General features: G+C 40.1%; 1 long non-coding RNA gene across 3 annotated transcripts; it reads right to left on the reverse strand.

Moving 5' to 3' along the window:
- Positions 1-3,720: 3,720 nt before the first annotated feature.
- Positions 3,721-34,270, reverse strand: LOC101422041 (uncharacterized). Of its 3 annotated transcripts, XR_011647887.1 has the most exons (8): positions 27,360-34,270; positions 21,870-23,783; positions 20,322-20,413; positions 14,245-14,382; positions 13,754-13,962; positions 13,206-13,524; positions 12,235-12,402; positions 3,721-11,108 (listed from the first exon to the last, which is right to left on the reverse strand). It is a non-coding gene; the product is annotated as an uncharacterized lncRNA (long non-coding RNA). The 3 variants fall into 3 exon arrangements; XR_002795246.2 differs by having other exon boundaries at positions 21,870-34,270; XR_002795247.2 differs by having other exon boundaries at positions 3,721-11,131; positions 21,870-34,270.
- Positions 34,271-72,089: the final 37,819 nt, after the last annotated feature.

Consider the following 72,089-nt stretch of genomic DNA (forward strand, 5'->3'; position numbering starts at 1 on the left):
TTGCCATGCTGATGAGGAACAGCAGCTTTGGAGTTCCTAATGAATAGGATGCGGGAACTAGGGTCAAGGCTCTCAGTTCCAGAAGTTGCGAGTCCCCTGGTCCCATCCTTGATTCCTCTCTTGTGTTTCTCTTTGTCCATTATTTCTATAAGTTCTGTATTGCCTTCCCTTTGAGCAAACCTATTGCTGAGCTAGTTCTCAGCAGAAAATATCCCCACCATATTGAAGGACACAGATATCTGTGTCCAAAAAGCACAATATACTCCCATCTGAGTAAATTCAAATGGACCAACTCTGAGATACATATAAACCAAAATGTCAAATGCCAAAGACAAAGGGAGAATTCTGAGAGCAGCAAGAGGAAAGTGATTCACAACACCTAAGGGATACCCAATAAGATTAAGTGCCAATTCCTCCTCAGAAACCATGGAGGCAAGACGGCAGGGGTATGATATATTTAAGATGTTGAAAGAGAAAAAAACTCTGCCAACCAAGAATTTTATATCTGGCAAGCTTGTCTTTCAAAAATGAGGGTGAGTTTAGAATATTCACAGAAAAACAGAAACTAAAGGAATGATCAGCTTTGCAGGAAATACTAAAGGGAGTGTTACAAACTGAAAAGATAAGACAGGAGAGAGAGGCTTGGAAGAGAGTCTAGAAATGAAGATTATAACAGTAACTAATAATGTCAAAAAAGTGGTGAAAATGAAATATGACAGATAAAACACAAATGGGTGAAATGAGAACTGTCTTTACAGTAATAACATTGAATGTTAATGGATTAAGCTCCCCAATCAAAAGACACTGACTGGCAGAATAGATAAGAAAATATGAACCATCTATATGCTGGCTGTAAGAGACTCACTTTATCCCCAAGGATACCAATAGATTGAAAGTGAAAGGTTGGAAAAAGATATTCCACACATGCAGTAACCAAAAAAAAAGCTGAAATAGTTATACCTATATGAAACAGAATGAAACAGAATGGAACAACAAAATTGCTATGAGAGACAAGGAAAAACATTATATATTAATAAAATGTATTAATTTTCCAATTCACCAGGAAAAAAATAACAATCATAAATACATACTCAAGTAACCACGATGCCCCAAGATACATGAGGCAATCAATGGCAAAATTGAAGGGAGAAATAGGTACCTCTAAATAATAGTTGGACACTTCAATACACCACGTTTAGCATTGGATAGAACATCTGAGCAGAGAGGATCAATAAAGAAACAGAGAGCTTGAATAATATGATAAATGAATGAGACCTAATAGACATATTCAGAACATTGCACACCAAAAGAGCAATGTATTACTCAGCCAAAAAGGGGTCCTGACGCAAAGTACCAGAAATCTGTTGGCTTTTCTAAAGGGTATTTATATGGGGTAGAAGCTTACAGTCTGTTCAACAAATGGTGCTGGGAGAACTATATATGCATAGTCCAAAGAAAGAGGACCCCTACCTCACACCTTATAAAAAATTATCACAAAATAAATACCTAAATATAAAAGCCAGAACCATAAAACTCCTAGAGGAAAATGTAGGAAAACATCTTTAAGACCTGGTGGTAGATGGTACATTCTTAAACCTTACCCCAAAAGCACAAGCAATGAAAGAAAATATGGATAAATGGGACCACCTCAAACTTAAAACACTTTTATGATTCAAAGGACTTCATTAAGAGGTGAAAAGGCAGCCCATTCAGTGGGAGAAAATATTTGGAAACCACATATCCCAATAAGGGTTCCATTTCCATTCTATATAAAGAAATCCTACAACTCAATAATAAAAGAGCAAGCAATCCAATTTGAAAATGGGCACAAGACTTAAACAGACATTTCTCCAAAAAAGAAATACAAATGGCTAAAAAGCACAAGAAAAAATGTTCCATATCACTAATTTATAGGTAATTGCAAATAAAAAAAAATAAGATATCATCTCACAATTCATAGAATGGCCATTATTTTTTTAAAAAAAAGGAAGAAAAAAATAAGTCCTGGAGAGAATGTAGAGAAATAGTATCACTTCTTCACTGGTTGGTGGGGCTGTAAAATGGTACAGCCTCTGTGGAAGAGTTTGGTGGTTCATCATGAAGCTAAATATAGAGCTGCTATTATGATCCAGGAATTCCTCTACTAGGAATATATCCAGAACTAAAAACTGTGACACAGACAGACATCTGCACACCGATGTTCATAGCAACATTATTCTCAATTGCAAAAGATGGAAACAACCCAAGTGTCCATCAAGCAATGAATGGATAAATAAAATGTGTTATATACATATGATGGGAAGAAATGAAATTGATATAACATGGATGAATCTTGAAGACATTTTGTTAAGTGAAGCCAGGCACAAAAGGACAAATATTTCATGGTCTCATTAATATGAACTAAATATGAAGAACAAATGCATGGATTTAAAACCTAGTGTATAGGTTATTAGGAGATAACTGAGAATGACTACTGATACTTAATGTATGTATAAGTTTTAATTAACTTGACTGTAAAACTGTGAAAATGGATAGAGTTGATCGTTATCACCATACAGTGTGTAGCAGCTCATTCATAAATTGGATTGTGACTGAAAAGGGTAGTCTGAGAATATAAGTGTCAAATGAAAGAAAGGTAGAGAATAATCCAGGGACTGAATACCACAGTGAACCGAGGTGGATGAGAATTATGGTTGATGGTACAGATGCAAGATTGTCCTTCTGTGAGCCAGAGCAGATGCACATCACTATTGCAGGGTGGTGGGAATGTGGGGAAGAATGGGAAAAATACAATTAATGCTACTTACGGACTATAGTTAATAGAAATACTGAAATAGTCTTGCATCAATGACAAAGATGAACTGTGCTAATAGGGGTGGTATGGAAAAGTATACCAAATGTACACTATGGACCATAGTGTTAATAGTCAGTTGTTATTTCATAATCTGTAACAAATGTTCTGTAAAAGTGGAGTGTTGAAGGGGTGTTGTATGAGAATCCTACATGTCATAATTGTTTTTTTATTACTTAAAAATATATTAAGAATAGGATAGGTTGGTATATATACACCAAATATAAGATATTGGCTAATAATTTGATGATGCTTTTAGTTTGTAAAATGCAAGGTGGTGGAGGGGTGATGTATGTGACCCCTGTATGATTATTTTTTATGTTTACAACTTTTACTATATGCTTTTTTATGTATGTTCTGTATGAATGATATACTTCAATGAAAAATACATATTAAATAATAGGGTAGGTTGGGGGAAAAAATACACCAAATACAAGATATGGACTAGTTAATAAGATTTTGACAATATTCTTTCATAATTTTTAACGTCTCACAACAACGCAAGGCGTTGGCAGTGGGTTGATGTATGGGACCCCTGTATGATGATATGCATGGTTGGTTTGTTAAGTTCACAACTTTTACTATACAATTGTTTATGTATGTTCATGTATGAATATAAAAATAATAGTAGGGTGAATTGGGGGAAATACACTAATTCTAAGATGCTTTGGTTAGTAGTAATATTTTGAGGATGCTCTTACATAATTTGTTACCAATGCTTCAAAACAATGCAAGGTATCTGTGGTGGGGTGATGTGTGGGATCTCAAATCATTTACTCAAGCTGAGTGATAAAGGTAGTAAAAGAAAATTAAAATAGTGTGGTTGGCAAGGGATAGTGAATTAGAAATTATCACATCAAAAGAGAAAATTTTCAAAACAGTACATTTTATTTTATATTACAGAACAAAGTCCCCAATTTGTCTCAGCTGTAACATGTAGATGATTTTAGATTAAGATCAAATTATTTGCTTGCTTGGCATTGGGATAAGTTGAACAAAAGGAGCAAGCTAGCTTACTTGAACTAAGTTTAAGTTCTCAGGTTGAGTTTTGAAAACACACAAAAAATTGCCCTTAAGGTAACAAGAAAAATGAAGCTATTAAAAAGCTACTTCTATTAACTTGAAAGTACATTTTAGTTGTCACCCACACTGAGCAACATTCTTCAATCTTCAACTCATTCAAAGATTCAACAAAGATTCTGCATTTTGCATCAGGTAAGTGAAAGTGTTTCTTTCATTTATCATAGCATTTTGACATAATTTATCTTTAAGGCAGAATGGTAGAAACAAAGCAATTGCCTTTAAAAAAGGATTTGTTCATAAGGTCATTTATGTGACAAATGCAGATGATAGCATGTCCTCTTACTTGTTTTATCAGTAGTGGTGGTCTTATGATGCCAGAAACTAAAAGGAAGGATTTTAGTTATTCTCTCCTTTTCCACTGTCCAATAATGTCCCCCCAACGACACCTGAAGAAAAGGGCATTACTAAGTCCAGCTAATACCACACACTAAAAACCAAATATTATTTCAGATGTATTTAATGCCTAACTAAAAGTGTACAAAGCAAAAACCAGAAACATCATCCCCAAATCCTCTTTAACCTTGCTTCTTCCACCAGTTGTCCTTTGCTATTACTATCTTTCCTATTCCTGTTATGGATGTCATTCTTAGCTTGGTAACTACAGTTTATATGCTTTAAGTGGAAGAATTACAATAAGCAATAAAGTCCTCTTTTTAGGCAGTGAATTTTAATTTCAGTTTTAAGACTACCTTATGATGGAACAGTCACATAGATTCAATCAATACATTCCATTCCTATCTAACCCAAAGCTTAGTTGATAACCAGTCAGACAAAATTTCTTTTTACTCAGAAACTTGAGTCAGTAAGAGCAAAAGTAATTTTCCTCTCATTTTAGCAATGACCGGAATTTTTGGAACTGCATTAAACTAAAAAGAAGCAATCCCACATTAGACCTGGAGCTAGCAACTCTTAAATCTAACCCAGGACAAAGGCTGGCTGCCCTTAGAAACAGGTTTGACCTTTTCTTTCACTCTCCCTCCTATCCCACCCTCTGTGAGTGATTTAAAAGCAGAAAAGGTCAAAGCCCAGTTGGATCTAGATTTAAAGATTTGTGTTTCGTTGTTGTTTTGCCAATTACTTTCAATTTTAATTTTAATCGTAAAACTTAAGCCAGCAGGATAACATTTTTAAAAGCTGTTTTCATCCACTAAAACAAGTCCTCTCTTGAGCAGGTTTTGACAGTAAGGACAAAGACATTTCTAATGTTTAAGTTGAGAAGCTATTGCAAAAGACAAATCACGTCTCCATTTCCAGTTTTGTCATGGTGCTATCTGAGGATTATTCCTGATATAGATCTATTTAAGCAGCATATATTTATAAGTAGGAAAAGAGAAAATTGAAAATAGACCAAACTGGTGAATGCATTTCAAAAATCAGATGTGGCTTAAGAATGGGGTGTTTTCCCCCAAAACTCCACCCAGTGAAACTAGGGTTTGGGAATTGTTTGGTCATCATCCCCCTTCTGTTCAACAGTGGTTGCATGAGGGATGAGCTAGAAAAAATGAAATGTCTATAATGAGAAGGGTTTCTGCAACTTCAAGAGCAAGCTCCATAGAAAACCCAGCTACCTGCTTATTGTAGTGGCCAGAGATGGTAGAAGCGATATGAAGCAGGAATTAAAACATGCAATGTTAATTAAGGCTTAAATCATGCCCCTAACCAGAAAACAGGCCAAAAGGAAAGGTTTAGAAGTTATCTGGGAAAGCATGGATTTTTTCATGTTTCCGGGGCCAAGTGAGAACCTAACATAATGCCTTATACCAAATAGGCATGCAAGAATACTTTTACAATGAATGAATAAATGATGAATTAACCTCCTCCTTATATTCTAGTCTCTAAGCAAACTGTCTTTCAGTCAAGATCTCTTTTGTTTGTTTTCTAAGACAACACAATGCCTTGACAAGACACATTTATGTGGTGAGAAAAAAAAATGTCACTCCATTTCTTAATTTTTCAGTTTCATCTCAGAGTCAAACTAAGTGCTTTTTGGACTGGATTTATTTCATTTAACATCATCGTCATTAATGCTTGTATGAATGAAAACAAAGCCCTTATTGTCTTACATATTACAACTGCTCAACAATTTCTTTTTCAACTAAAGAAAACAACCACAGTCTCTTATTAAATTTGTCTTTTTGTCTCTACCATATACTAAGTGCAATAAAATGCATTTTGGTCTAGGTATTTTTAAATCTTTTCATTCTTTTCAGCACTTATGAAAAGCATCTTATATAAATTTAATCAATACATTTTTACTAAATATGGTAAATATAGAAAAGAATCTAGTGCCCAAGTGTCTTCCTGACTCTAAGCCAGGTCTACAACCAGACGTTTCCATCTTAAACCATTTAACTGAAATAAAAGGAGAATGTTAAATTAAGGGACAAAATCCCTGTGCCCTTTGAGACCTTTTATTGGTCTTTTGGCTTCAAACTAGGCCAGTAAGAGCAAACGACTTTCCGGCTTCCTGAAACAAGAAAAATATTTTCATTTTGTATTGAACAAACTTTGCCTTTTTGCTACTTTTTAATCTCCAAGGCAAGCCAATGATCAAACATCGCTTAACTAATTCCTCTAGCACAGTGCCTTGCAGAAAACCGATAACTCAAATATTTATTTAATAAACAAATCAAAGATGTTTTCCTATCTTCAGCTGAGATCAGTGATTTAAAACATTTTAGACTAGGCCTATTTCACCTCTATTCTTAGGACCTAGAACAATGTATTCCACATAAAAGACTACTTTGTCAAATGAATCAAAAAGCCAATCTGAGGGCTTTATTTTTACTCCCTTATGTCTTGGATCTACTTCAACTCATCTTCAGCATTAGCATTAGAACACTGGAGAAGGACAAATCCTGACTTTATAAAAAAATTTCCCCATTTCTTAAGTAAGGCCATGGAGCAAGTCGCCTTCAGGACTGAATTTTAGTAGTTAGCTCAGCAATTAACACACTACCATGCACATCATCAACTATTTAATGAAATGCAAATTCATTTTTTCCCATGTTGTCACCATTGAGTAAGTTTAGTAGTGGTCAAGTGGCTTTTAGTCTGGATCTCAACAACCTAATTAGCTCATGTCTTCCTGTGAGTACCATATAACAATAAAATCATTTTTATATCCTAGGCATGCAGTTCTGAGCCTCATAGAAACTAATAACTATTCATTCATTAAGCTGACAGTTAATTATTTTTATCTGTGTAAAACACTAGGCTCAGTGCACAGATCTGTTGCAGGTTCAATAATAATGCAGTTTTGTACCCCAGTTGCTATCTGAGGATAAGATATAAAAATAATCAACATTCATTCAGTGGATATCACTTATATATACCTAGCAATTTATAACTTATAAACTAATCTTACATGTATCCTGCTACTCAGTACACAATAATGATGATTTATCTTTTTATCCCCAATGCCTAGCGAGGAAGCTAGTACACAATCACCCTCTGTTCTTTCAATTCATCATGCATTTAATCTTTTCTGTATTATTTTCAGTGTATAATTATTTAGGAAGCCTTCCTCAAAATTTTTTTCCTACCTATTTTGTATAGCATAATGGTACAATCTTATGAACCTATTACATGGCACCAAATAAGAAAATCAATAGTTACATTTACATGGTGCTTTGTAGTTCACAAAATGCTAACATATATATTATCATATTCACAACTGTGGGCAAAATGAAATGATGAGTCAACTGTGTACCTCTTCAGTGTCTGTAACAGTGAGTTCATATATCAGGCAATAAATACTGATTCATTTAACAAGTACTTAAACCCTCAATTTATATAACTGTTTACAATACTTTTCTCATTATGGGTCAAGCACAAAATGAGAAGTCATTTCATCTCCAGCGGCAAACATTTATTCTTATTTATCTTTGGGTAGTGGTTTACATGTTACAGAAAACTTTCATGAATACTTTTCCTCCTCTTCTGTGAGCTCAGTACAATTCTTAGAAACAAGCTTAGCTCACAGAGAACTTTATTCATATGCAACACATGTAACATATATATATATAGCACTGTAAGGTTTAGAAAGTGCATTCACTCATTACCTTTTCCTCTGCTACCTGGGACAACATAATGATAATAATTCAATTTGATATACCCAGGAAGTTTTGTTTGATTAATTAAGCAAATATCTAATTCTTTACATTTAAATAGTATAGGCCAAAAATCTTCCTCTTATTATTTGGGATATTTATCTTGGATACTATAGTATTGAAAACAATGGCTGATCTTAAGAGATGATTAATATTTTGTTCATTCATAAATATGTAGTCCATTGGTATTTTTATAGTGCTTTAGTTTACAAAGCACTTCAATATACATTTCCTTTCTGAGATGTTTAATTCTTTAACAACAACAATAGCACTTAGCATGCTATCTGTTTGCAGTATATTTTATAGTTTAAGAGTTTCCATGTGTTTCTTTTTTCTTCTGGCTACCTGGATTAGTACAGTTCTTATTTTATTCAATATTACCATAGCAGCAGAAACATGGCTGGTCACCAATACAGAAATTATTAATTTATCCAACACTCAATTCTTTATATCTGCATAAATACCCCATACTTGTGACAATGCACTTTATTATTGCTTCTTCTTTTAATCTTTGTAGCCATGTGCCTAGCACACTCCAATGCATAAAATAGGTAATCAAAACTCACTCAAACAATGAAACTCATTAGCTTTTAAGTGCTTTATAGTTTACAAAGCACATTCACATATGTTTTTCCTTTGCTGGGATGTGATCATAAAATAATCATTGCATCCATAGTGCATAGCAGAGGAACAGGCACAGAAAAGGAAATTAGTATTATTCAGCACATAGTCCCTGGTATATCAGGAGTGGTAACCTGGCTGGAAAGCCAAATCCACTTGCCCTACAAGCTAAGAATGGTTTTTACAATTTTAGGGGTTGTGAAAAAAAATATGCAGAGATTATATGGGACACAAAGTCTAAAATATTTACTATCTGATTCTTCACAGAAAGTATACTGACTCCTAACTTACCTAACGCTTCACGCTTGGCTTACAGTGCACTTTCAATTATCAGCTGTGCCTGGCTGCCAATACATTATTATAATGAAAACACCTTGCTTTTCTGTTTTGTTTTACAGTCCAAAAAGTGTTTTCATTTACATAAGCAATCATTTAAATCATCTTCCCACATAGAAGGAGGGGAAATCAAGAAAAGAAATATGCTGAAGTAAACCCAACTTCTCTCTCCTTTAAGCCTAGTCATAGTATTAAAACCCAGGAATCCACAGGTTGGCACAGTCCAAATTCTTTGGCCACTACTATGAGCAGGGAGTTCAGGCTGTCCCTTTGGGGCCTCACTCCATCCCAGGCCCAATCACCCTTTCTGTAAACCATCACTAGAAATCGCAAACCCCAGGAATCCTGCTCACCCAGGATCAAAAAAGTAAGGTGATTGCTGGATGGTGCTTCTCAGCAGATTGATACACCTGTATATTTCTTGTCTAAGTCTTTTCAGTGGCCTAGAACATCTGTTCACATTTTCTCTAGAGATCCTGGAACTTTTTTTCCCCAAATGCCTAGGGCTTCTGAGGAAGAGGGAGACTGAAATACAATGTCATCTATATGGATGCTTGCTCCTGAAAAGAATAACAAAAACCAAACTCAATACTGACTAAATATCTGTATCTCTCAAATAAAATGGTGAAGAAAATTTTTTTAAAACACTTAAAAATCTAAGAAATGGCTCAAAACTGGGATCAAAACTGGCTCAAGACAGGCCCAGGCATAATATTGCCAGTCTTTGATATTGCCCTCAGGTTCCTTTAAGGTGATGGCAACATCAAAAAGGATGTTCAAAAAAAGTACACTTAAATAAGAGTTAGAAGAACTGCAAATGTATAAGAGTAAGGGGTGTAACAATAGAAAAGAACCAGTGTTTAGGATTCTCATCTTGGGTGTCGTCTGCTCTGGGACTTCTATCCTTCCTGGGTTCTGGGTCATAGGCCTTCAGCTTCCCACCTTTAGTCTTGAGTTATCTGTCTCTCTTGGGCTGTCTGTCCATCTAGGGCCTTGAGTCCTGGATCTTAAATGTGTCTGGGACCTTGTGTATAGGTTTTCAAATTAAGACCTTGGAGCTTTTCACCTCAGGTCTTGGGCTTTGTTTCTTAGATATCAGTTCTCAGGTCATCCACATGTCTGGGTTCTTGAGCCTTATATGCAACACAGAACTAGAGCCTTCCATCCCAGCTTGGTCAGGACTTCCATTCAACTCAGGCAGCCTTGCATACATCTTGGTTCTCAGGGTTTCTGGATTAAGACATCCCTCTACCTTGGGACATGAGCCTTCCATCTGTTTTATGCATTCTTCCTTTTGTCGATCTAGATTTTATACCTGTCCTAGATCATCTCAAAGGCAGTCTGGCATTAAGGAACAGTTCTGTAATGCTTATTTTGATAGCTGACACTCTGACCTATTAGAAAGGGATTAGAAAGCTCCTCTGTCACACACACATACAGAAAGACACATACAAAGAAATATCCAAGGAGAGAGGATTACATGAAATTAAAGAGGGAGAAACAGAGACTCATGAAAGAGGCTGAAAGACACTCAAGGAAGAAATAGACAAGTGAAGAAATACACACCCATGAGCAAAGAGGGAAAAAGCAGAAAAGATACACAAGAGAACAGAGATTAATGCTGAAATGAAAACAGAGCAGAAAGGACAAAAAGCAAAAAGATAGAGGCACACAGAGAAGGAAAAAGAGAGAAAAATGCTCAGCAGAAGCAGAGTGAAAATGTAGAATAGAGGTGAGAAGTAGAAATAACAAAAGCTAGACCAGAATCAGAAAAAGGTAAAAAGTCAAACCAATGAGAAGGGGAGATAGTGACAATCAGTATTCACAGAGACAAAAAGAGGTAGGCAGAACAAGAAAAGAGCAAAAAGTACAAAGAGAAGACACAAAAGGAAGAGTGAATGACAAGCCAGATGTAGTAGAGCAGAGAAACAGCAACAAATTGAAAAAAACAAGAGATGGATATTTCAGACAAAGCACAGACTACTCATAGGAACAAAAAGAAAATGACACAAAGGCACACATAGAACAAACTAGCAAGAGAATCATGGAAATAGATAAAAGCAACTTTAGCTACAGAAGAAAATGCAAAGACACTCAAGAAAGAACTAGACAAGCAAAGAAATACACACTCATAAGTGAAAGGGATAGTTAAAGGCAGACATACAGAGGGAGAGGGTATGAAGCAGAAGATAAAGATACAGTGAGGAGCACAGGAGACATGAAAAGCATCACAAAGAGAAGACAATAAAAGAAAACCAAACAGTACCATTAATAATCACAATAAGCTATTACTACTACCAATACTACTTATTACCAATAATAAACAACAAACAAACAACAACAAACAACACAGATGTGCGTGTCCTTATAAACTTTAACCTCAGAAATTTTTATATAACTAAAACATACCACCTCTGCCTGCCACCAGATGGTGGTAGTAGTAACTTCTGTCAAATGAATTTATTACACTTCTTAGATAAATTTTTCTTACCGTATGCCATTCACTGTATTAAAGCACTGTACATACATTATTTAATTTAACTCTCACAAATATTAGAGACAAGTCTAAATAAAGACTCTAATTTGCCAAAGGTCACACAGCTAACGAGTGGCAGACAGAGAGAATACAAACACAGAATGCCTGGCATTCTGCTACAAATGTTTTCACTAGGATTTCCTTAAAAGCCAAACAAGATGTCACGAATGAGTGATTATAACAAAGTGCCCTTAGATAGCATCTACTCAATCCCTTCATTATATAGTTTCACCTTCTCCCTCATTTATATCTTTAGTTCTCTCCATAAATTTAAGAAAACAACTTCTCACACCATTATTATAATGGCTGTTTCAGGATCTGTGGTACTTTTAACATTAAATCTAAAACCAGATAGATTTTCTCATAAATGAAGGTGAGAAAGGGCCACACTTTCAGTGGAAAGCATACACTGTTTTGGGCTTACACTGTTTAGGCCTCTAAGAGTGGCAAAGGATCTATGCAGTAAAGATACATAACAGACAAGTACAGGCTAAAGTACTCTGTGATACAACTGGCAACCAGACTGTATTAGTAGTGAATCCAGTTGGTACTATAGGAAACTGGTCATCCTCCCATCTCACATTTGGCCCTCCTTCACATTAGACTACCAGTAGCCATCTTACACCACCCCCATTAAGTCAAACAGATATTATTTCTAAAGTGATCCTCACAGGATTGCAACACCGACAACTTACTTCATTCTGCTATTATAAAATGCTGGAGTGCCGGGCATCTGATCTTCAGGTAGGAAAGCTGACTTCTTTTGGTGTCTTCATAGTTCTTGCTTCTCTAAAAACCCCAGCTCTATATGCACTGCTTTTGATACGAATGATTTATCAGCTCTGGAGGGAAATCATCAAGAGCTATATAAAATAGGAGAGGAAACCATGTAAATTCCATAAAGAAGTAATAATTGAGTCCTGTGCTACAGTTCTGTAAGATTCAATTTAATGAGATATGGAAACTGACTCCTAAAGTCAAAGTTTTTATGTCCTTGGAAATAAAATATAACTTCCTTATTCAACAGAAGAGGAAGCTAGGGAATAAACAGGAAAAACAACTTTTCCAGCATCACTTGATGAGTCTTGATGAATAGTAACTTAGACCACATGCAAATAAACCACCTATATAGAAGGAAAAAGAATAGGGTTTAACAACAAGACTACCTCAAATTAGCTTTATATTTCAGTCTCCTGACTCTGGGATGGGACACTGATATTTGTCTAAAAGCAGGACTACCAAAACACAGTCATAGAGCAACATTTCCAAAACTCATGATGCTCTAAAATAAAAATTAGTCACTCTGGGAAACAGATATTCTCACACAAAAATAATTCACATGAGCTACTAGTCCTAGGAGAACTTACCTAGAAACTCTTAAGTATTATGAGGCAGATATTCCTAGGTAACTCTCACCTCAGGTTTCTAGCTCATAGTCTTTACAACAAGTTTTATTAGTAATAACTTTCTCTCTTTCCAAATTTACAAGCCTTTCTAGTCAATTAGCCCCAATTATATTACAATTCAAGGGTTCCTGAAAAATATTTTATGAAATATCTAGCATATCAACTTTGGACAATGCCGGTACAATCAGGACTTATTGCATTGAATGGTCACTTCCATCTCCCAACCCTCCTCTCCCTTATTAGCCTGTCCCATCACTAACCTAGTGTGACCTAGTCGTGGTTTTTAAGGTACTGCCTGATGATAGGTAACTTTGCGCCATATCTGGTCAGCTTCCCATTGGTAGTTGTGAGGCTTCCATCAATCAACAAGCACAGCATAAAAACATAAAATTATCTTCTCAAACAGCTTGATATGTAAGTGTTTTATCGCATGGACATCCCAAGTCATCTTGAAGCAAGTGAATTGACTACAAAATTCTCCTGCAGGGCCTCAAGGCAAACTTTGGGGACCAGATGGAACAAAACGATGATTTGCCCGTGATCACTGTGGCTGATGTGACAGATGCTGCCCACGTTCTCCTAAAAGAAAGAACTATTTAACTATAGGCTCTACCATATACAATAATCCCACCCTAAATTACCCCTCTCACATTGAGTTCTTTCCAGGATACTGGGAAGCTGTTTTTACCAAAACAGACAGAAGGATATTGAGAAATATAACATCAATGAAAAGCTAATTGCAATTTACCCTGGAAAACAGAATCAAAATTAAGATTACTTATTATGACTTTGTGGAGACTTTACCTACCTCTAATATGTGGTGGTTGTCTTGTAACTTCATCTTCTTGTTTGGGTCCAAGAAAATATCTTGGTAGAACCTCCTGATCTAGGGTTGTTGCCCAGTGGTAATGAGCTTTTCCCCTGGAGGATCCTCATGCCCCATCTCCACCTAGGGATCATCAAAGGGAATGGGTCACTAACACTGTAAGGCAACAAGCCTATTGTTTGGAGGAAAACCTGGAAAAGAGACAAAACAAAAACAGATTACCAAAATGGAGTACAGTAGAAAAGTCTACCTTAATGAGCAACTAGTGGTTGAATTAACCATGTCTACCCTTTTCTTTTTATGTAATGAGGGTTAGGGACTTAAAGCTGTAAGAGCTCTACATTCTGGCTATCAGCATCATGAGAATTCTTCTATTCATCACAGCTCCGTTCTGCTTTAAAAAGGAGAACTACAGAAAGTTAAGTCCTTAAATAGAAAGACAGAGTTCTACAAAGATAAGCTCTTCAAACTACCTTTTTCTCCAGGTGGCCAGTAAACCATCCTCTTAGATTAACTGGAGTGTGTCCAGATTCTCAAAAGGAATGACCTCCTGAATTTGGAGCCTCTTACAACTCCATGTCATCTTTCAGGTCTCACATGCTCAGATCATCCTTAAGGAAAAAGGGAAAACAGGTCTCAGGACACCAAAGCATCAGTAGGAAAACAAAACTGTTGAGAAAACCTCAATGAAAAAAACTAGGAAACATCAACCTGAAGCATTAGGCATCTCTCCTGTCTCAACTTTCTAGCCTGTTTCATTTCTCCAAAGTCCTATAATGGTAAGCACTGGCAGTATCTCAGAAAGATTAGGCAAGTGAAGAAAAAGAACTATATGAAACTATGAGTCAAGCCACTACCCATGTGAAGGGTGAATTAAAGTTGTGGTCTAAAGGTCATCCTGTTTGTGAAAATACTTCAAGCTACAAGGTAGCAGAGCAATTGCCACTATTGGCTGGAAGTGCAAAGGCCTTGACCATTTTGCCTTTACTATACGGATAGGAGTTCACTGACACTGATGTAAACCAGATTTGCAATCTGAAAGCATGAGCTGTACGGCACAATTAAACCTGCAGACCTTAGTTGAACACGGCCTTCTAGACTCCTGATCAGGGATTACCAAATTGTAAGGACTGTTATCTCAGAATCAAACATGAGCAGTAGGTGAAAGATCTTTCAACTCTACTCTCTAGATAAGACCGCTAACAAAACCATTTCTATGAAAGCCACAGATGGTCTATGATGTTCTCAATATTATCTCTTGGTAACATCCTTCCTTGTCCTTATTCTAACCTGAGATTAGATATGTCACCCAAAATACAGGTTTCCTGGTTGAACAAGGAGTTCATACATATGTATTTATTCTGCTTCTTCCTGAAACCTCTTCAATGAGGATTATCAGACACTCCACGTGCAACCAAAGTTACTGAAGAAATTTTTAAATAAATGGGTGCAGGCTCAAATTCATTTATACACTGCCTAGTTAAGATACCTAAAAGGAAACAATCATTCAAATCTGAACCACTCTGAACCATATTTACTGAGTGTGGCAGATCACTACTGTCAAACTTGTTACTCAGATTCCAGAAATAGTCCCAAACTAATATCTATCATAATATTTTTGAATGTTTAACATAATTACATGTTATTTTAAATTACAAATCTAAATGCAATGAATGTGGCTAGAATGTTAATCGAAACAATTTTTAAAAATCAGCTCACCAATTAGATTGAATAAAAAAAAAAAAAAGTTAGTTTCCCCAGCCTATTACAAGTTTCAAAACCTACAGTAACATTTAGGATGGAAGGATTATTTTTTGTTTCAGTAAGTTTTACTCACAGTACAACTAAATTCTCCCTAAACTTAACCACAGCACTGTCAAATACTCAACTACCCTAACATTAACATAAAAATCTACAAACAAAGCCAGGTTTCTCACTGTTGGAGTGGGAGGTAATAAATAAACAAAGGGAGGAGGTTAGAATGATCCATGGGGTAATGTATTAGCATTGGAAACATCAGTATGAACCCATTTAGCTTAATAGAGATACAGATGGTTATATATACATTTACATGTATGTCTAGATAGATCAATTAGTACACAAATACCTCTTTGCTGTCACCTGAGAGGGCCTCAAAACAATAATATCTCAGTAACAATAAGCCCTCCCAGAACCCAGATAATTTTTAAAACTTCAAAATAACCTTTATTTTTAGAGAAGTTTTAGATTACAGAAAAGTTACATCAATAGTATAGTAGACACCCTTAAACAGCCCCCCCCACACACACACATTTTCCCTTACTGTTAATATCTTACATTAGTGTGGCACATTTGTTACAATCAATGAACCAATATTGAAGCATTGTTACTAATCAAGGCCTATAGTTTATGGTTTACACTTTGTGCTGTACAGTTTTATATGCTTTGACAAATGTATGTGTCATGCATCTTTCACTGCAGTATCATACAGAACAATTTCAATGCCCTAAAAATGCCTTCTAGTACCCAGATACTGATTTCTAATACCATTCTCCAATAAAAGGAACCAAGGCTCCTTGGAGAAACAGTTGATTCTAGGACTGGGACAGGAAATATACAAATGAGCCTGGAACACCTTCTAGTGCCAAAAGTAAAAAAGGGCTCAAGCAAGTAAATAAAACAATCCTGCAATAACAGGAATATGTCAAAGGATACAGGAGCCAACAGAAAGAATCTCCCAATGGGCAAAGCTGGAACAATCTGAGCAATGAAATAAGGTAATATTGGATTATAACCCAAAGTATAAAATATCCATAAGTCCATACTGTTGAGCAAATAAATACATAAATTGGGGACAACAGACATCTCTCCCTTGCACAAGAATTCCAAATTTATATACATATGCTACCCTCAAGGAGGTGGAACCTAACTCCCCAGTCCCTAAGTATTGGCTATGCATAGGGGCTTCCTTCCAAAGAGTACAACATAGAAAGGAAGAATAATATTTTTTTGAGGTACTGGGGCCAGGGACTGAACCCAGGATCTCATATGTGCGAAGCTGGCACTGAGCTACATCAGCTCCCCTGAGTTGGTTTTTTCATTTGTTTGCTTGTTAGTTTTATTGTTTTTATGAGGCACTGGGACCAACCCCAGGACCTCCCATGTGGGAAGAAAGTGCTCAAATGCTTGAGCCACATCCGCTCCCAGGAAAAGTAATTTTATAGTGGAGAAACTAAGAAGCACGACCTTAGCGAGGTTATCAAGGTTTACATCAACAGTGAGAAGTCATGTTGACAGTATGTACCTTCGATATGATGTGATAACAGTGGCACTTTACCTCTGGTCTTCCTCCTAAAAACCCATAATCCCAGCCTAATAAAGGAATATAAGAAAAATCCCTCTAAAGGGATATTCTACAAAATACCTGACCATTATTCTTCAAAACTGTTAGTCATCAAAAACAAAGAAAGTCTGAAAAACAGCCACAGCCAAGAGAAGCATAAGGAAACATACAAATAAATGTAATGTAGTATCCTGGATGGGATCCTGGAACACACACAAAATGACATTATAGAAAAACTGAGGAAATATGAATAAAGTATGTACTTAGTAAATATTGATTCATTGTAGCAAATGCACCATACTTACATTAAAATGTTAATAATAAGGGAAGCTGGGTGTGGGGAATTCTCTGTACTGCCATCAGAATCATTCTATATATCAAACTGTTCAATTTTTTTTTTAACAACTTAAGTTTTTAACCATCCCAGGGTCCACAGGATGGAAGAATAAAATATGGTTTAGAGTGGACTTACTGATACTTTACTATGGAACTATTCTGACTAGTAATGGAAGAAACTGTTGCATTGATGTGGAGAAAGTGTCCACAGTAGTTGCTGAGGGCAGGGAGAGGGAAGAAGAGATATGATGTCGGGGCATTTTTGGGACTTGGAGCTGTCCTAAATGATATTGCAGGGACAGATGCTGAACATTATATATCCTGCTATAACCCACTGAATGTACTGGGGGAGAGGGTAGACTACAACTATTATCCATATGGTGCAGCAGTGCTCCAAAATGTATTCACCAAATGCAATGAATGTGCCATAATGATGAAAGAGGTTGTTCATGTGGGAGGAGTGGGATGAGGAGAGGTGGAAGGTATGTGGGAACCTCTTATATATTTTGAATGTAACATTTAAAAAAAAATAAAGAGATCATAGGAACAAAAAAAAAAAGCAAAGAAAAACCCTAGAACTGGTAATTCTATGTTCCTAAGAACTGGTAATTCTATGTTCCAGAATTTTGCTACACTAGATACCATTACTATTTGCTGATTTGGCCTAAAGACTTGCTTCCTTTCTATTCTATTTATAGGACTTTAACTGTAGTCAGTTTTTACACTGAAATGTAGCCTTGTAGAAGAGGCCCAAGTAGTCTATTAGTCACAATATCAAAAAAACATGTATTTTTAAAAAGATATTAGACTCTGGTTCTTGTTCAGCAACTTATTTCCTGGAAAGACCTAGTCAACCTGTTATAAAAAGAAAACAGTGAATTAACAGCTAGTCAAGGGAGGTCTATAAGGCTGGAAAATTTTAATGCTATATAGTTCTTACAGTAATTACACTGAAATGCTATACAGTGGCAATCATACTAGCAAACATAACATAAAACACAATGTTAACAGTTTTCAAAGCAATGGCTAAAATTAACCTAGAACATTTTAAAATGGGACCCAGTAAAGTACACTGCTCTTCCAACCCTTTCTATTTTTATATTGTCAAAAGCATTTTACCACATAGACTGTGCAATAAGAGGGTATTAGATCTACTGCACACCCTCTAATATTTCCAGGGAAACTAGAAAAATAGCATTCTAGTTAATTAAACAAAATAATATTTTAGTTTAAGTCTGCCAGTCATCTGAGAAATATAACACTGGTAAATTTAAATTATGTTTCAATTTCTCATCCTAACATGAACAAAGCAAAGGCTCTCCCATTTATAATATAGGCATTAAAACAGTAAAGGAAGGAGTTCTTTATCAAGCTCATTTGTACAGGAGGCACAAGGAGCCTAAGATTCCATGTCTCAGCGCTCTAACTTGGAGAGGATAAGAAAAAGAAATAGAATAGTCTAAATCTTCAACAAAAAACATCCAACTCAAGGGCAGCAATACAATGATATATAATTATGCATGACCATTCTAGATTAACTTGTTAAATTCAGCAAATGAGCTAAATATCAAATACTTTAGAGTTGGATTCTGAAGGATATCAGTGTTCACTGCTACTGCAGCCCAAAATACAGGAATGGGAAAATTAAGTTTTCCTCCAATCCAGCCTATCAGACACAGGGAAGGGGAAAGCATTAGCTCTGTTTAACAATACATATCAGCATTTGCCTATTTGTATTGGACTTGGATATGGATTTGGATAACAGAAGAAGCATTAACTCAGTTCAGAATTACCAGTTTCCTTCTCTCTAAGCTGGTAAAAATCTTCCCAGGACATGTTCACAAACAGGAAATATTTTAGGAGACACCAAGATCAACTTTTAATTCTGCAAAAGATACAAGCTCCCATTTGGGTATATATTTTATAACCAGGGCCCAGATACCTTGAAAAGAAATTATGAAAGTTCAATAAAAATAAAAAAGCAGCCCTGGGTCTCATGGTAATCTCAAATTTAGGGCGGTGGCTAGAAATACCAAAATAAGTTACAGAAAGATAAGAGAAAAACTGAAGGGGAATATGGGAAAAGATACATAAAACCAGGATTAGAAAACTTCTTCCAATTCTATATTAAGCTTCTATACAGGAAAAAGTCAGAAAAGAAACCACAGTAATACATTTAGATAAATATAAAAATCTTGAAGGGCTTTATTTTATTGATCCCCTGAAAACTTACAAGGATTGAGGCATTCAATCCAAGTCCCTCATCTTAACGCATCAACCGTCCCTACACTTCACATTGAAGTTGAGATTGAGGGTAATCTGACATAAATTAGAGGGAGAACTATTAAGTCCAGGACTAATGGTGCTCTTATTCCCAGTTCAGAACTTTTTCATAATGTATCTCACTCCACCCCCAATTCATGAAAAAATAAATCATTCCATGTAAGGGGATATATACTTCATTTAAAAATGTATAAAATGCACTGGAGTAGTTCCTGTAAACCCTAAATTTAGAAATCTCCTGAGCTGACCAACCAAGATGCTCCCTAAGCATACTCTGCCATGACTTTGAGCAGAGTGCTTTCCCCACTCTTCTTCCTCTATGCCCACAAAACTTCCTAACATTTTTAAGGTACTCATCAAATGCTGCCCAACACCATAATGATTTGTACATTTCTGCATCCTCCATGAGATAGCATATACATGACAGGAGTTATGGCTTGGTTTTGCTATATCTTCCAGTGCCTAGAATAAGATTATTAGTTAACAAAAGGATTATCTCAAATTTGAAGATACCCTCAATTCTAAAGAATTCCTTTTTACAACTGCTAGAGATTTTTAAGGGTAGAGATTATTTCAAGCAATGAACTGAAATAAAACTCTAAGATTCACCTCTGGCTCCATCTAATGAAGGCTCCAAACCACCTATAATCAGTCCATCCTTCCTCTTGAGTAGGAATAAAGAACCGGCTCTGAATTCATCCCTTCAAAACAAATTCCAATAGTAGTTACAGTTGTATGCTGATACTGAACAGTAATCTGACAACTTACAATAAGGCTGCATAGGCATAGACCAGTGTTTCTCAAATTGGGGTGATAAGAACCCTGGAGGTTTGTGGATATATTATCATGGATCCCCAATTTCTACAAGACTTATATAAAATTTGTTTTGACAAAGGTAACTTAAAACTGGAAAACACACTTGCATTTCAAATAACTTTAAGTTTGTGTTCCCCAAATTACTATTCTTCAGGAGCCCAAGAAATTGTGTTCCTTTATAAGTTGTTTCATCCTGATACATGGCTTGAGTTTGAAAAACAATGGCTAAGACCATGTTTCCAAGAAGGCTCAGGACCATTATATAAGTTACTCTCAATCGGTGAGACAAATAAAGTCTTTAGGCCTTGAGGGGGAAGTGTGGGAGGCATAATGTGAGGAAATACCAATGTGAAGCCCAGCTCATTTCCATGGGTCCTGTTGTTGCTGCCAAGGTGCATGTAAGTACATAAAAATGTTTCAAATTTTAGGTTAAAGAATATTTTTTCAGCTAGACCTTTGAGTCTGTTTTACATCAGGGAGGCTAAGCTCCTTTCAGCTTATCAACAGGAGGCTAAGGTGTTTTCAGTGTAACAAGATACCTGTTGAAAAAGGTGAAGGGGCCAATGGTACACAAATTACTGCATAAAGTAGGCAAAGTCGAGGTTTTCTTGTAAAAATTACAGCATTTGTCCAGTGTCTTCCTACAAAAAACGGCTCCACAAATATCACAGAGTAAGTTACCTCTGCTCTGGATTAACCATGATCATTGGTTTTGGGGCAGAAATAGAATGTGCAAAGGAACACAGTATCAGATTTATACTCCCAATTCCTGTATCTTATAAAGCTTGAGCTTACAGTGACATTTAAAAATCTTCAATTTGCCAGCCTTGGTATATAGCCAAACACAATGGCTGTTTCTTTAATCTCTTTCCATGCCTCCAAAGGAGGTTTAAAAAACAGCAACATTAAAATAAACTGGACTACCCAAATGGCTTCAATATTAATTGAATCCTGGCCCAAAGAGGAAAAATATATAAACCCACCTTCTTCTTGAATTTTATCCTATCGACCTCAAATCCCAGTGGGCTCCCTTTTTTAAACTTTTTTAATTCACATAAACCAGCACTCAAGTATCATATCTCTTACAGTTACTTCAAGTGTGCTTAAGTTAGAAAACTAACTCAAGAATGAGATTATATAAAACTATATCATTCTGAACCTCACACCAGCACAAGGCTGGACACACAGTATTAACTATAGAACTCCTCTGTTGGTTAACACATATCATTGTAAATGAGGTAGGACTAGGTAAGAGACTTACTGGGCCCCTGAACTGTCTGTGATACAAAGAGAAAGAAAATAGACCAGGGAAAAGATTATTTTCTACAAAGTAGTACTTACAGTATTCTAAAGGGCCAGAGATTCTTCTTACAGCTGTCCAAGTAGCTAGTAGTGCAAAGTGCACCCTGAGCTGAGCCGATCTTTGACATCCTTCTCAGAGGAATAGTATCCTTGTTTCAGATTATAAAGAACTGCTATTGTGATGTCTAGTTAATTGCTTCAGCAGTCCCATATTATTTACTCCTCTGCCACAAAGGACCCTATACACTAGAGACTGGGATATTATTCATTTTTACTAGGCAGATATCTCACTGTTGAAGTTTATGTCCAGAAGAATGATTAGATCTTGGCTTATTTTCCTTATACTATAAAACAGGGAAAGAGGTCCCATCATTTCTAGGATAAGTCCTCACTTCGGTGTGTTACTTCAGTCTACTTCAACTTATTGGTAGAATTAAACAGGGTGGATTATTATACAATAAAATAACCAAATAAGGTGTTCTGTGGTTTTCAAAAGCACCTCAGCATATGTCCTCTCATTTAATCATTTTACTGCAATCCTCTCCAGATGAAATTTAAGGGTTAGAAAGTTTAGGTAGTTTTTCTAAATGTGAGTGGTAGTAGAGCCCAAACAAGAATTGGCTTTAAAATGGTGGTAGAGCCTAAATGAAGGTATTGGCCTAAAAGAGTTTCGCTCTAGAACGCCTTTGATTAAATACTGTAATAATAAGTCACAGTCATCTATCCACAGACCAACCACCCTCAGTAAAATGAGAGACACTGGTCATCAGGTGCACATATTAAAGGGTTTTCAACTTCAAAAAATTAAGTGACCAAGATTATCAAATTCCACCTTGCAACACAGTTAGTTGTCTTCTTCGAAAAATATAAACTTAAAACCAATTTTTCTGATTGTATCCAAGCAATTGGCACTGCACAATAGCAATATAAAAAGAGAGGACAGATTCTTAGCCAGATTCTGGTCTAGAAGGAAGAACGCAGGGGATGGGTTAATTTACTTTCTTATGAAGACTATTTTCAATTGCTACCGTATATAGAAAACCCAAAATACAAGGTAGCAATCAAGCCCCCTAGGCCTGGCTTGCCTTGAGTATTCTGCACAATAAAGCAGTAATAGAGGTTGGCAAAGATGGTTCCTGGCCCCTGGATAGTAAAATTAATTGGAATTGGGCCTATTATCAATGCAGGAAAAAGTGTAAGTCCTAGCCACCTAGTCTAGGCCTGCTTTTGGTAGTCAACACTGCACAAACACCAAAGTGGTACGGCAATCTTGAAAAATGAGACAACTGGTATTGTGTTCATAAATAACACAAAAGGGGTTTGGGTAGTCATAAGTGCTCTGAAACAATGCAAAAGAAGGGGAGACATCCATGTTTAAAGGGGTTTGAGGTAGTCATAAGTGATCTGAAACAATGCAAAGAAAGGGGAGGGATTCATCTTTAATGGGCTGGACCAGGGAAAGTTAACTGAGGTATTACAGCAATACAAAATGGGTAAACTAATGACCTTTGGAATTGTTAACTTCTGAGTCTGAGAAAAGGCCTTGCCCAGTTAAGATGCCCTAGCAACAATGTAAAAGGGATGGGGGGGGGTGGAGCAGGGGGGCAGAAGAGCGCATGACCTCATGCAATAGCTAGATACATGGACACCTAAAATTGTTAGCACTAATGGTTCATAAAAAGGATATAAGGGGGTCGGGAGAGAAAAGGCCTTGTACAAAGGGTGAGACCAGGAATAACCGGCATTTTACACTGGAAGAATGCAAAAAGAGTGGTAGTGTGGGTCTCTATTTGATGGACAATATCATAGCCAACTGCAATTTTTATACTATGCCATGGGAAGTTGGAGGAGGTTGCAGTACTTGCCTAATTAAGGCATGGAGGAAAATGTTCATTGATAATTGCCATTGTGTTCATTAACAGCCCCAGAATAGGTCTTGAGTGGTCAGCAGGCCTGCAGTAATGCAAAGGCAGTATGAGCGAAAGGTATCCTAGCCTAAAAGAATGAGGCATGGATAACTGCAAATATTCACATTAACAGTTAAAGAAAATAAACTTTAAGTAGTCAGTACCAAAGTACTCTATATGCAGAGAAGGCACAAAGGTCCAATCCACTGATCAGTATTCTTTACAAATATTATTGGTGCATTACTAATTGTCCAAGAGCTGAGGTCATGAATAGTTAGCACTCCTCAAGAACAATCAGAAGGTATTGGTAGGAACACAGGGTCCTTTTCTACTGCACAGGTCCACAGACAAATACAATTATGCACATTATTATTCCCAAGAGAAGGGCTCATACATGGGTAACACACCCCTAATGTAAAGGAGTGGAATCCCAGTCCAACAAAAGAGGTGGACAATTCCAGTTAGGTACATTAAAGTCCAAAGAAAGGGGCATGAGGTGAACAGCATCCACTTGCTGTAAAGCCAAGAGGGTGCTAGGGTTTGGGTGTAAGACATTCCTGTAGAAAATTGGTATTTGTGCACATTAACATTACAGGTGAAAGGATCTTGAGTAGTAGGCACAAACATGTGCTGAAAATGCTAATGAGGTAGGTAGGGTCCGCTCTAGTGCACAGAATAAGACAAAATGCAATTACACACATTAACAGTCCAAAAGAGGGCCTTGGATAATCATGACATCCTGCTAAATTGCAAAAGAGGATGAGGGGATATGACTTTAGTATGACGACCACAGTCATTTGGAATTGCATATTAACAGTCTACTGTGATGGGTTTTGGGGGAACAAAATACCTCCTGCAGTAATGCAAGGACAAAGATCAAAGAAGTGATGAGTTGCGAACAATTACAACTATGTGCATTGACTGTATAAATTTAAGGATCTTAAGCCATGGACTCCACCTACTGGAAAACGGGTGAGAGAATCTGATTCAAATGGTATGAACAACATGCAGTTGTGCACATTAGTGTCCAAAGGACATAGTTAGTTGTGGTTAAGGAAAACCCTGTCCCTTGACTTTCTAAATATAAAGAACTTAAAAGTAGTGGGCACTCCCAGCTAAAAAGCAAAAGTAGTTGGGGGTGAAGAGACAGTCTTTGTCTAGTGCATAGGAACAGGGACAAATACAATCATGCACAACAGGCCAAGAAAAGAGGCCTTAGTGGTCAGCATCCCTGCTGTACTGCAAACCTGGTCTGAGGGTGTAAGATCTTACACAAATGGAATTAACCATGCGCAGTTATGTACATTCATGTCTAAGATACACAGTTGTGGCCAATTACAGTTGTGCACTATGACTGTCCAAATGCAGTATCTTTAGGTAGGGACATTCCTTGCTTGAAGGCAAAGGAAAAAACGGTGGGAGCTTTCCTTGTCTAGTGCATAGGGACACAGACAAATACAAATACGCATACTACAGTCCCAAGAAAAGGGGCCTTAGGGGTCAGCAACCCTGCTGTAATGCAAAATGGGTCTCAGGATGTTGGACCTCAGTCTAATAGGATGGTCCAGTTGAAATTATGTACATTAATGTCCAAGGGACATGATTGTGGGTCAATTAATACCATATCCCTTGACTGCCCAAACAAGTACCTTGAAAGTAGTAGGCATTCCCAGTTGTAAGACAAAGGGAGTAGGGAAGCAGGGAGTTCCTTATTTAGTGCACAGAAACATGGACACATGTAATTCCACACAATAGGCCAAGAAAAGATGCCTTAGTGGCCAGCATACCTGGTGTACTGCAAAAGAGGTCTGAGGGGGTACACTCTCATTCAAATGGAATTCATCATGTGCAATTATGCATATTAATGTCCAAGATACATAGTTGGGGTCAATTACAAATGTGCAGCTTGACTGTCCAAATGCAGTATCTTTAGGGAGGTGCATTCATTTGAAGGTAAAGGAAGGTGGAGTGGGTGTGTGGGCTTTCTTTGTCTAGTGCATAGGGACTGAGACAAACAGTAACACACATACTGCGGTCCCATATAAAGGGATCCTCTGTCAGCAACCCTGCCATAATTCAAAAAGGGTCGGATAGGATCCTAATAAGATCCTGATAGGATCAATCTAATAGGATCAAGTAGGTTAAATTATGTACATTAAAGTCAAAGGGACATGGTTATGGTTAATTAAAACTTTGTCCTTTGACTGTCCATATATCCATACATAAAGAATTTTAAAATAGTGAGCACTCCCACCTGTACGACAAAGGGAGTGAGAGAGCAGGAGGTCTTTATCTAGAGCACAGGAACATGGACAAAATCAATTATGCAAAATTTTACAGGCCAAGAAAAGAGGCCTTAGTGATCAGCATCCCTGCTGTACTGCAAAAGTGGTCTAAGGGGGTAAGATCTTATACAAATGGAATTAACCATGTGCAATTATGTACATTAGTGTCCAAGATACATAGTTGTGGTCAATTACAAATGTGGACTATGACTGTCCACATGCAGTACCTTTAGGGAGGGGCATCTGTTGCTTGAAGGTAAAGAAGATGGGCTGGATGTCTGGGTGTTTCTTGTCTAGTGCATAGGGACCCAGACAAATACAAACACTCATACTACGGTCCCAAGTAAACAGGCCTTAGGGGTCAGCAACCCTGCTGTAATGCAACAGGGGTCTGAGGGAGTAGGAACTCAATCTAATAAGATGAACTAGGTGAAATTACGTACATTAAAGGCCAAGGGATATGGCTGTAGTCAATTAAAATTGTGTCCCTTGACTGTCCATATATAAGATGTTCAAAGTAGTGAGCATTCCCAGGTATGACAGTGTGGAGGTGGGGCACAAGGAGGTCCTTATCTAGTACAGGGAACATGGAGAAATACAATGATGCACAATAACAGGCCAAAGTAAGAGGACTTAATGGCCAGCATCCCTGCTGTAGTGCAGAAGTGGTCTGAAGGGGTAGATATGATACAAATGGAATTAACCATGTGCAATTATATACATTAATGCCCAAGATACATAGCTGTGGTCAATTACAAATGTGCACTTTGACTGTCCAAACACAGTATCTTTAGGGAGGGACATTCGTTGCTTGAAGGTAAAGGAAGATAGGGTGGGTGTGTGGGTTTTCCTTGTCTAGAGCATAAGGACTGAGACAAATAGTAACATATACTACAGTCCCAAGTAAAGGCGCCTTAGGGGTCAGCAACCTTGCATTATAGAAACAGGGGTCTGAGGGAGTAGGAACTCATTCAAATGAAATTAGTTCCATCCTCATAGGATGAACCAGGTGGAATTGTGTACATTAAAAGCCAAGGGATATAGTTGTGGTCAATTATAATTGTGTCCCCTGACTGTCCATCTATAAGGATGTTAAAAAGTAGTGAGCACTCCCAGCTGTAAGACAAAGAGAGTGGCAGGGAGGCAGGAGCAGGGAGGTCCTTATCTAGCACAGAGAACATGGACAAATGCACTTATGCACAATTAACAGGCCAAGAAAAGAGGCCTTAGAGGCCAGCATACCTGCTCTACTGCAACAATGGTCTAAGGGGTAGGGCCTTATTCAAATAGAATCAACCATATGCAATACATAGTTGTGGTCAATTACAATTGTGTACCTTGACAGTCCAAATGCAGTATCTTTAGGTACAGATTTCCCTGCTGGAAGACAAAGGAAAATGTGTTCAGGGTTGGGGTGGCAGAGTTATTCCTTGACTAAAGGAACCCGAACAAATTACAACCATGCACAACAACAGGCCAAGAAAAGTGGTCTTGGGTCTGCCACCCTGCTGTTATGCAAAAGGGGTCTGATAGACCAGAGCCGCAGTTGAATAGGATGAACAAGGTGAAATTATATACATTAGCACCCAAGAGATATGGTCATGGCCAATTAAAATCATGTCTCTTGATGATCCGAATATAAGGATCCTAAAAGCAGTGAGCACTCCCAGCTCTAACACAAATAGAGTGGGGAAGCATGGAGGCCCTTATCTAGTGCACCAGAACATGACAAAAGCTGGTACGCACAATAACAGGTCAACAAAAAGATTCATTGGCCAGCACTCTTGTTGTACTGCAAAAGCAGTGGTGGTACTCTCAACTGTAAGGCGAAAGGGTGAAATGGTGGGTAGCTCATCTAGTGCACAGGAACATGGACAAATGTAATTAATGCACAATTAAAGGCCAAGAAAAGAGGCCGAGTGGACAGCATATTTGCTGTACTGAAAAAGAGATCTTAGGAGGTAGGATCTTAAACAAATGGAATTAACCAAGTGCAATTATGCACATTAATGTCCAAGATACATAGCTGTGCTCACTTACAATTGTGCACCTGGACTGACCAAATGCAGTATCTTTATGTAGGGGCATTCCCTATTGGAAGGCAAAGGAAGGTTGTGGGGAGCCCTTCCTTGTTAGTGCACAGCAACCCTGACAAATACAACCAAGCACACTAACAGGCCAATAAAGCAGCCTTAGGTGTGAGCATCCCAGCTTTAATACAAAACAGGTTTGAGGGAGTAGACTTCAGTCGAATAGGATGAACTGAATGAAATTATGTACATTAGCATCCAAAGGACATGGTTGTAGCCAATTAAAATTATATCCCTTGACTGTCCAAATATAAGAATCTTAAAAGCAGTGGGCACTCCCAGCTGTAAGGCAGAAGGGTGGAATGGTGGGAAGCTCCCTATCTAGTGCCTAGGCTCATGGACAAATGTAATTAATGCACAATTAAAGGCCAAGAAAAGAGCTCTCTACTGGCCAGCATCTCTGTTGTATCACAAAAGAGATCTTAGGGGGTAGGACCTTATTCAAATGGAATAAGTCCTTTGCAATTATGCACATTAATGTGCAAGATACACATTAATAGTTGTGGTCAATTACAATTGTGCACCTTCACTGTCCAAATGCAATATCTTTTAGGTAGGGGCACACTCCCTGCTGGAAACCAAAGGAAAATGTTGTTGAGTGGGGTGGGGTGAACTTTCCTGTCTAGGGCACAGGAACCCGGACAAATACAATCATGCACACTACAGCCCAAGTAAAGCAAGCTGTAGGCATCAGCCTCCCTGCTGCAATGCAAAAGGAGTCTGAGGGAGTAGGACAGATCTCGGTCTAAAATGATGAACTGGGTAAAATTATGTACATTAATGTCCAAGGGATATGAGTGTGGTCAGTTAAAACCATGCTTCTTGATTGTCCAAATTAAGAATCTTAAAAGTAGTGTGCACTCCCAGCTAAAGGGCAAAGGCAGTGGAGGAAAAAGGGGGAGGGGGTCCTTCTCTAGTGCACAGGACCACAGACAGATGTAATTCTGCACAACAGGCTAAGAAAAGGGCCTTAGGGGTCAGCACCTTTGCAGTAATACAAAAGCAAGGTGATGACTGTAACTGTGCTTATGCACATTAACAGTTCGACAAAGGCTCACCAGCACCAAAGCAAGAATGCAAAGAAGGCCTGAGTCAGAGACCCTCACAATCCCAAGTGAAGGGTTGTAAAATGGTCAGCACCCTCAGCTTAGGATGGGTGCAGGAGTCTTGATCTAAAGGGCAGGGTTGCGGATAACTTTAGGCTGATAACTTTAGATTGTGTGCATTACTATTTAAAGGGCCTTGTGTTGTAAGCACCTCCTGCTGGTATGCAAATGTAAGCATTAAGGAACCAAAAGAATGAATTTTGACTAGTCAGCGCCCCTATAGTAATGCAAATGAAGTGAGGAAATGGCATCCTACAGTAACATAAAGGAGCACAGACATTTGCAATTATGCCCATTTAAAGAGTAGAGGAAGTGGATCTTAGTTGGTCAACACCCCTTGCTGTTATGCAAAGTAACTGTGAGGGGTGGAATCCTAGTACTATTTTGTATGAGGATAGACACAGAGACAGACTTTAGATAGTCAAAATCCCCAGATGAAGTACTAAAGTCAGGATATTAGCTTATTGGGAAGGATCATGGACATTTGCAAATATACACATTTAGAGTCCCAAAAGTAGGACTTAGAGGTGAGGATACTAGATTAATGGGAGGGATCGTGAGGACTGTAATTTTCAACATTAACACCTCTTGCTATAATTCGGAGTACAGGGATAAATTACCATGGTTCACAGTAACTACCCTAGTGCAAAGGTCTTGAATACAGGTCATCTACTATTTACTAAAAGGGAAATGGGTGAGCTCTTTAGTGCACAGGAAGAGGAAAAAATGCAATTGTGCACATTAACAGTTCACAAGAAGGGGCCTTGGTGATCAACACTCTTTTGCTAACAGGATGTGAGAGTATGGTAACTAATTTAATGGAAAGGACCATAGTTGCAATTATGTATATTAGCGATTCCAAGAAAAGAGGTTTAGGTGGTGCATACCCAAATGGTAATGCAAAGAGAATATGAGGGGATAGGATCCCAGAATAATAGGATATGTACAGTTTCAGTAGAAGGGGACTTTGACAACCAGGCAACAGTATGTAAATGGGATACAGTGGACCTTTCAATTCCACAAGGCTCTGGACAACTACAACTGCAAATTAACTGTTTAAGAGCTGGGTTCTTGGATTATCTGCACTCTTTAACAACATTCAAAAGATGGTGGCATGGGGTAGGAATCAGTTTTTATTGCAGAAGATCATGGATATATACAGTGATGCACATCAGTAGTTTAAGAGAAGGGACTCTGTGTAGTCTTAACTCCCTGGCAGCAATGGCACAGGGGTAGGGGTAAGGAACATCCCACACTAATGGGTAGAACTACGGGCAATTAAGATTTTACATATTAATGCAAGGTTGGTGGTCTGCACTTCCTGGGAACAATAAAGAGTATGGATGGATATTTTCTTTTAGGCAGGACAATGGATAATTATAAATGTAAATAAGTCTTCCATGGGAAGGGTCTTTGAGGCTCAGCACCTTTGCTGTACTGCAGAAGTTGCCAAGGCCCTAGTATAATAAACAGGACTATGGACAACTGAGGTTTTATTAATCAATTCAAGAAATGTGGTCTCAGGTCATCAGCACTGCCCAGCAGCAGTGTGAAGGTGATGGGAGGGAAATGATTAATGGATAAGCTAATGAACACTTACTATTTTGTATTTTAACTGTCGAAGAGCAGCAGGATTCCCAAGAACCAAGTCAAAGAGGAGAGAATGCCTTTATTTAGTGGGCAAGGCTATGGCAATTTGGACCAAGCACATTACCCAACAGAAGATGAGGTAGGTTATCTGTGTCCCCTGCTGAATATAATTGAGATTTGGACTGCGATCTAATCTAATAAGCAAGTTTATGGACAATGATAATTTCACTCAATCCAAGGGATTTTAGGTGATCAACACTCTTTGTGCATGAAAAAAAGGCCAGCAACAATGTCATGAAGGTAGAAAACAGGGATTATGACTATTGCATCTGAGAGAGGAGTGATTTTTTCTTCCACAAAAGCAAGAGATTTTGAGGATGAGTAACTAGAATTATGGGCAATAATTGCCTAATAAAAAATCCTCTATTAACTAGCATTTATTAATATTAATACATAGGATGAAGGAATTCTTGTTTTAACATGGGACCATGGACAAACAGGATTGAGAATAGGGACTCAGATAATCAGCATTGGAGATCAGCAATGCTGAAAAGGTACACAGGGTATCCCAATAATGGATATGCAATGGACAACTGATTTTGAGCACTGAGGTGATGAAAACTGGATAGAGGGCAGGGGATGGGGGTCAAGGGGAAAACTGGCTGAGGATGGGCTGGGATTGGGGCTGGGGCTGGGGCTGGGGCTGGGGCAGGGGCAGGGGCAGGGGCAGGGGCAGGGGCAGGGGCAGGGGCAGGGGCAGGATTGAGAAGAGTTAGACTGAGGGACACTGGAGATATGCTTTGGGTTAGGATGCAGGGAACCACAGAAAATTGAAATGTGGATATTAATACTCCATATGTAAGAGTATGAATAGAGGACGCAAGATGATAGTAATTTAAATTTCCCAATTGGTAGGTATAGTTAATCGGTGCAGCATCGAGGAAAGGGACAGAGCAAGGCCTGGACTGAGGCTGGCCTTAAATTAGTTAACTTTTTCCGTGCAATTGAACTCTTCAAAAATCCAAAGGCAAGTAGTTTATTAAACCAATTCCAGAGGCAAAAAAATCAGCAATTTTTAAATTCCAAATTATTTGAGTTTGAATATCTAAGACTGGAAATAAGTTTAAGAAATTTATAATAAGAAACTGAGAACTTGAAGAAATTTTAATGAACCCAAAAATGAAAATTATTTAACTGTAATTAAAATGAATTCTACAAATCAAAATTCATTTCTACACAAGGTCCCTAAATACATTCCCATAATAGGTGCTTAAAACTTAAGTTCAAACACTAGCAAACCACACAATCATACTACTTAGCTGCCATCCAACAAACAAATAGAAATCAAAATCCGACCCCAGGATTAGCCACGGGGTAGGTGTTCCTCTTGAGGAAGGCAGGGATTCCTCTTCTGCTGTTGGCCAACGAGCATCTGTGATCCATTCTGGTCCTTGCCACAGCTGACCGCCATATCCAACCTAGGCAGGCCTGGAGCACTGTCCATGACCATAGTGCAAGGCAGAGCAGAGACCAGGGGGAAGTAGGATAGCCTTAGGCCTTGACAGCACTGCAGAGGAATGAGGTGAGGTTCAACCTGCACATCCAAATATGTCACACGAGAGGGGAGAGAGGTGGAAATGGCAAACGTCCTTGAAAAGACCTTGGAAAATCTTGGCTACCACTCATTGGTACAAATTTATAATATGACTCCTCCAGTTCTTCCTCCTGACTGGCTGAATAAAGACAGTAAGGAAAATGATCTATCTACTCAGCGAATCCGCGCTGAGTATCTATCTGACCAATGTGTCTTCAAAGTCCAAGTGCACCCTTTAATTGGCTGAGCACAATTCTACCACCACCCTCTCTGACTAGTTGGGTCATGCGGCAATCCAGCATTGCACAGCCCACCTTTTCTCCCGCTCTGAGCGGCAAAAGGCGGCAAAGCCCGCCATTTTTAACAATGCGGCAGGCCTGCTATGTCTAAAGCCCGCCAAAACTGTGCCACCAAAATCCGCCATAACGCCCACATGGCAAACCGTCATGATGACCACGTGACTAATCAGCCATATTTCCCTGCGGCAAATCCCGTCCGGAAGTGCGCGTGATAAATGCAAAGACAGGCCCGCTACATTTTACGTTGCAGCAATAGCCTCAGCCACCATATTTTACAAAATGACAAAACCCTACTATCACCATGCTAGATACTGAACAAAGACTTACCCACCATGCTGTGGCTTCCGGCCACTTGGAACACTGCAGCACAACTGGATCCGCCATTTTGGACAATCTAACAAAGCAGGGCCCGCCATGCTATGCAATGGCACAAAGCCAAGTCGCCATTTTGAACCATACGCATAAATTCTCTCCCTCTCAATTTCCGTTAGCCCTTTTTACTGACAACAGAACTATCCTCTATTTTCTGCCTCCTCATACCACAGTTCATCCAAAGCTTTTAACAAGCCTTTGTTAAAAGCCTTTGAATCCGAGCATTCAAAACATTAACTGTCACTGCCTGTTCCCTAACCACCTTGCCTCCCTAATTTATACTTAGCACAAACAACAACTAGTCCTTACCCGAGCCATGCAGCAAATCTACAATGGTGGCCATTTTTCCTCCCCAACCTGTCCATCCTTTTAGCTAACTGCAAAGTCCACCCTCAGCTAAGGTCGTAGGCACACTCACACACCAAACGATCACCAGCAAAAATTTGGTAGGTATACCAAATAATATAATAAACTACAAAACCCTTAAATTTTCCCATCCAAAGCCCCGATGAGCAACTTAAAAAATTAAAAGCAGATATCCACAGCCCCGATGGACTAGGACAAAAAATTAAAGCAGGTATCCGAGGCCCCGTTGGGCAAGAAAAAAAATAATAATAAAAGCAGGTATCCACAGTCCCGATGGACCAAAAAGTAAATTAAAAAAAAAAAAAAAAATGCAGGTATCCGTTGCCCCGATGGGCCAAGGGATTTGGGGGGTATAGGAGAATAGCAGGTATCCACAGCCCCGATGGGCTAAGAGAAAAGAAAATAATAAAAAGCAGGTATCCGCAGCCCCGATGGGCGAAGAAAAAAGGTTCTTAAGGCAGGTATCCATAGCCCCGATGGGCAAAAGAAAAAGATAAAATAATCAGGTATCCACATCCCCAATGGGCAAAATATAAAAGTGGGGGGCAGGGAACCAAACCACAAAAACCGAGGCATCAAACCAAAATCATTCCTAATACTACTTTCTTTAAAAATGGAAAATTGCCTAAAAACCGTTCAAAAGCCTGAAAAATTGGGAGGGAGAAGAAGGTGTCAAGAAAATACAATTAGAAAGGTTAGTATTGTAAAAACATTTTAGGTAATCTTCATGGCTCCTCTTTGAGGGAAATGCCCTGAGGGGTAGTAGGGGGCTGGAAATCGTTCCGGAAAGAACAATAAGAGAAGAGAGACCTACAGTTAGCGGATAGCCACCCCGGGAGAAAAAAAATATGGCCGATGCAGAGAATTGCAGCGCTTTAAGAGTTCAGGGGGGGTTAGGGGCGGAGGGAGGAGAAGAGGAGGGGCCTAGAAGATTGAAAGTCAGTTATCTTTGTGGTTTAGACAGCTCAAAATGTCACCAAATTATAAGAAAATGGGGAGATTTCAACTTAGCAGTACCATACTAGAAAGAACACCAGCCTGGAAGTAGGCTTCATTTCTAGTCTGGGAGTCACAACTCCAATCGGGTTTTCAAATTCCTCATCTATAAAATGGGACACTGGCTAAATCAAATAGATAACATTTGATTAAATCAGATGACATAACATATGACTGGATCAAATTAGCTAAAATTTCCCTTCCATTCTCCTGTGATAGTAAAGGGTTATCCCTCTGTTTTATATATTACAAGATAGAAGCCCATAAAAAATGGGTGGATGAAGTCACACACCATGATTCAGATTGAATTTATTTTCTACTCCATCACTCTGCCTTGTATGACCCCTGACCATAGAAGAAAGAAAATACTTGAGTCAATTGGTGAGCAAGAGGACGTAAAGGAAGACAGATCAAAGAATGGCCATTTGACCACTTAAGTAATCCAGGAGGAAAACTGTAACCTCTTTGTAATGTTTAAACTGTGAATTCTCAGTCTTTAGTAGTTGCCTACATTCTCTAAGAATCTGAAGACTCCAACATTGGACCAATCATAACAGCATAGTAAGGAAGTTAATCAACGGGCACTAAGTGGTAGGAAAAAAGCTGAGATAAAAGCTAAAGTAGTCCCAGAAACTTGTTGAATTCAGTGAAAAGCCACTACTCTAATAAACTCTCTGGTGTTCTTTATCAAAGGAACAACAAAGAACCCAAAGGGAGGCAAAAGAAACTAATTATTACCCATCTCCTAGGAAGTCAAAGGATACATTGTCCTCTCACTGATAGAATGGGAAAGTGTAACAATCAAACAAATCTTTTACATATGCATGCCCTCAGGTCCCCACTTAAAGACTAAGATATGCAAATTTTTCCCCCTTAAGGGATACTCCCTACCTTCTAAGTTCCCTTGGTTCGCACAAAAAGGTAATGTGGTCATTCCAAACCATGGATATTGCTTTGTCAAAGTGGTACCATTGAGAAGGCAGCGCTTTAGCGCAAACAGAATCTAATAATAAAATTTCCATCTGGAAAATAATTGTCAACAAGAGCCTTCCTGAAGACTAAAAAATCAAATCATGGAGCAAAATCCTACAAACAAGACTTGCTGTGCTCTCCAGATTTGGGGCAGAAAATAGAATTAATCTCTAAGAAATATAATTTGGAATGTCTTTAAAGCAGGGGTTCTTAACATTTTTTGTTCCACAGACCCCTTTGCCAGGCAGGTGAAAACCATGGACCCCTTCTCAGAATGTAGCAGCAGATAGTTTAGTGAGCTACTATCGGGTCTAACTACCATCATTTCGAAGTATAGATGAGCATAAGTGATTTTTTGAGATGTGCAACAACTATAATGTGATATGAAATGAATACTGTAATTTATTGCATACATTCATAAGTGAAGGAAATGCTAGATTGCAGTTAGAGGTCAGAGAAAATAAAGATAATAAGTTGTTTTTTTTTTCATTTCAAGCTCACAGACCCATGCCCTGGTTAAGGACCCCTGCTTTAAAGTAAGGTTTCATCCTAACTTAAGCTTTCACACATTTTAGTAAAATGAATAAGGGAAAAGGAGTCATTTGCTTTATAGATTGATAAATTGAGATAGATATCAACTTCCTTGCTTGTGGTCTAAAAGCTAGTAAGAGCTTGAGGATCCCAAAATACAGGATCTTAGACTCAATTCATTTTGGTTATATTTTACTGAAATAACTCTGTTGACAAGATTGCTTTGCATGCAAAATATCTCTAAGAATTGTGGAATTTGCATAAAGTTTAAAATCACTGTAATGATCATGGTATATTTGAATAATAACAACCAAATCTGCTGTAAAAGGCAGTAACTAAAACACTTTTTACATTATTCAGTCCTCAGAAAAATGGTACTATAAGTAGTACTCTTTTAACACCTAGGATCTCAGCCGGAGCTGACCCACAGGACCTAAAAAAGCAAGCCGACTATCACCATCAGCATCTCTATCAGGTCACCTGGACCAATCTTAAACTCTTTCTCTATAGGCTATGAACTGCTGGTATCACCAGGAATCTGACACCACTACAGAATTTAACCCGTTCCACTTTATTATGTCTTTAGCACAGACTACCAATTATTAGGATTAGGCCTCAACAACATCCAGATGCTTGGCCTGAAACTGCCTACAGTAGCACCTATAAAACAGCCGTCTGAATGACTGTGTTATCAAACCTCTAGTACAGCTCTATCCAATAGAATTTTCTAAAATTATGGGAATGTACTTTTTAGAGACTTGGGTTAGGGAAATTTTCCTTAATTAAGACTTAAAGAATGTTGAATATAAAGATGGATAAATTAAACTCTGTGGCATTAAAACGTTTTGTTTAAAAAAATTTTTTTAATGTAAAGACAAATTATAAACTGGGATATCCCGCGGCTCTGTGGAAACTGAAACCCTACAAGGAAAAGTGGCTTGCTCAGAAAAGTGGCTTGCTCAAAATGCATTGGCTAGGCCGAGTTGGACCCAAATGGAGACGTTCCGGGCATATTTTCTGTGGCTATGCCCTTGATGTGCCAGCATCCTCTACTTTGGGCTCCAAAATTAATGGCGCACAACAGGAAATCGATGGGTGAGTAGGGATGATTCAGCACTTCCTTTAAAAAGATTCATATTATTCTAATTCAAAGCTCCTAAATTTGTTAACATGTTATTTCCACTTCTCTGCCAGACAATAAACGACAGGTACTGCCTTCTTTAGCCACGAGATGGCAGTATGAACTTAGCAAACACGCCTTGCGCCAGACTGACAAAAAAACAAGCAGGACTGGAGTATACACATAGAATGGGACATTGCCTTAGTCAAACGCAGTATCAGAAGAAAGGCTGAGAGAAAAGGAGTTAACTCCCTCTATTATGAACAACGCCCTTGAATGGAAGTTTGTCCCTGCCATTTAAAGCATTTATCAAAAAATTTAATGATTTGATAAAACACTTAGAGTGGAATTAGCAGGCTGATGGGGGTCTTCCAAAACACCACCAGTGAGAAACACTTAGAGGAATCTGAACATATTACCTGGAGAAGAGAAGAGAAAACCTGTGGAAGGGCTTTTTACAACCTAGAAGGACTGTCTACAATGGAAAAAAGAGCATTATCCTTGTTCTGTATAGCTCTATGTAAATAAGGACTTCTGAATACTATGAACTGCCCAAAGATATTACATCTAGACCTAGGGAGATGGCAATCCCTGAAGGTACAGAAACTGAAGATAACAAAACGGAGAAGATGGGCCACATGTATTTTTTTTTTTAAAGATTTATTTATTTATTTATTTATTTCTCTCCCCTGCCCCCACCCCGGTTGTCTGTTCTCTGTGTCTATTTGCTGCGTCTTCTTTGTCCGCTTCTGTTGTTGTCTGCGGCACCAGAATCTGTGTTTCTTTTTGTTGCGTCATCTTGTGTGTCTCCGTGTGTATGGCGCCATTCCTGGGCAGGCTGCACTTTCTTTCGCGCTGGGCGGCTCTCCTTACGGGGCGCACTCCTTGAGTGTGGGGCTCCCCTATGCGGGGACACCCCTTCGTGGCAGGGCACTCCTTGCACGCATCAGCACTGCGCGTGGGCCAGCTGCACATGGGTCAAGGAGGCCCAGGGTTTGAACTGCGGACCTCCCATGAGGCCACATGTATTTTAAGGGTCTTCTTACTATGAAACAAGACCTCTTCAAAATATCTGAGAGATTCTTCTAACTCCACTCCCCCCCCACACACACACTATTCATGGTGCCACTCAATGGTATATCAGGATGTTGGGAGTTTTATTTTATAAAGAGGGAACGTGTGAAAACTTAGTGAATGTAGAATTAATAATTGTGCATTTCATGGAGTATATGTTTTATGTAAAAACTTAAAAATTAAAGTAATATTGAACTCTATAAATGATGTACATGTGGTAGTATCTTGAGGGTTTACTAATGTTTGCAGTTTACTTTGACATGCACCCCTCTTTTTTTTTTAAGATTTTATTTATTTCTCTCCCCTTCCTCCCACTCCCACCAGTTGTCTGCTCTCTGCGTCCATTCACTGTGTGTTCATCTGTGTCCACTTGTATTTTTATCAGCTGCACTGGAAAACTGTGTCTCTTTTTTGTTGCGTCATCTTGCTGCATCGGCTCTCCGTGTGTGTGTGGTGCCACTCCTGGGTGGGCTGCACTATTTTTGTGTGGGGCAGCTTTCCTTACAGGGCACACTCTTTGCATCTGGGGCTTCCTTACACAGGAGACACCCTTGTGTGGCACGGCACTCCTTGCACACATCAGCACTGCATGCAGGCCTGTTCCATACAGGTTAGGAGGTCCTGGGTTTGAACCCTGAACCTCCCATGTGGTAGGCGGATGCTCTATCAGGTGAGCCAAATCCGCTTCCCTGTACCTCTTAATTTACCAGGGCTGCTATAACAAAGGAACACAGAAAAATTGGCTTGAAAGCCAGAAATGTATTGTTTCACAATTCTAGATGTTATATATCAAGGTAATGACATGATCATGATTCAATTTAAGTCTATTAGGCTTTGGTGGTATCTGCCAATCCATGCTGTTCCCTGGCATGTTGCTTAACTCAATCTCTGCCTGTGTCAAAAGAACAATTCTCTTTGACTCCTGTCTTATTAATGGTATTCAGTTTTCCTCTGTTTATATGGGCACCATATATTTGCTTAAGGGCCCACCCTAAACACTTCAAATTCATCTTAACTAATAACATCTTTAAAGATATTACCTAAAAATATGTCCATATTCATAAGACTGGGGATTAGAGCTCGAACACATTTCTTTGGGGGACACAATTCAATCCATAACAGTATCAAAGAATGAAATGAATTAATGGATAGATAGAGGAATGGATAGATAGATGGTGTTTTAGTCTACTAGGCTGCCAAGCAATACACCACATATGGGTTGGATTTTACAGTGTGGATTTATTAGCTTATAAGCTTACAGCTATGAAACTAAGAAAAATGTCCAAATTAAACATCATCAGGCAATGTTTTCTCCCCAAGGACCAAATACCAGTGATTCAGGACTCCTCTGTTAAATGACAAGGCACCTGGTGGCTTTTGCTGATCACTCCCTTCCCTTTCTGGTTCTATTGCTTCAGCTTCTTGCTTCCATGCTTTTTCTCTCTGTCTCTGTGTTCATCCTGTTTATAAAATACTCAAGAAAGAGGATTAAGACCTACCCTGGGCTGGGAAAAGGACTTTGGCCCAGTGGTTAGGGCTTCCGTCTACCACATGGGAGGCCCGAGGTTCAAGCCCCGGGCCTCCTTGACCCGTGTGGAGCTGGCCCATGCGCAGTGCTGATGCGCGCAAGGAGTGCCGTGCCACACAGGGGTGTTCCCCGCGTAGGGGAGCCCCACGTGCAAGAAGTGCACCCATAAGGAGAGCCGCCCAGCGCGAAGGAGGGAGCAGCCTGCCGAAGGAGGGAGCAGCCTGCCGAAGAATGGTGCCGCCCACACTTCCTGTGCCGCTGACAACAACAGAAGCGGACAAAGAAACAAGACGCAGCAAAAAGACACAGAAAACAGACAACCGGGGGAGGGGAGGGGAATTAAATAAATAAAAATAAATCTTTAAAAAAAAAAAAAAAAGACCTACCCTGGGCCACACCTTACCTGAAGTAACCTAAACAAAAGGCTGTACTTACAATAAGTTTACACTCATATGAATGGATTCCTTTTATGAACATATTATTTCTGGTGTCCATACAGCTTCAAACCATCACACGCCACCCACTGGCATCTAAAAAGACATGTTATTTCCATATGGAAAATACATTCATTATGTTACAATATCCCAAAATCATTAAATCACTTCAGTAACAATATTAAATATAAAGTCTCATCGAATTGGTTATAGGTATGGTCTGTTCAGGGGAATAATTCCTCTCCAGCTATGGAACTGTGAAATTTAGGAGAATATGAAATCTGCTTCCAATAAATGTAGGGACAGTCATAGGATAAGCATTACCATTTCAATAGAAAGAAATTGGAAGGAAAACAGCAATACAGGTCCCTAACAATTCTGAAACCCTTCAGGGCACATGCCATTAGATTTTAATGCCACAGAGTCATCCATAGATGGTGCTTTGTCCTCAGGTCATGATAAAGTGTCAGCCCCACTTTTTCAAAGGGCTTACACAGTAGCCATGCTCTCATCTCTAACCTCATCAAGTCTCAGGGTGACAGAAGAACTCTAGACTCCACCCTCATCAAGCATTGGGGTGGTGGCAAATCATTCTGCAATCCACCACACAGGGAGGTGGGCATGGTCAACCACCACGCCAGGGAACCCAGAGAGTCAGCAACTTCAAGCAGGAGAATTCCATCCATCAGCCATGTGGGATCTAAGCCCCCTCTTGAATTAGAGGTGGAGTGGGCATCACCATTCCAGGGCCCTCAGGATAGAGGATTAAAATATGGATTAGAGTGGACTTACTGTTATTCCATTATAGAATTATTGTGACTCTAGCAATGGAAGAAGCTGTATCACTGATGTGGAGACAGTTGACTACAGAAGTTGCTGAGGGCAGGGAGAGGGAAAAAGAGTTGTGATATGGGGACATTTTCAGGACTTGTGTAGTGGAAGCAGAGAGGATGCAATGATTGCATATTGAAGGCTAGGACTCAGGAATCTTTGAGAAGGAAGATTTATTATGACCAGCCAGACCCAGAGGACTCCTGTCAAAAAAATTGAGCCCTGAGTAGAGATTTTAGGTTATTTTTATATGAGACCCATGTGGTGGGGCCAGGAGAGGTTTAGGGGTCAAAAAGACTTTGTTAGTTTTTTTAGAGTTTAGCCATTTGCTTGAATACCAGCTAAGCTTGAATTAGCATATCACTCACATTCCAGGAAAGCTTGAATTAGCATATCACCCACATTCCAGGTAAGCTTGAATTAACATATTGCCCACATTCCATCTGGATGTAACTTTGAATACACATTCAGTCTACATCTTTTCTGAATATTTAAAATCTATAGGGCCTGTATTCCTTAATTGGTTTTCTAGAAATTAGGCACCCTTGGATACAGAATTAGATAAGTTTGATTTCATGCACAGGCTATATTATATCCCCCCTTTGATGCCTTGCTTAAGTTCATTAAGCTTTGGCATCACTATTTTCAGAGTTATGAGGTGGGCCACTGTCTGTGTTCTTACTGCATTATTTATTAAAGTGCATACTCATTATTATTAAGGGGAGGAAGTAAGAAAGTATGATGAGAACATGGGAGGAGTTTCAGCTCTTCATCATTTCGACTACTCATTTTTCTCATTAACTTTTTCAGGAGGGCTTAATGATGAAGTCTCTTGGAACATCTGGGGTTTCTCTTGGCTTTTGGAGGAAGTCTTCTTCTGAGTGGTGCAATCTTGGGGAAATTTTTTGCTAGGTTCCAGATCCATCTACCAATTTTCTATCTTACTAGCCTGTTTTATTTTTTTCTATAGAGAGTTCACACCTTTAATCTTAAAGGGGGTGCTGAAGAGAGGCGATCATTTTTCTCTAGCTACTTCTTGTTGGTCAGGGGCAGTTGACCCTACCTGACAAGGGATGAAACACTCTTTGCTATCTTATCTTGGTTGGAGGAAGACAGATCTGGCATCCTGGGTAAAGCTGAATGAAGCTTTCATATGGCCAACAAGATGTTGGTTCTGGAAGAAATAAACATAATTAGAATTTTGAGAATATATGGTTGCACTAAGAAGACACTGGACCACAGAAGTGGAAAAGTTCGGGTTCCTGCAAAGGTGGCATTTTCCTAAAGTTGGTAGGAAACAATATATATATATATATATATATATTTTAACTTATTTTATGCTGTTGTTTAACTTCAGAGAGAAATTGCAATAGACAACAGGGTTAGGTATAAATTGTCAATATCAGTTCTTATGGTAGAGGAGAGGAATGAGAAGAAGCATTTCTCTTTTCAGTTAAGCTAAAGGTGATGAAAAGAGGAAAGGTTTTTAAAGGGAAGTCTGGTTTGCCTTTTTCTATCAATAGGCATTTGGGCTAGAGTTAAAGGAAACCACTGATTTTGACATAGACACTACTTAGCTTTGTCTTTCGAAGAGGTATCTCAGGCGTCCAATGACTGGCACTCATGTGTTTCATCAGGTGCTTCTGCTCAACTGGCACTCTTGGGCAGCTGACTTTATTCAGGATTAGTGCACTAAGCTGGGCATTCATTTAGCTTTAATAGCTGTGGGAGTGATCAGAACTACAGAGTAAATTTTTTGTATTTTGGCTCTAATTGAGCAAATCCTGGTAATTTCTTTGATTGTTTTTACCAGGCTTTATCTTTTGAAAACCCATTTGGCTTAGCTGGTTAGGGCATCCCGCCCAAGATGAGTGTCTTGGTGAAGTTCTTGAAGGACTTTCCCCTGCACTGCTCCCAGCACATAGACTTGGGCATTTCCAACAAGTCACCCATCAGTTTCCAGGATGAACCCCAAGCTAGTTGTCCTGGTTTGTTGACCCTGGGTACACTGTGGAACTTTAAGTACTGGTACAGGTGCTGGAATAAGGGGTAGGAGGGAAACCTGGGTTTTTGCTTCATTAGCTTGAGCATTTCTTTTTGCTATAGTAGTGTTTGTTTTCTGATGCCCTGGATAATGCATAACTGCTATTTCCTGAGGTAACAGTATGGCTTCTAAGTAAATTTAGGATTTTTGCCTGTATTTAATACTTGACTTACTGTTAGTAAGCAAGTCTTATTCCCATTACACAGCAGAGTGAGTGTGAAGGACAAGGAAAGCATACTTAGAGTCTGTGTAAATATTAGTCCATTTCCTAGCTGCTGACTTTAAACTTCAGGAAGAGTAATTAGCTCTTCTTTCAGGGCTGAAATTTTAGGGGGAAGACCTTTGGTTTCTATGGTTTCAAATTGAAAAACCACTCCATAGCCTACTTTTTTTCTTTTTAGTACTTTAATTTTTACTTTTACACCTTTATCTTAATTATATTAATTAACAGGTATTTTATTCGAGCAGTTCAGTAAAAACTACTTTCTCCATTATTTTATTTTTATTTTTTGTCTATTTATTTTTTAATGTTACATTAAAAAAATATGAGGTCCCCATATACCCCCACTCCCCTCACCCCACTCCTCCCCCCATAACAACAATCCCCTCCATCATCATGAGACATTCATTGCACTTGGTGAATACATCTCTGAGCACTGCTGCACCGCATGGTCAATGGTCCACACCATAACCCACATTCTCCCACAGTCCACCCAGTGGACCATGGGAGGACATACAATGTCTGGTAACTGTCCCTGCAGCACCACCCAGGACAACTTCAGTCACCAAAAATGCCCCACATCACATCTCTTCCTCCCACTTCCTATGCCCAGCAGCCACCATGGCCACTTTCTCCACACCAATGTCACATTTTCTTCAATTACTAATCACAATAGTTCATGAATAGAATATAAGTAAGTCCACTCTAATCCATACTCTATTCCTCCATCCTGTGGACCTTAGAATGGTTGTGTCCTCTCCACACCTATATCAAGAGGGGGCTTAGATTCCACATGATGCTGGATGCAATTCTCCTGCTTTCACTTGTAGGCACTCTTGGCTCCCTGGTGTGGTGGTTGACCTTCTTCACCTCCATGTTAGCTAAGTGGGGGTAAGTCCAATAAACCAGAGTGTAGGAGCTGAAATCTATTGATGCTCAGGGCGTGGTTATCACATGGTCAGTCCAGAGATTCAGGTCCCCTGGGTATACACTAAACCCCAGCACCAACTACAGATCTGGTCAAAGTAACAGGAGAGGCTTGTGAACAAAGATCACATCTGAGTCCAGCTCCATCACACAGAAACACAAACTCCAAAGTAGGCCAACTGACATGGCACTGAACTCCATCTGCCATGACTATAGAACCTGTGGGTTTCTGTAGCCCTCAGAAGAACCAATACCTGGGGTTGTATCTACTTTTTCTGTCTCTAGGGCTGTGCTGAGGTGTGCATAAGGGTGACCCCTCTGATAACCTCCTGGATCTTTCCTTTCTTAATAAAACTGCTTTTATCTGTGAACTATTTAATGTTTGGGTTCACAAGAGGCTTATTCTTTAGATATGGCCTACTTGAGTAGTTTTGGTAAAGGGTCGAGAAGGGGTTCTTCAGGATCTGACTATGGGCCCTCTATGGGTAGTACGGTGGCTGGGTTGAGAGTTTGACACACCCTTATCTGTACCTCAGGGGTTTTTAGGAATTGAGCCTGGTATTAACTAACAAGCTACCTGTAAGCTACTGGTAGCCCTGGGCTTAAGCATATTCTTCACCTGGTATGGGGTAAAGATTGTGAGAGGTTGCTCCCAAATTAATTTGGTGGTTTTTTCAATGTAAAGGGCCGTTGGACCCATTGCTTGCAGGCAAGGTGGCCATTCCTTTATCTTACAGACATATTCATTAACTACTCAGAAAATGAAGTTGATCAGGACTTTTAACATGTTCAATATCCTTTTGCATATGATTTACTAGAAGTATTACCATAATCATCAGACATATATCTAGAATAGGACATAGGTACAGTACTTAATACTAATAAATGTACTACTCAATGCATAAGTTTTTCCTTGAGCTGCAATTAATAGCTTCAAGTTTCAGGTTTACAATACCATACAGGTTATTTCTCCATGGGAGCAAACTATAGTGCCAATTGTGTTTAAGTTCTACTCACAGTACTCTGGTATTTATTGCTCCACTTCATATGTTCTTCACAGAAGCTGCAGCACCATTGACCCTAGAGAAAAACTAGGAACATAGATTTACTGGCCTGTTTTATAGCACTCTTTGGCACTATGAAACAGTACTAGTCTAGAGACAATATCCATTGTACATTTGGCTGTACCAAGTTATTGTTGGCTGCTGCAGGAGTTTGAAACTGCAATGTACTTCCCACTCATTTTGGAGTATGACCAGAGATGTAATAGATACTTTTATTGTTTTAGGTGTCAGTGACCAATCTAGCCAATAACTCATATGGAGAATTACCCTGCAGTGTATTGGATGCCTGGTTTAAATGCATAAGATAGTTTGACAAAGCTGAAGTCTATTTTTTTATTTTCATATATTTTTAAAACATTTTTAATGCAATGTGTTATATATTAAATGAATTTTTATTACTTTGCTTTTTACTTTTACACTTTTACCATGAAGACATTAATTACACCAGCATTTTACTTTAGCAGTAGAGGAAAAACCAATTTTTTAAAAAAAGTGAAAACTGAAGATTTCCAATGGAATTAATGTAACTTTTCATTACCACCACTTGATTATGCACATTGAGGTGACTTCCAGATAGGTTTTATTGCTGCGAAGTTACTTTTTGCCATTAACATTAATTTAGGTTTTTAATTAATAATGGCTTTTTTGCACTAGCTATTTAAATGCTTCAGTTTAGAAGATGCTTTTACAAACTTTTTATAATTAATCATAACTATACAGGCTGGTTAATTTACATTAGATTACAATTAGTAACCAATAGGTTTTACTTTATGCATTTAGGAGAGGGCAGATCTGCATTTCTTTAACTTAGTTTCATTAAACATGAATTTACAGCCTTTATCATTTTAAATATTTAATACATATAATGTTAATTTATTAACTTCGTATTTTATAAACCACAAGAGCTAACACTCAAGTTAAATAAGTTGAAACTGTTATTGTTTATACAAAGAATTTTTTTCCATTTCTTTCCAGGGGCCTAAAACCTCTTGTCTGTGATCAAATTTTACAACTATTAATAATCTTAAAAGCATACTGACTTCTAGGCTCTGGAATATATTATAATTATTTAATTTGCTTTAATTATAATTTAATAAAGACTTTTTTCATAGCTTTCAAGGACTTTTTCTTTACTTAATGAAATTTGGTAATAGGATTAGTAATTACCCTTATTTAAAGCTGTTAAGAGGTTTAAAATGGAGACCTACAGGAAAAACCAACTTTATTCCCTAGCCTAGAAGACAGTTTTAATTTGCCAAACCTGGCCCCTCCCTCAGAGCTTTTGCAAAGAGAAGGCCCTGGGGGCTGGGCAGATTAAAGAGTTCAAAAAAATTTTTTTTCCTTTTCCAATTCTTTTTATATTCAGATTTCTATATGACCTTTTTCATACTGTTTAGCTTAATTTGGGTTCTAGGAATATTACATATGTAACTGCATATTTAATTTTTAACAATTGGAATAGAGGTTTTTTAAAGAGTTATTTCTTAATTTGATATTATTATCCTGATCTATGAAGATACATGCCAAGCAAATAGGCAGAAATGAATAGATTGACATGGAAACACAACTTAGTTAAAACTTTTTTTTTTTTTACAAAACAAGTTCAACTGTAAAACAACATTTGAAATAGTTCCCTGAAGGCTTTCCTTTCCTGTCTTGTCAAGACTGGGGGTTTGTGGTTTCCCCCTCTGTGGCTTTCTTAATTAATGGCTTAAAATCAAAATGTTTTCAATGCTTTGATACACTTTTTCTTTGCTTCAGAACCATAAGCAGAGGCAAGGGGTGGGGCCGGACTTGCAGTAACCATAAACAAAGGCAAACTCAGTTTATAATTACCATCACAATTGTTGAAGTCTAGGGGAGAGGTGAATTTTGTTATAAAATAACCATAATTAAAGGTAGGTTTAAGTTACAATTACCATTACTATAGTAAGCCCTAGATAGACTTCAAGTAGCCATAAACAAAGGTAAATTATTTTAAGATTACCATTACAATAGCTGAAACCTAGGCTACATCTACTCCACTGTAATAATTTCAGTTATTAAATTTTTCACTATTTTATATATAAAGGTAGATATAAAATTATTTCAACTCTTAGAGTCTAGAAAGTTTTTACTTAAAATCAATTTGGGCACCTTTATTTTTTAACTATACAATTAAAACAATTTTATTAGTAACAACTTTGTGTAGTTTTTCTGTTTTTTTCCAGCAGTTAAATAAATTTCACTTGTGATTTATGCATTAAATCCACTAGCAAGAGAGTATTGGCATTTAAAGACTAATTTTTAGGTTACCTTTCACCATTATCCAACTTGTAACAGAAGAACCCCAAATCTGATTTCTTAGGCACAAGCAAACTGACAAAGTTAAACATGGATTTCAAAGTTCAACACAAGGTTATGCACAGATTAAAACAGAAGAATTTTATATTTTAGCATTTCTAGGAATTCTTTGACCTTAATTGATGACACATGAGGTTTCTTTATTTTGATCACTATTCACACATTTCATAAGCACAACTGAGTTTAACCTGAGAAGTTTGATATTTATTTTCTCATTTCTTTAAGGAGGCACAATATGAGGTTTCTGGGTTTCAGATCTATCAGTTCTTCCCTCCCTCCTTCTTTTTAAGCTGGTTTAACTGGAGTTTAGGGTTTCACACAGAGGTTGCTTTTTGGCTCTGTGGACCAGTAGCAGGCAGAACTTCCCAAATTCATGAGAAGAGAAACCATCGGGAGCCCATTGATATGCCAGATGCCATGTTTATTATTCTAGGAAGAATGAAGAGAAACCCTTTTAGTCGAGTGACCTGGCATCCCAGAGTTCAAGCCTAACCAAAGTTTACCATTTCATACAATTCAATACCACCATCCAGAGGCATGAAAACATACACTGGCATTGAATAAATGGACAAACACTAAAGAGCCATGGCACACAGACAGAAACATAAAGCCCATCAATTTGACTTTTAATTTTCTTTTCTCCAGTATGGCCGTTTTTGAACTTTCTACTTTTTACTTCTATTTCTAGGAGGTTTCTTTGCTTAACATCTGGAAAGTGCCTTCATAGGCTATGGGGAGAGGGTTCTTATCTTCCTTTAATGTATATCAGGTGGAACTGTGTTTTGGGAAACTGGCTTACCTATTAGTTTTTTCTTGTTATTGTACAAGATGTTCCTGTGCCTTATTGTAGATGTTACAAGATGCTTCTTATGTTGCAAGTTGCTCATTAGCTTTCAGATAAATACAATGGAGAAACTAGGGTTGAGGCTCTCAGTTTCAAAAGCTGTGAAGCCACCTGGTTTCATCTTTGTTTCCTCTCTTGTGTCTTTCTTTCTGTTCTTTTATTTCTTCAGTTCTGCAGCACCATACCTTCATGCAGACTTATTGCTGAGCTTGTCCCAACAACTAGCACCCAATGTGGGGCCAAAAGTGAAGAAGAGCTTCAAGCCAAAAGGGGTTGTCATGGTGCAAAGCCTTGAATGGTTTAGAAGGCCTTCTAAGTCCTCAATGAGTAAGGACACCCTCGGATATTCTAGCAGGTTTATGATGGGAAATGGAGACAGATCAACAAAATATCATCCATGTGTGTGTATTCTCAAACACCGCAAGGCAGGAGGAGGCAAAGTCAGTGAGTCTTGTATTTTAGAATTTTACAGATTATAGAAAAATATTATTCACGGTTCCCAGCAGCAGGAAGTTTAGAATTAGATGACTGGGAAAGAGTAGGAAGAGAGTTAGAAGAATTAGATGTACAAGGTGTCCCAATCCCTGTTACTATTTGGTCCACTTGGATGATTATTAGATCTATTTTGGAACCTTTGCAAACAGAAAATGAGGAAGAGAAAACAGAAAATAGAGATGGTGAGGAATTTCCTCCCATAGAATTTTTTGATACTAAATGTAAAGATATTTTGCATTCAGCTCCACCACTACTTGACTGCGACGGCTTGCTCGGTCGGTAGAGGTGGGGTCTGGCTGCGGACGAGGGGTCAGTCCAGCTCTGGACGAGGGGTCGGTCCCGCTCGGGATGAGGGGTCGGTCCCACTTGGGACGAGGGGTCGGTCCGGCAGCAGACGAGGGATCGGTCTCACAGGGGTTGCGCGGTTCGGCTGACGGGGTCGCCCGGCGAAGCCGGCGACGAAGGGGTTGCCCGGAGAAGCCGGCGATGAAGGGGTCGCCCGGAGAAGCAGGCGACGAACTGGGGACAAGGGAGGCCAGGCCCTTGTCGGGGGCTCTCAGGACTGGAGGGCGCACGGCAGAAGAACTACCGCAGAGACAAGGTAAACACGCAAGTCCACTTTACTGAGGGAGAGGCAACAGTTTTATAGGGGCTGGGGAAGGCTGATTGGTCGAAGCCATGCCCTGTTCTGATTGGTTGCCAGTGAAAGGTCAGTGGGCGGTACTGGATGGGGGAGGGGTGGTGGTTAGGGATTGGCTGTCGCTGTTGCTGGGGGAAGGGGCAGGGTTTAGGGATTGGTGGCTGCTGTTGCTGGGGTGGAGGGCAGACTTGAGTTTCCCGCTCATGCCTGGCTGTTGCTGCTCTCAGGGGAGGGAAAAGGGCAGACTGGAATTTTCTGCCCTGCGCCTGCGCAGGGAGAAAGAAGAAGAAGGGTGCCGCCCCACAAGGCATCGTGTGGCGCCATCCACGAGGAGGGGCGGCCGTGGAAGCATGGCTGCCGAGAAGGGGAGACCCGAGGGCACTCTGCACCCATGCCGAGCTTCCTTCAGGGGTGGCGGTGGGCCCGACCAAACACCCTATTATGGGGGCAGTGGAATTAGGCCTACTGCGGCCACCGCCCCTCGCCAGGCCAGCAGACCACACTTCAGCCCGAGGGGTGACCGCATTTCCCCCTTCTTTTCAAATAAGGACCAGGATGGCAGCAGCAACAAGTAGCTGAGGCCCAAGAGGCAGTAAGCAATGAAGGAAGTGGGGCTGAAGAGGGAGGAGAGTATGACGGGGATATAAATGTACAATTTAGGGGGTGGTATCTTGCCGTTGCAAGCAAGGGTGGCCAATGTCCAAATCTTGTTGATCTCGGCGGCTATAAGATCCATCTGTTGTTAAAAGTCCAGGATGACAGCGCGTTGCAGGTAGTTGATCTCTCCTTGGCAGCGAAGACATTGTAGGAGAGGATTACTTTTTCCTGCCAGAGGCTTACTGTCCAATTAAAAGGCTGATGGCTGGGGTTGGTGAGTGCAATGGGGAGTGTGAGGAAAAGAAGGGTGACGGTTTTGGACAAGAGGAGGCTTGGTGAAGTCATTATGGGAGGAAGATAAGGAGTAAAGCATAAAAGAGGATAATAAACAGAAAGGCGATGGAGAGTAGAATTCGTTGGCCGAGGTTCCAATCTTCTGGGGCGGTAGCGGCTAGACAGATGGCGGAAAATATTATCGAGAAAGCAAAGGTTATGAGGAAGAAATAAAGTATTAAAGGCTGTGGGGGAAGTGAGAAGATCATTTAGAGGATAGGGTTGAGAATGGTATGTTTAAGACAGAAGCTTTGTGGTTTGTAGGAGACTGCTTTATAAACGAAGGAGAATGAGGGCAGTAAATATAGTAACGATAGATAGGAAGATGACAGTGAGGAGGAGTCTTTGTTTAAGGTTCCAATCGTCCGGCGCAACAGTGGCTAGGCCGATAGCGAGGGGTGTTGCTAAATAGACAATGGCTGCAAAGACAAAATCATCTTCTGTTTCCTTAAGAATAACTTTTCTTTAAATACTTAGTAGCATGCAATATTAGAAACCGTTTCCTAAAAGCAAGTTGGCAGGGGAGCTTGGTTGCTGTTTTTCTTTCCTGTTATAAAATTACCTTTTATTATTATTATCATCAATTTAGTTTTATATATATATATTTAAGAATGACCTTTTGGAATTAGCCATTTAATACCTTAATGTAAACTATTGAAGATAAATTTTATCTTTACAGAACACATTCCCTTACGTAAAGTTATCACAATACCTTTTACACTTGCCGCATGCAAATTAAGTTTCAAGAGTTTATGAAAAATTAGCCATCTTACTTTAGGACAAAATACGTCTTTTTGCAAAACTTATTACATTTCCGTTAGCATTTTTACAAACTTTTAACCTTTTTTAATATTCATATAAGTTTTACATTCTTTATATTATCCTGTGAAGAAAAATAAGTTATTCATTTTAATCTAGGCAAGAACAACTTTTTATGAAGACGTACAGTTAATTTTGTTAATTAAGACTTACAATTTTTTTAATTGTAGATATCTTATTAACATTTAAACTTATGTATTAATATAATAAACTTAAGTATTAATATAAGCGCTTATTTAATTTTTGGCCATTTGAATAGAGCTCTTTTAAAGATTTCTAGTAATTTATATTTACCATCTGGAGGTATCACAATATATGTTGACATTGAACGAACAGACAGACAAACACAGAACAATTACAACACATTAACAGAAATATATTATTTATTTACAGTTGACTCATAATTCTTACTTTCTGGTATAGCTGCTTTTAAATCCTTTTTTATATAGCATATCATAGATTATACCCTTCAAGATTTCTTCTGGACTTCATGTTGCCTGTAATAAGCCAGGAGGGAATCTTTTACCTTCCTGCTCCACAGCAAAAGTGACCCTATCTATAAGGCGAGTATAGGTGTCCGGGTCCCAAAGCTGACACGTGGTAAGCCATGGATTAAAGGGGAGAAGAAGGTCCCAATATACTTGAAACTGTTTAAAAGAGATCTTACACTGGTGAGTGTCTAGGAGACCGGTGAGGGCCCGAACTTGTGGGGCTTGCTTAGCAGATAGGATGTTACCCATTGCTAATGGCCTTTTGGAGCCGATAAGAAAAGGGGCCCTTACCTTGAGAGCGCGGCGATGGGAGCCGAGGTGCGCGGTGAGACGAGGGGTCGGAGCCGGTGGGACTCCGACGGTGGTCGCGGGCCAAGAGAAGGCCCTGACAAGGGTAGGGTGGAACGAAGAGCAGTGGAGCAAGGCAAAGGGGAGCAAGCGTGGAGGGGAGGAGGCAGAGGGGAAGGCAGGGGTGGAGGTGCTCAGGCACGCGCTCCTGAGAGTTTTATTGGCGCCTCTTAATCATAGCGGGTCGGTATAAGCCCCCGACATGGAAGGAGAAAGCCATCCAGCGATTCTCCCAGACCGCCGTGGATCGTATGAGGTCGCCAAGGTTCAGGAGCAGCAATGCAGAGCGAAAAGATAGGGGTGAGAAGAGAGGAGAGTGTAGGGCTATGGTAGGGTTACTTCAGACGTGCAAGCGCGCGCTCCCGAGAAATCCAAGGCTCCCCTTAATCATTGCGGGTCGGTATAAGCCCCCGACATGGAAGGAGAAAGCCATCCAGCGATTCTCCCAGACCGCCGTGGATCATATGAGGTAGCCAAGGCTCAGGTAGCAGCAATGTTGCACGAGAGAAGTCCCAAGGTGAGAAGAGAGGAGGGCGTAGGGCTGTGGTAGGATTACTTCAGACGTGCAAGCGCGCGCTCCCGAGAAATCCAAGGCTCCTCTTAATCATGGCGGGTCGGTATAAGCCCCCGACATGGAAGGAGAAAGACATCCAGTGATTCTCCCAGACCGCCATGGATCGTATGAGGTAGCCAAGACTCAGGTAGCAGCAATGTTGCACGAGAGAAGTCCCAAGGTGAGAAGAGAGGGGGGGGGCTGCCAGGTTATGGAGTGAGGCTGTGGTGGAGTTGCCTTGCCCCACGTTGTGCTGTGGTGGGGTTGCCATGCCCCACGTTGGGCGCCAACTGCGACGGCTTGCTCTGTCGGTAGAGGTGGGGTCTGGCTGCGGACGAGGGGTCGGTCCAGCTCTGGACGAGGGGTCGGTCCCGCTTGGGACGAGGGGTCGGTCCCACTTGGGACAAGGGGTTGGTCCGGCAGCAGACGAGGGATCGGTCTCACAGGGGTTGCGCGGTTCGGCTGACGGGGTCACCCGGCGAAGCCGGCGACGAAGGGGTCGCCCAGAGAAGCAGGCGACAAAGGGGTCGCCTGGAGAAGCAGGCGACGAACTGGGGACAAGGGAGGCCAGGCCCTTGTCGGGGGCTCTCAGGACTGGAGGGCGCACGGCAGAAGAACTACCGCGGAGACAAGGTAAACACGCAAGTCCACTTTACTGAGGGAGAGGCAACAGTTTTATAGGGGCTGGGGAAGGCTGATTGGTCGAAGCCACGCCCTGTTCTGATTGGTTGCCGGTGAAAGGTCAGTGGGCGGTACTGGATGGGGGAGGGGTGGTGGTTAGGGATTGGCTGTCGCTGTTGCTGGGGGAAGGGGCAGGGTTTAGGGATTGGTGGCTGCTGTTGCTGGGGCGGAGGGCAGACTTGAGTTTCCCGCCCATGCCTGGCTGTTGCTGCTGTCGGGGGAAGGGAAAAGGGCAGACTGGATTTTTCCACCCTGCGCCTGCGCAGGGAGAAAGAGGAAGGGTGCTGCCCCACAGGCATCGTGTGGCGCCATCCGGGAGGAGGGGCGGCCGCGGAAGCATGGCTGCCGAGAAGGGGAGACCCGAGGGCACTCTGCGCCCATGCCGAGCTCCCTTCAGGGGTGGCGGTGAGTCCGACCAGCCACCCTATTATGGGGGCAGCGGCTTGGCCTGCCATGGCTGCTCCCCTGCCAGGCCAGCAAACCACACTTCAGCCCGAGGGGTGACCGCACTTGACTTTATTTTTTTCTCCTCACGTTTGCATTTTTTAAAAATATTTTTTCTTTCTTTTTCTTATTTATTTTTTAAATATTACATTCAAGAAATATGAGGTACCCAATACCAACACCCCCCAATAACAACCATCTCCTCCATCATCATGAGACATTCATTGCATTTGATGACTACTTCTTTGAGGACCCCTGCACTTAATGGTCATTGGTGCACATCATAGCCCAATACTCCTACATTCCACCCAGTGGGCCATGGGAGGTCATACAATGTAAAGTAACTGTCCCTGCAGCACCACCCAGGACAACTCCAAGTCCTGAAAATGCCCCCACATATCATCTCTTCCTCCCATTCCCTACCCCCAACAGCCACCAAGGCCACTTTCTCCACACCAATGCCACATTTTCTTCAATTACTAATCACAATAGTTCATGAATAGAATATCAGTAAGTCCACTCTAATCCATACTCTATTCCTTCATCCTGTGGACTTTTGAATGGTTGTGTCCATTCCACATCTATGTCAAGAGGGGGCTTAGATTCCACATGGATACTGGATGCAATTCTCCTGCTTTCAGTTGTAAGCACTCTAGGCTCCACGGTGTGGTAGTTGACCTTCTTCAACTCCATGTTAGCTGAGTGGGGCAAGTCCAATAAACCAGAGTGTAGGAGCTGAAATCTGTTGAGGCTTAGGGTCTGGCTATGACATGGTCAGTCCAGAGATTCAGGTTCCCTGGGTATATATTAAACACCAGCACCAACTGCAGTTATGGTAAAAGTAACAGGAGAGGCTTGTGAACAAAGATCACATCTGAGTCCAGCTCCATCACACAGAAACACAAACTCCAAGGTACGGCCGACTGACATGGCACTGAACTCCATCTGCCATGCCCATAGAACCTGTGGGTCTCTGTAGTCCTGAGAAGAACCTATACCTAGGGTTTATCTACTTTATCTGTCTCTAGGACTCTGCTGAGGTGTGCATAAGGACAAGCCCTCTGATATCCTCCTGGCCCTTTTTGGAGACTCATAGCCATATAAACTCTTTATCTTTTCCATTTCTTCCTTTGATTCAGGTCTAAAAGCATTTTTAACTCCTGGTTTTATATAGAGATTGAGATATTCTGCTGGTCTGAGTTGATCCTTTTATTCAAGGTCTTTTTCTAGTTACATCATCAGCTGGTACTTGGTAGTAATCCCTCGGCCAGGGACGCTCATCCCTGGGAGTCATGTCCCATGTTGGGAGGAAGTCAATGCATTTACATGCTGAGTTTGGCATTGAGACTGGCCACATTTAAGCAACACAGAGGCTCTGAGGAGGTAACTCTTAGGCACTGTGCAGCTCTAGGCCTTGTTCTTATTTCAGGTGCACAGGCTCATAAGCATAGTCATTAGTATCAGGGGCTCATTGTTGGACCTTCCTTCTTTTTTGGTCTTTGCCATTGCACTTGGTGGATTGTTGCTGTTCCTTTAGGGACTGTGATAGAGCTCCCCTGGCTAGGAACTCAGCACTCCCTCAGTTGTTGTTTTAAATTGTATCCACTATGAAAATATCCAAACATTTTTATATGAACAATGCTGCTATGAACATTGGTGTGCATATATCAGTTTGTGTCCTTGTTTTCAGTTCTACTGGGTATAGACCCAGGAGTGGAATTGCTGGGTCATATGCCAAATCTATGGCTAGTTATTTGAGAAACCACCAAACTCTCCTCCAGAACATCTGGACCCTTCTGCATTCCCACCAGCAGTAGATGAGTGTTCCCATTCCTCCACATCCTCTCCAGGATTTGTAGTCTTCTGTTTTTTTCATAGCTGCCAGTCTTATGGGAGTAAGATGGTATCTCTTTGTACTTTTGATTTGCATTTCCCTGATAGCTAGAGATTTGGAGCATTTTTTCATGTGCTTTTTAGCCATTTGTATTTCTTCTTTGGAGTAGTTTCTCTTTCAATCTTTTTCCAATTTTTTAAATGGGTTGTTTGTCTTTTTATTTTCAAGATACAGGAGTTATTTATATATGCAGGTTATAACTCTCCTATCCAATATATGGTTACCAAATATTTTCTTCCATTGTGTAGGCTCTCTTTTCACTTTCTTGAGAAACTCCGTTGAGGTACAGAAGGATTTAAAAATGAGGAAATCCCATTTATCCATTTGTTCTTTTGCTGCTCATGCTTTTGGTGTGAAGTTCATGAAGCCATTTCCTATTAAAGTTCTTGTAGATGCTTCCAAACACTGCTTTCCAAAGTCTTTATGGTCTTGGCTCTTATATTTAGGTCTTTGATCCATCTTGAATTGATTTTTGTATAAGGGGTGAGATGGTAATCCTCTTTCATTCTTTTACATATGCATATCCAGTTCTCCACGCACCATTTGTTGAATAGGCCATTCTCTCCCAGTTGAGAGGGTTTGGTCATTTTATTGAATATTATATGAGTATATATATGAGGATCCATATCAGAACTCTCAATTCGGTTCCATTAGTCTGTGTGTCTCTCCTTGTGCCAATATCATGCTGTTTTCACTACTTAGCTTTGTAGTAGGTTTTGAAGTCAGGTAGTGTGATTCCTCCAATTTCGTTTTTCTTTTTCAATATGTCTTTGGCTATTTGGGGCCTCTTTCCATTCCAAATAAATTTCATAGTTAGGTTTTCTAGTTCCTTAAAAATGCTATGTTGATTTTTATTGGGACTGCATTGAATGTGTAGATCAGTTTTGGGAGGATAGACATCTTAATAATATTTATTCTTCCTATCCATGAACAGGGAATATTCTTCCGTTTATTTAGGTCTTTTTTTATTCCCTTGAACAGTGTTGTGTAGTTCTCTGTGTATAAGTTTTTTACATCTTTAGTTAAATTTATTCCAAGGTATTTGATTTTTTTATTTACTATTGTAAATGGTATTTGTTTCTTGATTTCCACCTGAGCTTGCTCATTCTTGGTGTACAGAAATGCTACTGATTTTTGCACATTGATCTTATAACCTGCAACTTTACTAAACTCATTTATGAGTTCGAGAAGCTTTGTTGTAGATCTCTCATGGCTTTCCATGTATAGGATCATGTCATCTGCAAATAATGAGATTTTGACTTCTTTCTTTCCAATTTGAATGCCTTTTATATCTGGTTCTTGCTTCAGTGCTTAAGCAAGTACTTCTAAGGCAATGTTAAATAGAAGAGGTGATAGTGGGCATCCTTGTCTTGTTCCTGATCTTAGAGGGAAGGACTTTAGGATTTCACCATTGTAAACGATGTTGGCTGTGGGTTTTTATATATACTCTTTATCCATGGTCACAAAATTTCTTTGTATGCTAATCTTTTGTAGTGTTTTTCTCAAGAAAGTGTGCTGTATTTTGTCAAATGCTTTTTCTGCATCTATAGATATAATCATGTTATTTTTTTCCTTTAATCTGTTTATATGGTATATTACATTGATTGATTTTCTTATGTTGAACCATCCTTGCATACCCGGAATAAATCCCTCTTGGTCATGGTGTATAATTCATTTAATGTGTTGTTGAATATGGTTAGCAAGTGTTTTATGAGGATTTTTGCATCTAGGTTCATTAAAGAAATTGGTCTGTAATTTTCCTTTCTTGTGGTGTCTTTGTTTCGCTTTGGTACTAGGGTAATGTTGGTATCATAGAATGAGTTAGGTAATGGTCCTTTTGTTTTGATTTTTGGAAGAGTTTCAGCAGGATTGGTGTTAGTTCTTTCCAGAATGTTTTGTAGAATTCACCTGTGAAGCCGTCTGGCCCTGAGGTCTTTTTAGCTGGGAGGTTTTTAATGACTGATTCTATCTCTTTACTTGTGATTGGTTTGTTGAGATCATCAATTTCTTCTTTTATCAATATAGGCTGCTACGTGTTTCTAGGAATTTGTCCATTTCCTCTGAATTGTCATTTTTGTTGGAATATAGTTTTTCAAAGTATCCTCTTATGATAGTCTTTATTTCTGTGGGGTCAGTAGTGATATCTCCTTTTTCATTTCTTATTTTGTGTATTTGCATCTTCTCTGTTTTTTTCTTACTTAGTCTAGCTAAGGGTTTGTCAATTTTATTGCTCTTCTGAAAGAACAGCCTCTTGGTTTTGTTTATCTTTTCAAGTGCTTTCTTATTTTCTATTTCATTTAGTTCTGCTCTTTGTTATTTCTTTCTTTCTTCCTCCTGTGGGGTTACTTTGTTGTTTTTTTACTAATTCCTCCAAATGTGCAGTTAGTTCTTCAACTTTTGCTCTTTCTTCTTTTTCGATGTATGCATTTATGGCTATAAATTTCCCTCTCAGTACTGCTTTTGCTGTGTCCTATAAGTTTTGGCATGTTGTGTTATCATTTTCATTACTTTCAAGGTAGTTATTAATTTAAGATTTCCTTTTTGACCCACTGTTTTTCTAAGAGTGTGCTGTTTAATTTCCATATCTTGGTGTGAAATCTGGCCCTCTGGCCCTTGCAGATTTCCAGTTTCACTCCACTGTGGTCAGAGATATTATTTTGTATGATTTCGATCTTTCTGAATTTCTTGAGCCTTTCTTTGTGGCCTAGCATATGGTCCATCTTGGAGAATGATCCATGTGCACTTGAGAAAAATGTATCGTGCTGTATTTGGGTGTAATGATCTGTATATGTCTATTAAATCCAGCTCCTATAATATACTGTTCAAAGTTTTTTATTCTTTATTGATTTTCTTTTGAGATGTTCTGTCCAAAGTTGATAGTGGTGTATTAAAATCTCCCACTATAATTGTAGAGGCATCTATTCTTTCCCTTAGTTTTTCCAGTGTTTGCCTCATGTATTTGGAGATGCCCTTGTTAGGAGCATAAATATTTATGATTGTTCATTCTTCTTGAAAGATTATCCCTTTCACTAATATGTAGTGTCCTTCTTTGTCTCTCACAATTTTTTGCATTGAAAGTCTATTTTGTCTGATATTAATATAGCTACTCCTGCCTTTTTTTGTTTATTGATTGCTTGAAAGATTTTTTTCAAGCCATTCTCTTTCAACCTCCATGAATCTCTGGGTCAAAGATGTGTTTCTTGTAGACAGCATATAGATGGGTCATATTTCCTTATCCAGTCTCCCAGTCTGAATCTTTTGACAGGTGAGTTTTATCCATTGACATTCAATGTTATTACTTTCAAGGAATTATTTTTGTTAGCCATATTTTGGACTTGTGTTTGTCATGTTTTGTTTGTTTTTTTCCTTCTCTTTTTGTTTTTTTTTGTTGCTCTTACACCCTCCTCCAACTCTGCCTCTCCTGTTTTTTCCTTCCGTCTTGCAGAACTCCCTTTAGTATTTCTTGAAGGGCTGGGTTCTTTTTGGCATACTCTTTTAATTTCTGTTTATCTGTGAATATTTTGAACTCTCCATCATTTTGAATGCTAGCTTAGCTGGGTAGAGTATGCTTGGTTCGAATTTTTTTTCTTTTAGTACCTTGACTATATCATGCCACTGCCTTCTTGCCTCCATGGTTTCAGATGAGAAATCAGCACTTAATCTTATGGAGCCTCCCTTGTATGTGATGGTTTTCTTTTCTCTTGCTGCTTTTAGAATTTTCTCTTTGTATTTAGCATTGGATAATTTGACAAGTATATGTCTTTGGGTGGACCTGTTGGGATTTATGGTGTTTGGGGTGCGTTGTGCTTCCTGGACATGTACATCCATCTCTCTCAGTAGATTTTGGAAATTTTCAGCCATTATTTCCTCCAACACCCCTTCTGTCCCCTTTCCCTTCTCTTCCCCTTCTTGGATGACTATAATACATATGTTTGTGTGTTTTGCATTGTCATTCAGGTCCCCAAGTCCTAGCTGGATTTTTTCTATATTTTTATCGATCAGTTCTATCTGTTTGACTTCAGATGTACTGTCTTCCACATCATTAATTCTCTCCTCTGCCTTTTCTAATCTGCTGCTATTTGCTGAGAGTGTATTTTTGATTTCTTGAACTGTGGTGTTCATCACCATCATATCTGTTATCTTTTGGCATATGTCTGCAATTTCTTCTCCCAGTGTTTTCTTCATATTTTTAATCTCTTCCTTTACTTCATTAAGTTGGTCTCTAATGTATATTTTGAGATCTGTAATTACTTGTCCGATGTTCTGCTCCTCTTCCTGGTTTTTAGTTTGTTCATTGGATTCAGCCATGTTTTCCTGATTATTGGTTTGGTTTGTAGTTTTTTCTTGCTGTATGGTCATCATTTTATCTTGATGGATTTAATCAGTTCCTTAGCTTCTTTGTCTAGTCTTGGGGCTAATTAGTTGTTGTTTGTGCATAAGTGTTATGTCTTCTCTTTGTCACTTTGTTCTTCTTACTCTATTTTGTTGTTGCTGGCTCAATTCACTTTGAAGGAAAATATTAGCAGCAGGGAAAGCAAAATGAGTAAGAAAAGAAAATGTGTAAAGCAGAATTGGTAATAAATGTTAACAGAGCAGCAATGTGAGATCTGGAAGAGTGGATATTAGACTCATATCAGTTGTGCAGAGTCATAGCAGTAAGTAGAGTACCTATAATGAGACAGTCAACTGAATATGGGGAGGAATATAGTATGAGTTAAAAAGCCAGTGTTTTCATGAGAGAGGGAAAGAGAAAAGAAAGACAATAATATCAGGAGTAGATAAAAGACAGAAAACAGAACAAAAGTCTCAGAAATTAAAAGTCAGACAATTTGGAGGCCAAAGAAAGGGCGGTGAAATGTAAAAGAAACAGTAGATGATGGAGGATAGAAAGAAAGATGTGGGGGAAAGGGGATAGTGTATTTGGCCAAAATCAAAACACACAGAAAAGAGGAAATGGAGGATGAGGAACACAGCAAGTGTGAAGCACTCCCTGCAGCACCTATTATATAAAGAAAATAAAATAAAATAAGAAGAAAAAGAGAAGAGAAAAAGGGAGTGTGTAAAGAAAAGTGGGGGAAACAAACAAGAAAAAGAAAAAGAGAAAAAAACTAAGTAAATGAAAATGGACCTTGGGGGATAAAATGGGAGAAAAGACCAGGAGACAATGCAGTGTTAGCAACCAAGACAACAACAACAACAAAAAACAAACACAAACACGGAGGGCTATGGTAATCAAGGACCTCAGATGGACCTCAGGGCGCAGTAGATTCAGGGTGGGAAGTCTGAAATATTGCAGACTCAAGGTGTGTGAGTTTCTGGAGTGTGGGCCACCAGGGCTTAGGGGACACAGACCTGGGAACCATGCATCCAGTTAACAGGGGACCTGGGAGCATTGCAGCTCTATACAGCCTTCAGGGATCCCCACAGCTAGATGCCAGCCCTAGGGGGCAGGGTCCCACCTGCAACCTCTGACCTCCATGTCAGAAACCCAAAATTCCACCTCTCACAAGAATCTCTTCTGTCACTGTCTCACCAAATCGACATCCAGACACCTCCTGCCTTACAAGCCCCCAAAAGGGCCCGGTCAGGGTTTGGGAGCACCCGCTACACAACAAAGATTTCAGGAACTGCTGCAGATGGGCCACCAGCCCTAGGGGAAGGGGTTCCACCTACGACTTTTGACCTTAGTGTCAGAAACCGAAAGTTCCACCTCTTGCAAGTATCTCTTCTTTCACTGTCTCACCAACTCGACATCCAGACACTTCCTGCCCTGCAAGCCCCCAAAACAGCCCGCTCAGGGTTTGGGAACACCCCACACAACAAAGATCCCAGGGATCGCCGCAGCTGGGCACCAGCCCTAGGGGGAGGGGCTCCACCCAGAACCTCTGACCTCCGTGTCAGAAACCCAAAATTCCACCTCTCACAAGAATCTCCTCTGTCTCTGTCTCACCAAATCGACTTTCAGACACCTCCCACCCTTCAAGCACCCGAAACAGCCTGCTCAGGAATTGGGAACTCCCCAGCACAGCAAAGCCTTCAGGAATCCCCATCACCGGGCCACCAGCCCCAGGGGGAAGGGTCCCACCCACAACCCCAACCTCGGTGAAAGAGACCCAAAATTCTACCTCTTGCAAGAATCTCATCTGTCACCATCCCACTAAATTGATGTCCAGACACCTCCTGCCCTGCAAGCACCCAAAACAGCCCGGTCCAGCAGGACTCCAACCCTACTCAGCCACTTCTTTGCAGGAGAGATTATGAGATGCACTCACTCAGACACCATCTTGCCCCGCCTCCTTACCTGACTTTAAAAAGTCATTTTCCTCCCCACCAACACCTTCTCCCCCTCCTATGCCTAGAAATTAGTTCAGCCAAAGTTGTCAGCTTTACAACAAGGCATTTTACAGGCTAGAAGTGAGGGTGACTTGGAGGTGCTTCAAATGGCACTTCTGGTCACTGTAAGAGAAAGAATAGCTCCTGCGGTGGATCCTCAAAATCCAAATGGGATTTTTTAGGTCACTCATGAACCCTTCCCATTTAAAATTTTGAAAGAGTTCAAAGCAGCCGTGCATCAATATGGTCCAAGTTCTCCTTTTACCTATGGTATGGTGCAGGGGCTGGCTGAAGGCTCTAGGCTGATTCCAGCTGACTGGTCTGCATCAGCGTGCATCACTCTAGGCTTTGGAGAGTTTTTACAATTCAAAACCTGGTGGACTGATCATGCAGAGACTCAGGCTGCTCATAACAAAGTCCATAGTATCCCCATTTCCTTGGATCAGTTATTGGGGATGGGGAATTGGGCAGGAGTAGATCAGCAATTAACAATGAATGATCAAGCCATTGCACAGGTCCGTCACTGTTGCTTAAGGGCATGGAAAATAATTGAGGCTAAAGGCCAGCCTCTGGTGTCATTTCAAAAAATATTATAAGGACCTAAAGAACCTTACCTTGACTATCACCCATCTACAAGAGGCTATCAAAAAACAGGTCAATAATTTAGAAGCTGCTGATACTATTTTTCAGCTAATGTCTTTTGAAAATGCTAATCAGGATTGTCAGAAGGCTATTGGGATTATGAAATGTAAAGTGGATTTGACTGCATACAGTTAAATGTGCAGGATATAGGGATGGAGGGCCACCGTGCTGCAATGATGGCTCAGGCTATGGCAGGAATGGAAATCAGTAAGACGGTCTCTGGAAAATGTTTGAATTGTGGGAAAATTGGTCACATGAGAAAAGATTGTCAGAAAACATCTGAGGGAAAAACAATACCGCCCGAACAGGATATTTCTGCTTGGAAACCATTTGAGCCGTGCCCCCACTGTGGCAAAGGAAATCATTGATCTAGTCAATGTTGGTCTAATTATCATAGGAATGTCACTCCCTTGTTAGGAAACTTCCAGCAGGGCCTGCTCCTAGCCCCTTTCCAAAAGGGAGCTTTCCCAGTTCAGCAGAGCAATCCCAGCGCTCCCCAATACTCTGCAGTGCCCTTGACTTATCCCCCACCATGGCGGGAAGCGCTGTTGTAGATATCCCAGTGGCAGAACCTGTTATCTTGCTTCCAGGGGATACCCCCATCTGTGTAAAAATGGGAATAAGGGGACCTTTACCAATGGGTACAGTAGGACTTCTTCTCGGGAGGAGCAGTCTCATCTCCCAGGGAATTAGAGTGCATACGGAAGTAATTGATTGTGACTATCAAGGAGAAATTCAAGTTATCATGTCCACCTCAGGTCCATGGAAAACTAATATTGGAGATCACATAGCACAATTGTTGTTGCTCCCTTATGCTCCTATAAGAGCTAGTGAGAAAGTCTGAAGGAAAAATGGTTTGGGATGTACAGGAATAACAGTAGTATTTTTAACTGAAAAGCTTTTAGAATCTCATCCTGTTTGTGAAGTAACCATTCAGAACACATGGTTTAAGGGACTTATTGATACTGGAGATGATATTTCTATCATTAGTTCTAACCGTTGGCCCTCTGCTTGGCCATTACAAGATGCATCTATTTTTGCTGTGGGACTTGGCACTTCCAGAAGTTTAAAGTAGAGTATACAAATTTTTCATTGTCTGAGACCTGATGGGCAACATGCCACCCTGCAGCCGTATGTTGCAAATTTACCTATTAATCTCTGGGGCATGATCTATTAGAACAAGGGCAGGCTGAAATCTATATTCCCCAGGTTAGCCGATATAATAAACAAAGTCCACCATTAATAAGGAAACAAGGACATGTTCCAGGGTTAGGACTGGATAATCACTACCAGGGAATTGTTAAATGATAGATCCCACAGCTCTTGGTAATCGTGAGGGATTAGGATATTCACCTTTTCCATAATGGCCACTGTTCAGTCTAGCCTCCTTGAACCACCCAAACCCACTCCTCTTAAATGAAATACAACCTCTCCAGTTTGGGTTGAACAGTAGCAATTAACCCTAGAAAAATTGTAGGCACTTCATAAATTAGTTAAGGAACAGTTAGATAAGGGTCATATTGAAGAATCTTTTATGCTTGGAACTCTGGTGTTTTCTATTAAGAAAAAACCAGGCAAGTGGAGGCTTTTAACAGACATCCAAGCAGAAAACACATTCAGCCTCTGGGTGTGCTGCAGCCAGGTTTGCACACACCAGCTATAATCCCTCTGGCTGGCCACTTGTTGTTACTGATTTAAAGAATTGTTTCTTTACAATACCTTTGGCTCCCCAAGACTGTGAGAAATTTGCATTCTCAGTGCCTTCTTTTAATAACAAAGAATCCATGAAATGGTTTCAGTGGAAATATCTTCTTCAAGGAATGCTTAATAACCCCACCATATGTCAAAATTTTGTGGCTAAAGCCTTAAATCCAGTCAGATTGGCTTTTCCTTCTTTTTATATTATACATTACATGGATGATATACTGTGTGCTGCTCCCTCTTCCCAGACTAGTTTTAGCATATCAGGCCTTAGAGAAGAGCTTAACTAGCAGGATTAAAACTTGCCCCTGAGAAAATTCAAAAGGTTACCCCTGTTTCTTATCTTGGGACTATTGTTGATAAAATTACAATTAAGCCTCAGAAAGTTCAGATTCATAGAGATTCTATTAAAACTTTGAATGATCTGCAGAAATTATTAGGAGACATAAATTGGCTAAGGCCCAAAGTAGGCATTTCCACATATGAACTGTCTTATCTCTGTTCACTATTATGAGGAGATCCTCAATTAAACAGCCCCCAGGTTCTAACAAGAGAGGCAGAACAAGAACTAAAACTCTTAGAGAAAAAAATTCAAAGTGCCCAAGTTGAGCGCATTAATCCAGAACAGCCACTGCAATTAATTATCTTGCCTTCCTTACACTGCCCCATGGGAATCCTTATGCAACAAGATCATATTGTAGAATGGATATGTTTTACCTAACAGTATTGTTAAAACTTTATCTCTTTATGTGGATTTTATGGCCCAAATTATACTTAAAGTCCATGAGCGCACTTGTGCCCTTCATGGAAAGGACCCTTCTCATATCATTCTTCCACTTTTATGCAAGGAAGGTGAGGCTTGCCTCCAAAACCAGGTACAATGGCAAATAACCTTTGCTGATTATATTGGACAAACAGATAATCATTACCCTAAAAATCCTGTGTTACAATTCATTAAAAGCACTCAATGGATTTTACCTAGCTTAACTAAGTTTCAACCAGTACTTGACATGCCTACATTCTTTACTGATGGGTCTGGAAATGGCACCGCTGGGTATACTCGGTACAAAACTAAGAAAATTCCTACTCCTGGATTTTCAGCTCAGCAAACTGAATTAATAGCAGTACTCACTGCTTTGCAAGACATACGAGAGTCCATAAACATCCTTTCAGATTCGGCATATGTCATCCAGGTTACCCAATTGATTGAAACAGCTCTTATCAAACCTAACATAAATTAGTTTCTTTACAAGACTTTTCACAAACTTCAACAAATAATTAGAAATAGGAAAAGTCCATTTTTCATCACTCATATTTGATCTCATTCCAACTTACCTGGACCATTAGTACAAGGCAATAATGTCATTGATAAATTAGTCACTCCAGTTTTATAGGAAGAGTTTCAATTTCACAACCCAACCCATATAAATGTAGCTGGCCTCAAGGCTCATTTTCCTTTAACATGGACACAAGCTAGGGACATTGTTCAAACTAGTCCATCCTGTCAAATTCTTAATAATCCAAAACAATCAAAACCTGGAGTAAATTCCCATGGTTTAACTGTTAACTCTCTGTGGCAAATGGATGTGACTCATATCTCCTCCTTTGGAAAATTACGTTATGTTCATGTCTCTATAGATATTGTTCAGGATTCATTTGGGGTACAGCTCAGACAGCAGAAACTGCTCAACACGTAAGACAACATTTGTTAGCTTGCTTTGCTGTGATGGGACTTCCCCAGTCTCTAAAAACAGATAATGCTCCTGCTTATACCAATATCTCCCTTAGAAGGTTTCTAGACACTTGAAGTATTTCTGATACTGCTGGACTTCCTCATAACCCCCAGAGGCAGGCTATTGTTGAGCGAGCAAATCAAACCCTTAAACTCATGTTACAAAAACAAAAAGAAAACAGGGAGACACTGCAGGTGCAGTTATACAAATCATTATTCACTCTTAATTTTCTCAACTGTGGAACAACCCTGGAAGAGACAGCAGCCGAAAGGCATTTCCAAACTAATTCTAAAATTCAAACCCAAACTGTCTGAAAAACCTTTAATTTGGTGGAATGATCCACTGACCAATAAATGGTCGACAGGGAAGTTGTTAACTTGGGGAAGAGGGTTTGCTTGTATTTCTCCAGGAGATGGAGACCATCCTGTGTGGGTACCAGCTTGATGGATAAAGCCATATCATGAATGCCAAGAGACAATGAAAGTTCCTATGGAACTCAGAACCTCCCGTAATGCAGATGGAGAAACACACTGAAGACTGCATGGCTGGGTCCCATTCTGAAGGTTAGAGTAGCTTCACCTTCCACCTAGGGGTGAGTTAAAAATCTAAAGTCAAGAAGCAGAACAGCTGACCAGGAGCTCAGTTACATCTTATATCAGAATTAAGTCTTTGCCTGGTATGTATGCTTTGATAGTATTCTTACAAAAAGTGTTTAAGCACACAAAAAGGTTTATAGGCTAGAATGGGTTTACATTAAGTTATTAAAACAAAAGAAAGGAAGAACTGCTTTTGTGTTTATCTGTTTGTTCAGTGTTAGTGTGTGTGGTAATTGTTTCAGTGTGTGCTGTAATGGTTTTTGTGATTGTTCATTGTCAGTGTATATTTTGATACCTCTGGATGGTGATATAATTTGATAAAATTTTCTAAAAGAGCTCTATTAGAAAAAAAATAATACTACCACTACTACTTATAATAAATGCTTATACTATTACCTAAGTTTAAAATGTTAATGAGATCTCTATAGTTGTAAGTCTTGAATAATAAAATACATATAGCAAGTTGTAAAAGTATTGTGTAGCATTCAGTGAGATAATGTGTTTCATAAAAGTAAAATAATCCTGAAAGAACAAAAATGTGCAAAAACTGTGAAAAGGGCAACAATGGACTTTTGCAGTTCTTCAAGGCTTTCTGCCCTGGCCTGATAGCAATGAATCTGGCTACATAGAAGAAACCTGTGGCAGTGACCCTACTAAGAAACATCAGAGACAATGGTATCTTAAGGGCCTGGAATAGGCAAACAATTGGGACAAGCTGTAAGATCCCTGATATTCCATCACATTATTAAATGTTATTTGGTTGAGTAAGACAAAACTATACTTTCTGCTGTGATTGATGTAGTACAATGCTTTTTTTTTTGTTAATAGAATTTGTAATATTGTTGGAATACTAAAAATCTTTTATCCCCCACTGAGATGTGTTAGTTGGAAAGGTCCTTCATGGGAGTAGGAGGACCTCCAGCAGGCTGCTTTAAAAAAAAGGGGGGGGGAGGTGGATATTGACTTAGCCTGTGAATTAGATATGGCCAGCACCAATATTGGCTTTAGGTGGGGTTTGTGGCAAAGGCAACATTCTAAGTGAGTGCTCTTCGGGTTATATTCCAATATAAAAAAAGCAATTTTGTGCAGCATAGGAAACCTTGCTAAGAATGAAAAGCTTAACCCAATAGTGTCTGGTTACTCTGAAGCCTGCCATCCCTATCCAGGGAAGGACTGCAAATACAAAAAGCAAGACAAAAATGATGGACTGTTGTGAATCACCCTCGATGGGGGAGAGATCTGTGGAAGAACATCTGGGACACCTGCCAGCAGTGATAGGTAACTGTCTGTTATGTCCCTGCTGACTCCTCTAACATCCTTCTCAGGACTGTTGAGGCAGATGCCTCATGAAGCTCAAGAACCATACAATTGAGACCTGAAAAGCAGAGTGGTTCCACCGGAAAGGCAGACGTAGTGAGTACCAGACTTTGTGATGACTAGCCTAGTGGTTCCAGCTGCCTATTGTTCACCAGCAGTTTTTTTTTTTTAAAGATTTATTTTGTTTATTTATTTAATTCCCCTCCCCTCCCCCTGTTGTCTGTTTTCTGTGTCTCTTTGCTGCATCTTGTTTCTTTGTCCGCTTCTGTTGTCGTCAGTGGCACGGGAAGTGTGGGCGGCGCCTGCGGTCACCCCTCGGGCTGAAGTGTGGTTTGCTGGCCTGGCGGGGGAGCAGCCGTGGCAGGCCAAGCCGCTGCCCCCATAATAGGGTGGCTGGTAGGACGCACCGCCACCCCTGAAGGGAGCTCGGCATGGGCACAGAGTGCCCTCGGGTCTCCCCTTCTCGGCAGCCATGCTTCCGTGGCCGCCCCTCCTCCCGGATGGCGCCACACGATGCCTGTGGGGCGGCACCCTTCTTCTTCTTTCTCCCTGCGCAGGCGCAGGGCGGAAAATTCCAGTCTGTCCTTTTTCCCTCCCCCGACAGCAGCAACAGCCAGGCGTGGGCGGAAAAATCCAGTCTGCCCTTTTCCCTTCCCCCGACAGCAGCAACAGCCAGGCGTGGGCGGGAAACTCAAGTCTGCCCTCCACCCCAGCAACAGCAGCCACCAATCCCTAAACCCTGCCCCTTCCCCCAGCAACAGCGACAGCCAATCCCTAACCACCACCCCTCCCCCATCCAGTACCGCCCACTGACCTTTCGCCGGCAACCAATCAGAACAGGGCGTGGCTTCGACCAATCAGCCTTCCCCAGCCCCTATAAAGCTGTTGCCTCTCCCTCAGTAAAGTGGACTTGCGTGTTTACCTTGTCTCCGCGGTAGTTCTTCTGCCGTGCGCCCTCCAGTCCTGAGAGCCCCCGACAAGGGCCTGGCCTCCCTTGTCCCCAGTTTGTCGCCTGCTTCTCCAGGCGACCCCTTTGTCGCCTGCTTCTCCGGGTGACCCCTTCGTCGCCGGCTTCGCCGGGCGACCCCGTCAGCCAAACCGCGCAACCCCTGTGAGACCGATCCCTCGTCTGCTGCCGGACCGACCCCTCGTCCCAAGTGGGACCGACCCCTCGTCCTGAGCGGGACCGACCCCTCATCCAGAGCTGGACCGACCCCTCGTCCGCAGCCAGACCCCACCTCTACCGACCAAGCAAGCCGCCGCAGCTGGCGCCCAACGTGGGGCAAAGCAACCCCACCACAGCACAACGTGGGGCAAGGCAACTCCACCACAGCCTCACTCCATAACCTGGTGACACCCCCCCCTCCTCTCTTCTCACCTTGGGACTTCTCTCATGCAACATTGCTGCTACCTGAGCCTTGGCTACCTCATACGATCCACGGCGGTCTGGGAGAATCGCTGGATGGCTTTCTCCTTCCATGTCGGGGGCTTATACCGACTCGCTATGATTAAGAGGAGCCTTGGATTTCTCGGGAGCACGTGCTTGCACGTCTGAACTAACCCTACCATAGCCCTACGCTCTCCTCTCTTCTCACTCCTATCTTTTCGCTCTGCATTGCTGCTCCTGAACCTTGGCGACCTCATACGATCCACGGCGGTCTGGGAGAATCGCTGGATGGCTTTCTCCTTCCATGTCGGGGGCTTATACCGACCCGCTATGATTAAGAGGCGCCAATAAAACTCTCAGGAGCACGTGCCTGAGCACCTCCACCCCTGCCTTCACCTCTGCCTCCTCCCCTCCACACTTGCTCCCCTTTGCCTTGCTCCACTGCTCGTCGTTCCGCCCTCCCCTTGTCGGGGCCTTCTCTTGGCCCGCGACCACCGTCGGAGTCCCACCGGCTCCGACCCCTCGTCTCACCGCGCACCTCGGCTCCCATCGCCGTGCTCTCAAGGTAAGGGCCCCTTTTCTTATCGGCTCCAAAAGGCCATTAGCAATGGGTAACATCCTATCTGCTAAGCAAGCCCCACAAGTTCGGGCCCTCGCCGGTCTCCTAGACACTCACCGGTGTAAGATCTCTTTCAAACAGCTTCAAGTATATTGGGACCTTCTTCTCCCCTTTAATTCGTGGCTTACCATGTGTCAGCTTTGGGACCTGGACACCTATACTCGCCTTATAGATAGGGTCACTTTTGCTGTGGAGCAGGAAGGTAAAAGATTCCCTCCTGGCTTATTACAGGCAACATGAAGTCCAGAAGAAATCTTGAAGGGTATAATCTATGATATGCTATATAAAAAAGATTTAAAAGCAGCTATACCAAGAAAGTAAGAATTATGAGTCAACTGTAAATAAATTATATATTTCTGTTAATGTGTTGTAATTGTTCTGTGTTTGTCTGTCTGTTTGTTCAATGTCAACATATATTGTGATACCTCCGGATGGTAAATATAAATTACTAGAAATCTTTAAAAGAGCTCTATTCAAATGGCCAAAAATTAAATAAGCGCTTATATTAATACTTAAGTTTATTATATTAATACATAAGTTTAAATGTTAATAAGATATCTACAATTTTAAAAAATTGTAAGTCTTAATTAACAAAATTAACTGTACGTCTTCATAAAAAGTTGTTCTTGCCTAGATTAAAATGAATAACTTATTTTTCTTCACAGGATGATATAAAGAATGTAAAACTTATATGAATATTAAAAAAGGTTAAAAGTTTGTAAAAATGCTAATGGAAATGTAATAAGTTTTGCAAAAAGACGTATTTTGTCCTAAAGTAAGATGGCTAATTTTTCATAAACTCTTGAAACTTAATTTGCATGCGGCAAGTGTAAAAGGTATTGTGATAACTTTACGTAAGGGAATGTGTTCTGTAAAGATAAAATTTATCTTCAATAGTTTACATTAAGGTATTAAATGGCTAATTCCAAAAGGTCATTCTTAACTATATATATATAAAACTAAATTGATGATAATAATAATAAAAGGTAATTTTATAACAGGAAAGATTAACAGCAACCAAGCTCCCCTGCCAACTTGCTTTTAGGAAACGGTTTCTAATATTGCATGCTACTAAGTATTTAAAGAAAAGTTATTCTTAAGGAAACAGAAGATGATTTTGTCTTTGCAGCCATTGTCTATTTAGCAACACCCCTCGCTATCGGCCTAGCCACTGTTGCGCCGGACGATTGGAACCTTAAACAAAGACTCCTCCTCACTGTCATCTTCCTATCTATCGTTACTATATTTACTGCCCTCATTCTCCTTCGTTTATAAAGCAGTCTCCTACAAACCACAAAGCTTCTGTCTTAAACATACCATTCTCAACCCTATCCTCTAAATGATCTTCTCACTTCCCCCACAGCCTTTAATACTTTATTTCTTCCTCATAACCTTTGCTTTCTCAATAATATTTTCCGCCATCTGTCTAGCCGCTACCGCCCCAGAAGATTGGAACCTCGGCCAACGAATTCTACTCTCCATCGCCTTTCTGTTTATTATCCTCTTTTATGCTTTACTCCTTATCTTCCTCCCATAATGACTTCACCAAGCCTCCTCTTGTCCAAAACCGTCACCCTTCTTTTCCTCACACTCCCCATTGCACTCACCAACCCCAGCCATCAGCCTTTTAATTGGACAGTAAGCCTCTGGCTGGAAAAAGTAATCCTCTCCTACAATGTCTTCGCTGCCAAGGAGAGATCAACTACCTGCAGCGCGCTGTCATCCTGGACTTTTAACAACAGATGGATCTTATAGCCGCCGAGATCAACAAGAATTGGACATTGGCCACCCTTGCTTGCAATGGCAAGATACCGCCCCCTAAATTGTACATTTATATCCCCGTCATACTCACCTTCCTCTTCAGCCCGGCTTCCCTCATTGCTTACTGCCTCTTGGGCCTCGGCTACTTGTTGCTGCTGCCATCCTGGTCCTTATTTGAAAAGAAGGGGGAAATGCGGTCACCCCTCGGGCTGAAGTGTGGTTTGCTGGCCTTGCAGGGGAGCAGCCGTGGCAGGCCAAGCCGCTGCCCCCATAATAGGGTGGCTGGTTGGACTCACCGCCACCCCTGAAGGGAGCTCGGCATGGGCACAGAGTGCCCT

This window comes from Dasypus novemcinctus, chromosome X, assembly GCF_030445035.2.
Source record: "Dasypus novemcinctus isolate mDasNov1 chromosome X, mDasNov1.1.hap2, whole genome shotgun sequence".
NCBI lineage: Eukaryota > Metazoa > Chordata > Mammalia > Cingulata > Dasypodidae > Dasypus > Dasypus novemcinctus.